Here is a 72089-nt window from a genome sequence, read left to right as displayed (position 1 = left end):
CAAATTTTCGGAAAAAAAATTATTAGGATTCATGCCAAACAGTGCAGGCTGCATCTCTGATCATAAGGACGGTGACAAATGGTGGCTTTGGCCAGACTTAGCTTAGAATACAACGGCGTTGCTCGGTGTTGTTAGTGCTTCGATGCATCATTGGTGAAAGAGGAAGAATAAAGTCATTAACCCTCCCCGCATGTATTAGAGAATAAGAAGATGAAGTGAAATACCTCAAACGCAATAACGTCGATGGAGACCCAAATAATGGCCTAGTTGAACGAGATAAAGACATGTCAAAAGGAGCTTGTAGCTATGGTGGTCCAAGCTGAGATGGAGAAAGTAGGGAAAGAAAAGATCAAGACCTAACAAAGAGAGAAAGAAAGAAATAATGTCGCTCGCGGACAGAAAGGAAAAGTGGGCAAGAAAATTACTTCTTTTTTTACCGAAAAATTACCAAAGAAAATGCTTTGCCCAGGAATTCTAGGTTGAAAGCCCTCTCTGACCAAAACCAGGAACGAAAGTCTTGATCCTAGGCTTTGGAATCAATCAAAAGAGCCAACACATTTTTCCATCAGTAATTACCTACAGATTTACCGATGCATTTTTTGTCGATAACTACAGATGTATTTATCGACGAATTTTGCATAAGGATTTTTAATTGGTAATGCATATTTCATTTATCAGCGAATATTACTGATGGATTTTTTCGTCGAGAATGAATTTGTCGGTAAAACTTGTTGGTAATTAGAGTTTCAAATTTTGTCATTAAAATACATTAGTAATTCAAATTTACTGACGAATTTATTTTCGTCGATAAAATTTTATTAGTAATTTCAATAATTTTTGTAGTGTTTCCCTAATGATTCAAGGAACATTAGGGTTGGATTTATTACAAATGGAACAAATCCATATAACGACTTGAGCAGTAAACATAGCTCCTTTGATTGATAATTTACCTTCAAGTTATGCATGAAAGGCAAATATGTGATATTATCCTTAATTATCTCAGGTGTAAGACAATAAGAAAACATTAGTTGAAGATTTGAACACGTTATGAGAGGAAGGTGTTGTTATGTTTGATGGGTACACCTGTGATTCATTCAAGTTGCATGTCATGTTATTTTGTACAATCAACGAATTTCCAGCTTATGGTAATTTAAGTGGCAATAGCACTAAGGATCATAAAGCATGCCCAATATGTGAGGAAGGAACATGTCACTGTCAATTACAACACGAAAGGAGAATAGTATATCTTCCACATCAGAGGTTTCTTAGTACAAACTATACATATTGTAAATTAAAGAGTTAGCAGGTGTCAAGAAAATGAATTAGCTCCAATGGCTTTAAGTGGATCACAAATATATTAGCGTGTAAGAAAGATCCCAAAAAAACGTCACTTCAAGAAACGTATGGAAGAAAAGGTAAATTTTTTTTATCTCCCATATTGAATGGTGTTTGATGTCATACATTATTTAGATGTTATGTATGTAGAGAAAAATAATTGTGCTAGTATCATCATAACACTGCACAATAATCAAGGGAAGACAAAAGTTAATTTCAATGCTCTCATGGACCAGGTTGAAACGAGTATAAAAGAACAATTAGCTCCAATATCACATCGTAGGTGGACATACTTGCCTCTAGCATGCCACACAATGTGTAAACAAGAGAAAAGAAGTTTTTGTGAGTTTTTACAAGGTGCGAAAGTTCCACTGGATTACTCTTGTAAGTTTAAACGAGTTTTGTCCATAAAAGATAAAAAACTACTTGGGTTAAAATCTTATGATTTTCATGTACCAATACAACAACTTCTACTAGTGATTATTCAGGACATATTGTCTAATAAAGTTAGATACATATTAACAAGATTGTGCTTCTTTTTCAATGCAATAAATAAAGTTATCAACATTCAAAAGTTGGATCAGTTGGAAAATGAGGTTGTGGTTATGAGTAGACCTTAATTAAGGATTAAAATTATCTTCTCGATAATCTACGATGTATTAGGACCGTCTATATAAAAATGTGAAAGGTAATACAACGAAAATATTCAATTTTTTTATGATAAAATAATTCATGTAATTTTTTAGTAATGTCATTTGATTAATTTAGCTCTTAATAAAATTGTCAAAGCAAGTAGGTCTTTTGTGAGTCTTAAAAGTCACTTAGACAAACTCATAATAAATTAAATGGATTGGCCCACTTAATTTTTAAAACATTTCCAAGAAAACTAGGTTTGACAGAAAACTTTCTAACAAAATTAAATGTTATTTTCCACTAACTCATAAACATTAAGTAGTCATAAAATCAAATTCTTAATAAAAATATAAGTTTAAGCATTTCTCCATCAACAATACAAAATAATAAAAACTACCACAAAAAATCATTTCAGCATATTAGACTTCACTAATACAAAATAGGCTTTTTACACTTACATATTTTATCGTTTCAAACTCATCAAGTATAAAAAGAAATGCAGTGACAATTTTATAAATAATGTGAGATCTTCTATACCAATTAGAGCTAGAATTCGTACAAAAGTTGATTTCTTAAAATTGAAAAAGCATTTCTATATTGGTTCTTCACTATACTCAATATAGAAGTATGAATCTTCACATTTCAAATTTCAGTTACTTCACAGTTTAGACTTCTTGATTCATTCTCTCTCTTCCTTCTCTTTTCTCCATGGACTCACTACATTGTCTAGTGATTTCTCAAGTGGTCATTCCTTTGTTTTCTACTCATCGTCGTTGAGTATAGGAGGTCTCATCACCACTATAAGTATCTCATTGTTCGCCATTTTTGTTTGTGTTCCTTCGCCGCCGCTATAAGATTTTGTCGTTGTTGGTGTCTCTTCCATTCTCCATGTGTTTGCATGTGCCTCATCGCCCAAATCTCGCTTTATCTTTTTCTATTTCCATTTCTAACTAAATTTTTGTCCAACCTACAGTGTTATTATCTCAATTCTGTACTTTTCTTCATTTTACATTTGATTTCTTCAAACTGCATTGTATACATTTTTCTTAACTTCTCATTATACTACATTACAATGTTTTTGTGATATTGGGGATCAAAAAGATTGGGTTTTTGTTCTTTTTTTTTGTTTTTCAAGTCCAAAGTCAAATGAGTATTGTGGTGTCTTTTTTTTTTTAGTTTATCATGTTTATGTGTGATTTATGTTTTGACAAGCCCTTTGAGAAATGAGTTTGAGCATTGGAAAAATGAAGCACCATTAGCCCAGAATCATAGGGTCTGGATTGTGAACAATGAGAACAATGAGTTTTAGCTTTGTTGTCACTCCATTTTGAAAATATCTTCAATTCTCATTGAGGTCATATTGATTAAGCAGTTAGATTTCAAAAAGAGGGGTTTGTATATGGGTCATGCATGAAACTTTTAATATTGGTTTTAGAACCGATATAGAAAATGGACTTTCTATATAGGTTTCAGAATCGATATACAATGCTCAACACTTTCTATACCTCCAACTTTTATACCGATTCGAGATAAAAAGCCTTTTTTATCGGTGTAAAATGCCTATTTTTTTTACTAGTGATTATTTGTCCATCAACATTAATCAACATTAATCAACATTAGAATCTTGATCAGATAATCTAGTAAGTATTACTTCCACAATAAGCTTGTGCTAGGTATCTTTGTCATTACATGAAGGTTTGTATTGTGACAAAATAGTTCATGTGAATTTTAGTAGTGTCATTTGATTAATTAGCTCTTTAAGAGACTTAGACCAGCACACTATAAATTAAATGGATTGGTCATTTATTTATTTTTTTAAAAATCCAAAAACTAGGTTTGGTAGAAAATTTCTAACAAAATTAAATGTTACTTTCCACTAATTCTTAAACTTTTGAATAGTCATAAAATCAAATTCTTAAACAAAATATAAGTTTAAGTCTTTCTCCATCAATATTACAAAATAATAAAAAATACCAAAGAAAAATCATTTCACCATATTAGGATTATTTATCCATCAACATTAAACAACATTAGAATCTTGATAAGATAATCTAGTAAGTACTACTTCCCAAATAAGCTTGTGTTAGGTAACATTATCATTACATGAAGATTGTCGTTAGTCAATACTCTTACATTCCAAAAAAATCTTTAACTTTCATAAAGTCCTTAGTTTGAAGGATTTAATGTTAATTTTCTTTGACATACACTTACCAGGTTTCCTTATAGTTTGAATTGGCTCATCATCCTCTTTAGTATTAGAATCTTCCCTCTCATAAAGCATATTAGTCTATTTATAAACTATTTTTAATTTATTAACAAAACGAGTTCTCTTAGATGTCAAAGAATGAAAAATTGTCTTTCAACTACTATAGTTAAATTTAATTGTTGTAAACCCTATAAACTATTAATAATGAGTGACATCCTCCAAAGAAGGCATATCAGCCAAGGAATTAGATTCTAATGGGAGTGGGATTCCTTGGTGAGGTGGAATTACCTTCTATTGATCTTAATGCTTTCAAAACATATCAAGTTTTTACAAAGGTCTAAATCTGTAAGTGGATTATCCTTGTTTGTTAACAAAATACTCATTGCAAATGACTTTTGCACTCCTCTAAACCAGCAAGATAAACTTCCTCAAAAATCTAAACAAAGTCCATATCTCTCTTTATACAAGGAGAAGGTGATTGTTGAGAGGGTCGCACCTCACACAAAAGTTGATTGCATAAAAGAATGCAGTATAGTGTTAGGAAGTGACTCCTAGGTCGTCTCTCAAGGACCAAATGTAATTCGGGAATCAGGTCAAACACGTAGTGGGGGGTTGTTTAAGAGTTTTTTTGCGATAATAAATGAACTAAATTAAAATGGAAATTAAACATAATTGAAAACACCTAATTCTAATTAAGGGCTTCTAGAAAACGAAATTACAACTTTAATTAGAATCTAAATGACTAAATGTTAAGTCTTTGAGTGTGTCACGCCATATCCCAATGCTTCAGATGATGTTTCCACAACTTCTCTGCAACCAGAAATGCACTTAATCAGCTTAGAAAACCCAAATTAGCACAATTATGAATTTTCGACCAAATTAAGCAGAATTCGGAAAACTGGGAAATAACAGACAATTAAACACAATTCCCTGGTTTATTTAAGTGCAATAAACTAAATATAATTCAAGAAATAACGACTCATCAAAATAGACCACACTTAGTCTTTTGCACTCCTGGGCAAAACCAAGACGAAAACCAGGGACTACTCAAACATCAGGGAGGTGACACAGTCTCGACAGACAGACAACAAAGACTCCAAAACAGGAACACAGTTGCACAATTCTCACAAAGTTTGGACAGTGAAAGGTATAGGCAGAATCCCACACAGAGTCAATGAAAGCAGATACTCAAAGAATCATCCAAACAGTTCAGTACAAGGAAAACAGTCAATCAGTTCAAGAGATGAATCAAAAGCAACAAAGCCTCACAGATGCACACAATCAGTGTTTCTCTCAAGTGTTTAAGGTAAATCAATGTCACTCAATGCACTCAAGAAAGCAAACACAAATAGACTTGGTAAGCCTCTAATATCAACACTCAAGCACATACGCATGTTCAAATCAAAAGGTCTTTTCATGGTTGTAATGGGGCTAAGGACAAGGGAGGATATATCTGGATAAGAAGCTACAAACCATAAGGAACAGAGGAGCAATGGGGAACAAGTGTAAACACATTCAAACACACCCACAACCTCTAATTTCATCCTCTTCTTGACTCCATTATTCACAATTTTTTTTTATTTTTTCATTTTTTACTGTTTTTCTGCTCTCTTTTTTTTTCATCCTATCTCTTTTCTTTACTCTATTCAGCATACAATTTCAAGAGACAAGATACACCACATATTTACAAAAACACGATAAGAAGAGGACTCACTAGCCAATTCCTCTGAAACTCCCAGGAGACCACACATATTCCCAAAACAATTCCAAAGCTCCAAAATTCCCTAAGGCTAAGGTAATAATGGTTTTTCACTTAGGGCTGGTGTATGAGCTTCAAAACAAAGAAATGGGGAAAAGCATAGGCTCAAAAGGGTTATCAATGGATCAAAACAGGGTAGGCTCATCTGGCACTAGAGGCTCAACAACAAAATGCCTTTATCACTTTCAAACATGCGTATCAATCAAGAATCATCAAAAAGAGTCAAGCCAAGACATATGTGCAAGCAATCAAGAGACATCTCACGCACAAGAAAGATCATCAAATGGCTCAAATCTCACACAGGTAATATGATCACCATCAATTCACTCTCAAACATCATAATCATCTTTCAAGCAGAGAAAAACAAGGATTTCCAAACAATCAGAGTATCAATGAAGTGAAAGACATATCTACAACCTAAACAAAGTCTAGAAAGCAAGAGAAACATGCAAAACTGTACATAAGACACGACAAAAATAACCTAGAAAAGAAAAAATTTAACCAAGAAAACAAAAACTAACGAAGAAAAATAAAAATCTCCCTCAATAGACCACACTTAAACTACACATTGTCCTCAATGTGTCATAAGCATAAGATCAGAAATCAGAACAATCAACAGATCATGGACAAGTGCAATAAAAGTAGGAAAAGGAGGAGAAGAGAAAAGGAAAACTCCCTTAATCATGGTGGCAATTGCCAATTTTGGACTTGTAGGGAGATGTCTTCCATCTTGGGGTTCAGCAAGGAAGTTTTGAGGAAGAACTGCTTCATCCTCCAAATTTGATCGAGTAGGGAAATGTCTTCCACAGCTGGATCTAAGAAGTGATTGTTGATGAGCGGGTTCAGCTGGTGCCGATTGATGTTGAAACTGTTGTGTATGTAAGCACCTTTGTCTTCCAGCATGGGTGCATGTTGGTCAAATTCATTTGTACCTCCTGCAATAGGGTTAGTGCAATGTGGTTCCAAAGAAATAATATGCTGGGGTATAACACCCAAATTATCATACTGAACCTCAGATACATCCTCAGAACATGAATCAATTTCAAAATCACAAGCAATATCAACTACAGACTCAGATTCATGTTCAATGCATGGAGAATAAACATTCGGATGCGATAGCAAAAATTGGTTCTCATCATGCATAGAGGGAAAATTAAAATCAGACTCAACAACAATATAATCATCAACATACCTCTCAACAACATAATCATGAACAACATAATCATGAACATAATCATCACAGACATAATCATACTGAGGTATGCTTACCTCCTCTTCCTTGAAGATTGATAGAGTGTGGGAAGATGAAGGTGGTCTACCTTGTTTAGAATTACTGCTTATTTCTGCCTGCTCTTTAAAATAATCATCAGTCTCCTCAGGTGCAAGGGTAGGGACATAGGACGATGGGAAAGTAAATGGCACAGTAGTAAGCTCATGACTCTTCTCCCCATCTTCTATGTTGATGCCACTAACATCATCAGGAATCAGAACAGCCTGAAATGGTGATTCCTCTAAATCTTGAGATTGTTCCTGATTAAGTTGAGTGGTCATCTGCCCTATCTGATTGCTCAAACATTGAAGGTGTGCTCTGTTTTCTTGCTGAAACTGAAGGTTCTGCATGGTCATTTGCTCCAACAACTCCTGTAATGTAGGCTCAGAAGTAGAAGGCTGAGGAGCTATTTGGGCAGGAGCATCATACTGCTGACTCTCGTATTGTTGGACTGGTGGAGACATAAAAGTACTCTGGAATGGTGGTTCTTGATAATGATGTTGTGGAGTACAATGCCATCCCAGGTTAGGATCATTCCATCCAGGATCGTTGCTGTAACCATACTGCACAGGGGAGAATTTGCTCAGAAACTGATGCTCAAGATATCCCCAATCGGTAACGGATCTTAGAGGAAGAGAGTCTTTCCAATCCTTAGTTGTTCCTTGTAATGAATGCGGAAATGCCCCCAAGAAAATGTGATTAAGAGGGACATGTGGAGGCTTTAGTGAAGAGCACATGATGTGGAACTCCTCCAAATGTCTATGTGGGCATTCTCCTGCAAAACCATGAAACTTAGGCAGCATATGTATCAGTCCAATGGTGAGAACGCAATGAACATCATCCTCATTAAGTGAAACCGGCTCCCAAAGAGAGCTCTCAGAAGTTTGAGGATGAGCCATATTGTTCTCAACATAAAAATCAGCAAAATAAACATGAGGACTGTACTCAGAGTTAGATGCAGAAGGAGAATCATAATCAGAGGCACTCACAAAATAAGCACTATTCACATAACCAGAATAGGTAGACATGGAAAAAGAAAAATACTAAAAATTGTGAAACAAATAAAACACAACACATTTATACATGCAACACGCACACAGAAAACAAAACATCACAACACAACACAAGACAAGACAAAACACAACACACACTGACACAACAAAAAGACCTAAGACTGAACCGTTGGTCCCCGGCAACGGCGCCATTTTGTTGAGAGGGTCGCACCTCACACAAAAGTTTATTGCATAAAAGAATGCAGTATAGTGCTTGGAAGTGACTCCTAGGTCGTCTCTCAAGGATCAAATGTGATTCGGGAATCAGGTCAAACACGTAGTGGGGGGTTGTTTAAGAGTTTTTTTGCGATAATAAATGAACTAAATTAAAATGGAAATTAAACATAATTAAAAACATTAAAGTGAATATTAAAATTTAAATAAAGAAAAAAAAAGAAAAATAAGTCACTAAAAAAACTTAGGAGCATTTAATTAAACATGCATATGCGTAAGGAAAATTGGAATGAAAACATAAGTTGGTGAATAAAAAAAAAAACTATCAGACGGTGATAAATCATAAGTGCAATTTTGCTTTAGCCATGAAGGCACCGTGCAGCATGAAACAAGACTTTAATTCCATAATGTGAATTAATTAAAGTGCATTAATCCAACGCTAATTAAAAAGATAAATCTACAACCGTGCTATACTTCTCCATGCTCCAAGAAAATAATTTAATGTCCGTGCTTTCTCTTCTTTAAGCCAAAAATGAATCCCAAATTTTCTTAGGTGGCGGCTGCTCTGAGCTGGACGCGTGCACTCTCCATTTCCTATCCACCTTGCAGGTTCTATCTTCATGATCCACGGCCTAAAACCCAAAAACCGAGAGTGTGGCGGCGAGAGCTGTAGGAATAAAATCTCTAGTGCTCTCCAAAATAAATCACCACTCTATCTTGCTCCACGTTCCGTGTGCTTCCAAAGAAAGAAAATGAATGTGCTCCTCACTGTCCGTGCTACCTTCCAACTCAATTCAAACGTAGAGAAGTGTGACATCCGGGCACTGACGAGGGCGGGGAGTGACGCCGGTGCAAGAGGCATGGTGCAGGGGGCACAGACAAGGAGCGATTCCTGGCAGCTTCGGGTGGAAGGGGTACATGGACGAATCAAACATACACCGGAATGAGAGGGATCTGGAGACTGTATAGGTATGGGACTATATAGTTGAAGCATAGCTTAAAGGGATTGATTTGGCTACTCATATCACCAAATGCATTTGCTTTTTGTTAGCCTGACTCATAAGAACTCCATGGTTAAGCGTGCTTAGCCTGGAGTAATTCTGGGATGGTGACCTTCTGGGAAGTTTTCCCGGAAAGTGTGTGAGTGAGGACAAAAAGCACACTGGAAAGCCGTTCTCTGAACGTGCTGCTACCTTTTTGCCAAAAATGAAAATTACCTTCCAAGAAAAACAAGTGCCGAGACCGAAAAATGAAAACTTTAATTAGAATCTAAATGACTAAATGTTAAGTCTTTGAGTGTGTCACGCCATATCCCAATGCTTCAGATGATGTTTCCACAACTTCTCTGCAACCAGAAATGCACTTAATCAGCTCAGAAAACCCAAATTAGCACAATTATGAATTTTCGACCAAATTAAGCAGAATTCGAAAAACGGGGAAATAACAGACAATTAAACACAATTCCCTGGTTTATTTAAGTGCAATAAACTAAATATAATTCAAGAAATAACGACTCATCAGTGATTACAACAAAGAAATATCACATGCACTATTAAAGACCTAGACAAATAAACGTATATACCCACATATTTGAAGAAAATTTAGACAAAGATGATTTTTCATAATCTTGGTCTTTAGTGCACTACGTATTTATTTTTATATAAATTTGAATTTTGTTTATTAAATTTAATAGGTGATGCGGGTTAACCCGATTCACCACTAATTTAGGTCATAAATGAGTCAAATTTAATTTTAGTATAATTAGTGTAATTTTTTTTAACTAGACTACGCACAAGCCATATGGAACCAAATCAACATGTAAGTTTTGGTACACTTTGAGAATTGTAGTTCTCATACTAAAATTTTATAAATTATTACCTACAAAATTTTTGAAAAGTGTGAAAAAATATTGAAAAGAAATGAGTTTGGAAAATTGAAAGAATCTGTTGAAGTTCACAATTCAAATTTAAAAATGCTCACATGATTAATTACTTATAGTATGGTTAATAAATGGATCTTTGGTATGTATTTTATTTCAAGGTGCGGTATTTTTTTTCTCTTTTTTGCATTAAATATGTTTTTAGTCCCTCAAGTATCAAGTAATTTTGGGTTTCATCCATCTTCCAAACTTTGCTTCACTTTGATCTTTTTTCTTAAGAAACTCTAATTTTTAGTCCTCCAAAAGCAATGGTGTTAAATTTTATCTGAGGTGGCTAACGGTGTGCCGTATGATGCAAACTTTCATGGTAATTGTGTGCCACATTTCTCATTAAGGACTTCCTCCTCACAATCTCTGCCTACGATCACCGGACTGTTGGAATTTAAGAGTATTAGAGACAATTTTCATATTTATGAAGAGTTACAACCATTCATGAAAATTTATTATCAAGAAATGTAACTAATCAGAATCTGGTATCTCTTGGATTTGAAATATGTCTTATCAACATCTATATAAAGGGATTAATTGCTCTATTGAAAGGGGAGACTTTTTCTCTACATTCTGTCATTCACTTAACACACAAATCAATTCATGAGAATTTCATTCTTGTTTGACGTTAATACAAAGAGTGAGTATTATCATTGTATTTCTTCTTTTTATCTCAAAAGAGGATTTTGTTATCCTCTTCACTCTTATAAGGGACGAAATATTGCTTTTTGGAAAGTATGTATTCACGCCTAGAAGATTATATCAAGTCTACATTGTTGTTCATCTTGTTTCCCTAAGTTCTTGGAAAATTGTTCCAACAGTCTAAAAGTGATATCTTCTCTAAGATGATAACAATTCGTGAGATGTGTGCAAACTTTCACAAATTAGACAAGTTTGAAGGTGTTGGTTTCCGATGATGGAAAAAGAAGATGCATTTCCTTCCCTCCGCTATAAACGTGACATATGTTCTAAGTTATCCCCAACCCAGAGAAAGTGAAACTGAGACATTGGAGGAACAACGAAAAAGGAACGAATGGGAGAATGATGATTATGTCTGTTGTGGTCACATTCTGAACGGTATGTATGATCCTTTATTTGACATATATCAATATGTGGATTCTGCAAAAGAATTTTGGGATCAACTTCAATGCAAATACATTTCCGAAGATGCATCAAGCAAAAATTCCTGGTTAGTAATTCTAATAATTACAAAATGATTGATGCTACACCAATAATCGAACAATTTCATGAAATCCAAAGAATCCTAGGAAGTTTCAAGCAACATAATATTGCAATGGATGAGACATTCATTGTTTCTTCTATAATTGACAAACTACCACCAAATTGGAAAGATGTTAGAAATTCAACAATTATGAATGCTCTCTTGTTTCAACCCCTATGGACCCTAGTTTAAAGATATTACCTAATGATGGTAAAGCAATTTAACAACTGGAATATGCAAGGGTAATAGGATGTTTAATGTATGCAATGACAAGTACAAGGCCATATATTGCTTTTACGGTAAGCAAATTGAGTAGATATACTAGTAACCCTAGTCTATCACATTGGCAAACAGTACGTCGAGTACTTAAGAATTTAAAGAAAACTATAAATTATGGATTAACATATAGTGGTTATCCTTCAATTTTAGAAGGATATTCTAATGCAAGTTGGATTACGAATGTAGAAGATCACTCTTCAACTAGTGGTTGGATTTTCCTCCATGGGGGAGGTACAATTTCTTGGTCGTCCAAGAAACAAACTTACATTACAAATTCCACTATGGCTTCAGAGTTTATAGCTCTAGCCTCGACAGGAAAGGAAGTTGAAGGGTTGAGGAACCTCATGTTCCCAATATCATTGTTACCAAAACCAATATCACCAATAGCAATACATTGTGACAATGCTACAACATTGGCAAAGGCTTATAGTCAAGTATACAACATATTGGTGTGAGACGTAGTTATGTCCAAGGACTCATCAAAGATGGAATTATTACACTAGATTTCGTACGAACAAAGTTTAATTTAGCTGATGGATTTACTAAGGCATTAACTAAAGATTCATTTCCAAAATGACAATTGGAATAGGAATGGAGCCCATGATTAATCACAAGTAAGGGAATCTTAACTTAATGCTTAATATGACATTGAGTCTTAAGTTCAATAAAATTAAATTTCTTATTTGATGATTGAAAGCACAAATAAGTATTTCAAGAGTGCTTTAGATATGTGATGCTTAGGAGGTTGACTAATTCTTAATTCATTTCTTGAATTTATGTTTTTTCAAAGAAACATGTTTACCTAAGAAATCAACCTATGTAAGTGTGAAGTTTGGCCGCTTCAAGAAGTCAAAGGGGCATGACTTTGTTGCATTTATGAATAGATATGGATGCATGGCCCTATTGTGTTAAGTATAACAAGAATATGTAATTTATCTTATATGTAGAGTATCTTCAAGACTTCATTATGTATTATGTTGGTTCAATCGTTTTGACACCAATACAATACGAATTTCTGAAATGTGTATGCTACTAAGTGAAAGTTCAAGTTTATGTACACTTTCATTTGTGTAAAACTGCAATTATTAAATTGATGTTTGTGTTAAGTAATTATAAAATACTCTCAAATGGTGAAGGTTTGTTGAAATTTAAGAGTATTAGAGACAATTTTAAGATTCATGAAGAGTTAAAATTATTCATGAAGAGTTACAATTGTTGATAGGGGTAGAAATATATGTGTTAAACCCAATCCCTGATGTGGTTGGTTTTTTATGATGACAACACATTGATTGTAACAACACATATACGTTTTCATGGTAACAACAGAAATCTGTATTTGTGATTGATACATATGTTGGTATGTAAATGTTTCTTTATGATTGATACATATGATGATATGTTTTTTGGTCTGCATACTTCTATGATCATAATTGGGTTTATATCTACTGTATGCATACTAAATGTTTTTGTGTGATAAAACCACAAGCACAAAGCAACTCTGTATGAAATAATCGATTACAGTGATGTTGTAATCAATTAAGTTCATCAGATAGCTCATATTTTAAACTGTGGCAAAACAACAAGTTTTAACCTATTACATTAACTGTAAAATCGATTAAAACTCGTGTCTTTGCAGATATCTTTTTGAAATGTGTTGTGATGAGTTTTATGGTGAAAATGTTTTCAAAATGCCTAAGTGTTGTACTTAATCAATTACACATTTTATGTAATCAATTACGTTTGATATACTTTGAAAATTGTTTGTTGATAAGTTTTAATTGTCTCAACGGTCATATTTTTATATGTTTTGACTTACGTGATAAAGTCAATCGATTACATTATGTGCTTAATCTGCTAAATATGTTTGAATGTTTTTCAGGTGTAACTATGTTACTAATGTAACCGATTACATTATTATAGTAATCGATTAGATTGCGTCTGTTATGAGAAAACTATAAATTAACGCATTGCACACTGCTCTATAGACTTTTGATCATTCTAAACTTTCATATATGATATTTGTGAATTGAGAAAAGAGATACAGGTGTGCTGAGACTCTCTAAGAAACAAGATACACAGAAGTTGGTAATCTTGAAGGTTTCTTGAATAATAGATTTGGGTTTCCGTTGTTGATCAACTACTGCACTAGTGAGGTGTACTCTTGACTGATCAGATTTTGTTTTTAGCAATCTTGGATCGTGTTATTCCCTATGCGTGCGGCCAGGAAGAAGAACTTGGAGTTCTTTGTACTTCGAGAGGTGTCTCAAAGGGTGATTGCAGAAGAGGATTGTTCTTGCTACAAGGTTTTGTTGTTGGCTATATTAGATTAGTGAGTTAGAGAGGTGGTTACAATTAAGAGGTGGTCTCTATAAAGCCTTGTTGTAAAACCTCGGACCTTTATAGTGCAGTTGGCTTTCAATCTCAAGTTGATTGAAAGGACACTGAATATAGGCATTGAGGCCGAACCAGTATAAACCCTGTGTTTGTATTTCTTTACTTATCTCTTTTACTTTCATTGCATGCGCTTTATTGCTTGGATTTCAAGTTAGATTAAAGATCATTCTTAGTTTGCGAAAAAATTGAAAAAGTAATTGTTTTTATTGATCACCAATTCACCCCGCTCCCCCTTCTTGGTAAGAGAAACAAGGCACTTCTTGTCTTACAACAACCATTCATGAAAAGTTACAATCAAGAAATGTAACTAATCAGAATCTGGTATCTTTTGAATTTGAAATATGTCTGATAAACATCTATATAAAGGGATGATGTGCTCTATTGAAAGGGGAGACTTTTTCTTTAAATTCTGTCATTCACTTAACACACAAATCAATTCGTGAGAATTTTATTCTTGTTTGACGTTAATACTAAGAGTGAGTATTATCGTTGTATTTCTTCTCTGTATCTCAAAAGCAGATTTTGTGATCTCTTCACTCTTATAAGGGATGAAATATTGCTTTTAGGAAAGTGTGTATTCACGCCTAGAATATTATATGAAGTCTACATTGTTGTTCATCTTGTTTCCCTAAGTTCTTGGAAAATTGTTCCAACACGGACCTCCCCCTCTCTCTTCATCTCCAACTGGTGGTAACCTGTCTCCCTCTACACCGACCAGACTAGAGTCAACAACCCCCGCTTCGTCTCCATCTACATCGACCTCTTCTACTCCCACGCCACCATCCTCACGCGCCTATCTGTGCAAGAGGTCATCGCGACCGCCATTCGCGCCAAGCCCTTCTCGCAACGGGATCTACCTCATCGCCGAAGACGTCACCATGGAGGTCTTCTACCAATTAATGCAGTCATGCTCCAGTTTCTCTCATTCTTTGTTTGAAAAATGGCAGCGCCTTTCTGTTGTTACTCTTTCCTGGCCACTAGAGTATTTGTGCGACAGATAAGTTTTGAATTAAGATTCTCATTCTAGCTTAATAGAGTAAGGACAATTATGAAATCAGATACTCACAAAACCCATTCTAATCAAATTACTCGAGAAATGAAACGAAAGTATTAGTTTCATGGATGTCCATTTGTTGGGTTTTGAATTTATTGACTATGTTAGATCAATATGAAGAACTTATTTTATCAATTTATACAACACATTATGTTAGATGATATTTGGTGTATATTTTTACTCATATTTGGAACATCTAGTCTTAGCTTTCTTGTAGTGCATTGAGACTAAAGTCATTGTTTTAACATATTTTTATCGAATTAGTTTTATCTAACCTTCAACAAAAATTAGTTTTTACGCCTTAATAGATGGTAGACAATTAATTAGATAACACTAACTAGACGAGTCTCATTAAAGGGTCTATTCAAGGATAATTGAAGTAGCAGATTGTCTAGTCTGTTTAAAGCACCCAATATGTTAAGTCTCATTAGAGAATTGCTATGTTGAATTGTGATAAACAATCTCCAAAAGTGTCAACAATGCAATTCAACCATTGATTTTAATTGAACAATTTTATTTAGGAAGTATACGTGCAGAATAACAAGGGAAAGAAGAAATTATTCTCTAACTGTGATATTGTATATTGTTTGATTTAATTTCTTAAGCAGAAAAGAAGTTACATTTTGAAGTTATTATCAAAACTTTATTTACAAAGCATCTTATGCTAAAAAGATGAAGATGGACACTTGATATTGCAAATTTTACAGAATCAAGCACTTACTCATTTAGAGTTAGATGTGTTATTCTCCAAGGGCTACATAAAGTTATCAATGTTGAAGAAGAAACTATCAATCACTTTACACTACTCTCCATGCTTTACACTACTCTCCATGTTACACTTTTCTATCTTGTTATTCTTTTTCTTGTCTTCCTCATCGAAGGGAAACCTTTTTGGGTTGACTCTAATATGATTTCATAGTGAATTCAATGTTTTTGTGTTAATCACATTCAATCTCTAATTTGTGTAATAGAGTGCGCCTTTTAAGTTTTTTTTTTATTAGTTTTGATTTATGCTATTGGATTTGTTTTTTAGTCCTTGTTAATAATTCAATTATGATTTTTTATTGGAATTATTGTTAGTTTGCTTAATTATAGCAATTTATTGTTTGCTTAATTCAAGAGGTAAAAGAATATAAATCTCAAAATAGACACTTGGATATGTAGGAGAAAATTAGCAAATTGATTCATGTTGTTGATTAAATGGATTATGTTTGAAATTTTGATTAATGATAATCACATGATAACTAAAGAAGAATTAATATGAACTAGAGAAGTAATCTCGCTTTTTAATTCTTTTATTTTCACTCTTTTAGTAACGTCTATATCAAGAAACCCCTTTTTACTTTATTGTTCTTTCTAATATTCACTAATATAAATTATCCTTAAAATCTAGTTTTTTTGAGATTGTAATTAAATTTGTTGGGAGACGGTTTTAAACTGAATAATCATGTTTATATATAACCTCTAACTTCTGCTATTTTTTTATATAATAGATTATTTATACCTTTTTCCACTAAACAACAAACATTTTGTTAAACAATATAATTTTACATAAGACGTCTACTCTTTAATTTGATTGAAAATGATAACTACCATAATTGGAATAGTTTTCAAACATATTTTTCAACTTTACTTTTTTCACTTATGATTTTGTTTTAAAATTCTTAACATTTGCTAAACTAAGTCACAATTTCTTTCTATATACTCCATTTTATTGATTCCAACTAATAAACTAAGGTAAACAATAAGAAAATGAAAAACATACAACATTTGTAACCACAATCATTATAGTATGTCTATTTAGGACAACAATTTTAAACAAAACTATTATCAACCTAAGTCATAATTAACAATATTTTTAATTATTTATATTGCATACAATGATTGTTTTGTACAAAATTATCGTTATAATAATTTTTAATAAAAATATTGTAGTATATGTATATATGATAACAATTTTATACCAAATCCTCATCATATAGTTTAAAATTATCACTAAAGAGAATTTTTTAATATTATTTCAATTTATAATGGAGATACTACACAAATCTTATCTATGATAAAAGTTTAGCACTTATTACACTAACATTATTAAATAAAATAAAAATATATCACTAATGAAACAAACAATATAATAACTATTTAGGATTTGCAAACAATTTTTACAATAATAAGAATTAAAAATGATTAAAATTAATAGCTACTACGTTTTATGTTAACATACATATTTTATTTAGGTTTATAAATAAAAAGTTCAGGATTGTTTTTTTACATAATCTTTTTTACTGCTTTGTACCGCATACAGATAAAAACTATTTTAACTGAATATAACTTATTTCAAAATATATCAATATATATAAATATTTAGGTTTTTATTTTAATTTTATAAAAAAAATTGTGTTTGATAGATGAAAAGATAACTATATATTATAAGAATTAAATTCAAAATCCACCTATTTTTGTAAAAGTTAATAACAATAGTTTTTAGTTTTAAAAAGATGAGAAAATATAGACATTATAATCCACTACGTTCATTTTATATAAAATATGTTTAAATTAGTATACATTTTTATAAAATTTTAGTTTGTCATCACTTAAATTTATGATTTTTTAAAATTTTAAAACTACCAGCTAGTCTCAAAGTCGAACCATTCTTTCAAATTTTGGTTCTGCCAAAAGAGATTAGAGATATTATACATCGTGTATACAAAAATCAGGTAAACTAAATAAAAATAAGAAATTTAAGAAAAAGTTCTAATTTACTCTAAAACTAATTTTGTTATATTTTAATTGTTTTGATTTTGATTGTTAGATTGGTGTTATTGGATTGATGTATGTAACCTGTTAAATGTGAAATCTATGATAGTTATGGAACTTGGTATTGAGATGCAAGATATTGATTAAGGATAATGATACTTTGACAACATTTTTTTGACAACATTTTAACATTATTTACGTGTCATTCTTTGATTGGTCCAAAATTACTCCACAATCAATAATAATAATCATAAATTTCAACATGGACCAATAACAGAATGACACATAAACGATGTTAAAATGTTGTTAAAAAAATATTGTCAAAAGGTATCATTATCCATTTGTGAATTGAGTATATTTGTTTGATATGAATGAAGTATATTGATGTGTTAAATGATGTGAGGGATCAATGAATGGTTGACATTTTTTGAAATGTGGACTTATGTGTTTGCATTATGTAGACATCTTAGTTTAGTGTTATACATTTGTTTTGAAATATCTGTGATGAAAAATTATCATTTCTTTACTACACTATAAACTCAAATAGTATATCGTAGGTGAAGAGTTGAAGGTTCCATGGTGAGAAGTGGAATCAAATTTCTTTCTAACAAAATCATTGGTTAACATAATTATGAGAGACTGTGATCATCTATTTGATATGGTGAATCTTATACTTTTTTCATTATTACATGATAGATTAAATCATTTTATATCTAAGCTAATATATATATATATATATATATATATATATATATATATATTTGAATTTTGAGTGTATACCTTGTGTGTGAAATTTGTTTGTCCTAAAAATATATAATGCATGATTTTAGAGTGATTAGTAATTTAGTATGTAATAGTTTGAAATTTATAATATTTGTATGTTTATTTATAATTAGTATGTCCTTTTCTCTATTGGTATGTTGTTATGTCTATCTTTTGAAATTATTATTATAATGATATGAGCAGGGAATTTACAAGTGATGGTGACACTTAACAGTAAACATGAAGATGATAATTAAATATTTTGGTTTAGTTTATATATATATATATATATATATATATATATATATATATATATATTATGACTATGATTTTAATTTTGTATGTCTTTAACACTTATGATTAATTTTGTCCAATACTATCACTTATAATAATTCTATAAATAGGTGAAGTTTTAATATTGTTACTGTAAGACCCTAGAAAAACGAGCTCCATTAATTCCCTGTCTCATCCTCATTAATTGCCCTAAAAACCCTTCTGTGTGCATTAAAAACACACTTCTAGACTCACTGCCTTCCTGCCAGGTGTCGTGATGAAATGTTCCTAAATCAGTAGTGGAAGACAAGTGGCAGCAAGAGAACGGACGTTGGTTTTTAAACAAAAATGACTTTTCTGAAGTCCGCATCACTCTTTGCATGCACTCTTCTTCTTCCTCAGATTCTAACTTTTCATATTCTTCACCTTCTCTCTAGAAACCTCTACCTTCTCTCTACTGAAACTTCTTCTTTCTCTTCTCCGTTCACGTTTCAGAAACCGTAGAACCATTTCTGGTGTCGTGAGCTTCGTTTTGAACCGATCACCTCAACGTTCTGATACTGGTAAGTCTCTCTTCTTTGTCGAACGTTTTCTGTCTCATGCAAAGCCAAATACTGGTTGCATGAAGGGTTAAGTTCTTAGTATTTCTTGGTTTTTATGGTTAGATCGGGTTGGAAGAATTAAGTTATCCTGTAAGAGTAGAGAACTGTTAGCGGACGAACCAAACACCCTGAGTTAGGACGTTCACTTCTGATCCAGGTAAGGGAAGCTTATTAAATTTAATTCGTATGCTTTTGTTGGTGTTGTATGGATGTTCTGAGAGTTTCGTGAAGCATGATCTGTGATATTTGATTTTGATGTATGATTATAAGTATGAGTTGATATATGGTGAATATGAAATGTACTATGATATGAGTATTTGAAAATGTGAAATATGTATATGCTGAGAAATGAAAGAATGTAAGTGAAACACTGAATATAAACTTCCATATGATAACGTACGTTCGACATTAAACGGTTCTTGACCGTTTGGTGTTCTAGTAAACTTCTTTGAATTGGAATACTTTCATTTGGAAAGAATTCTGGTTGAGGATGAGCTGTGTCGGTCTTCTGCTTAGAGCTCATAAGGAATAGTATCGAGCACCTTTGTTAATACAGATCATCCGTCTGTGTCGACCGACAGTTTCGAGTACCATTATACAGGTCGACCATCTGTGTCGACCGACAGTGTCGAGTACCATTGTTAATACAGATCATCCATCTGTGTCGACCGACAGTGTCGAGTACCATTGTTAATACAGATCATCCATCTGTGTCGACCCACCCTGTTGATCACCCATGATAACACATATCATCCATTTGTGTCGACTGACCATGTCGAGCAACCTTCGTAATACAGGTTGTCCATCTGTGTCGAGCACCCTTCTTAGTGTAGGTCGTCCATCTGGGTCGACCGACCGTGTCGAGCCACCTTGTAATATAGGTCGTCCTTTTATCTTGAAGCCGGTATTACTTTATTTTGGAACGGGGCAAGTTCTTCGGTCTCGTTCCTCACATTCGTTCTCGTTATAAAGAGGTCGTGATGTTTATGTACTTGGACAGAAAGACAAAAATGAAAATAAAAGTGAAAGATTATAAATGATGAACATTATATGAGGTGAACTATGGTTGGGAATTTTGGACGAGCGTTCCAGGGAGGAACGACTCATGGTTGAATATGGAATTTTGTAAAGTATGACTGTGGGCATGCTAATGCTGGCTTGGTCCATCCTGATATTCCGTGATACTCATCTTCACGTAGAGGAGAGTAGTTCATGTGTGGGAATGGCAGGAGGTCCTTAGTCCATAAGTTAACATGGGCGACGTAAGAAACGGACTAACCTCAAGTGGCAGCTGTCGAGTGTAATACAGTTACTACATCACTCGGGTGCAAGGACGCTTGTAGCTACACAGATTCATACAGTCCGGACGGTCAGTCTAGTATCAGGAATTGCTTTGAGTTAAGGGATTGATTTAATTATATGTTGTGAAATATTTGAGATGTTTGATATATTATGAATTGAATGATTTTACTTGAATTAAATTCAATAAGCTTACCCTGTGTTCTTTTCCTTGCGTTGTCGATCGTCATTGTACGTCCGTCCTGTCTATGCAATGATCATCCGTGTGGATGTGAGCAGATGGTGAGGCGTTACTCGAGGAAACACTGGAAGAGGAGAATTTGGAGGAAGCAACCCTTGTAGATGTTGAAGTGAAGGCCGAACGGTAGACGTTCGGTTAGCTGTTTAGATTAGATGTTTCATTGTACTGATTTTTGGATCGACCTTTATATTATTTGGTCGATCGGTATGCATCTGTACTTTGTAACCGTTGGTTGGGTACGTTTATGTCGAGCGTGTTTTCTTATTTAACTTGTAAGGCCGATCAGCCTAAACCCTTGTTTTCGTTAATTTAAGACTGATTTGTTTATCATTAAATGTAATTAATTCTACTATATGGTGTTACTGTATTTTGGGATGTTACAGTTACAACTAAGTTTAAAAATATGTTGTAAAGAAATGACATTTTTTTAAAAATATTTAACAAAAATAGAGGGAAAACCTTTTCAAAAAGAAAAAATACGATAAAATTAATCTACTTATAAACTAAAACCAACCCAAAAATAAGTTGAAATAGATATTAGAAAAGTTAATAGAAATTAACTTGTACATCTAAACTCATATGTAATATGTATAATGGTGATTTTATTGATAAGTTAACTTGGAAATTTTAAAATTTTCTGATTTATCATATTAGCAGAATAACTTTAAAATGTCATTACATTCTCAAAAAAAAATAAAGTAATTAGAGAATGTGATAGTAAATTTGTAACCATTAAAAGAATTAAAGAGAATCGTGAATTTGTGATTGCAGCATTTGAATTTGACCAGGAAGCACGGGGAAACTAGAAGAGCATCGAAGTTAACACAGAAGACAATAAATAAGAAAACACAATGCTTTGGCAATGGTGAAAAAGTAACATAAAAAGGTGGAATAGTCTAGTCAAATATCTGCATATGTTGTCAGAGATCAGAGAGATAGATGAACGGTTCAGATTGGTTCTGTTTCCCAAAAAATTGGTGAGTTTCAGACAGACTGAGAGAGAAACAGCATATGAGACGAGACATGTTGAAGCGGAAGAGCTTAGCTTCTACCCATCATTAATATTCTTCAACCTACGCCTCATGCCACGTGTCTTCCTCCATTTATCTTCAAATTTTTTATTTTAAAAATATGCTACCATATTTATTTTTATGAAAAGGCACTGCACAATAATATATTTGCACCAAAATTTGTTTTACTACATTCTCGATTATAGTTATTATTAAAACTATGATGAATCAGAAATGACTGACGAGATATTTGATAAATTTTATTATGATAAATTATAAATGAAATTTTAAAAATAAATTTATGTTTAATTTAATTTTATAAAACTAGTTTAGTAAGATGATGACTCTATTTATTGATATATTAAATTTGATTATATTTTAGATTTTTTTTATAAATAATAAATAAATTTGTCATAAGTATTTGAAATCTGTCTTACTTTAATGAGATGAAAAATTCTTTCAATTAATTTTAAATTATTAAAACATTTTTAATTTATTAAATAATATAGTAAATTATGTTATTTTGTAACTTACTTTCCAAACATATTTAATTATATTTTTATTTTTTTATAACCATTTGACTATTAAGAAAAAGTGTATATTTTTGACATTGGACATTAGCTAATATTTTTTATTTCTTATAAAAATAGGGAATAAAAGGAGAAGAAAATTTGAAATTGTCTGGTCCGTTCGTTATAGAAGTTTGGTATGGAAAGGAGTGTAGAGTTGTGGGTACCCACAATAAGATTTCAAAAAGAAAATGATATTGAAATCCAAAGATGAAGACGATTGAAGAAAGGAAGAAAAGGCTAACCAACTGCACATGCAGCTGCTACCTTAGCAGCGTGAAAGGACTCACAAATCGCTATCACTCTGACAAATGCCACATACCTTGATTCGCGTATGTATTCTTTCTTTCGTACAACTGCTATATTATTTTTACCTCTAAAACATTATCATTGCTTTGAATTTCTGTCTCAAAACCTATATTTTTCTTCCCATACCTACTCATTTATTATCAGTGGGCTATGTTTATGCTCTCATACATTTTGTTTCTTCCTCTATTTTTTTAAAAATTTAAAAAGTACTTAGCATTCAAACATATCTCATGAATTTGACTAACTTTTTAACTTTTTTCTTTATCAAGAACAAAAAAATATAAGTATGATAGAGAAATAATATAGATAGAATGAGACTATAAATAAAACAAAATTAAGAATTTAGAATATGCGTAAATTAAAACTGTACAAAACTGGTCATTTAACGAAACAAACAAAATTTAGCTACATTTCTATTTATTAACAAGTTAAATTAATAAGCTTATGTATCAAAATTACTAAAATAAATGATATTATAGCTCTAATTTTAACAATTTAACTGTAATTGATTAATCAACTTTATTGAATTGAAAAGATTTAATATTTCTTTTGGTTTCAAAATTTGAAATAATTATTAATTATTGTGAGTCAATTTTTTTATTAATGTGATCTCAATATTTATTAAAAAAAGTCAATGAAATATCTTTCTAAGAACTAGTGCTCAAAGAAGTTATTCGTACTATTTTAAAATAGGATTAAATATGTTTTTAGTTTCTAAATTATTGGCCGTTTTTTGTTTTCGTCCCTCTTTCAAAATAAGGTACAATTTGGTCTTTATTCTTTTCGAAACGTTCGTTTTAGTCCTCGAAACTTTGGTTTTAGTCCTCATTTTGTTGACTAAATGAGGACCAAATTTTTAACGGTGTTAGTTTTCAAGGACTAAAACGAACGTTTCGAAAAGAATGAGGACCAAATTGTACCTTATTTTGAAAGAGGGACGAAAACCAGAAACGGCCAATAATTTAGGGACTAAAAACATATTTAACCCTTTAAAATATATATATATATATATATATATATATATATATATATATATATATATATATATATATATATACTCTAAAATCAACTTTATTTTTTTGGAATTTTTTTAATATAATATGATATTTTTTCTTATCTCTCGTACTTTTTTATGGTCTTTTATCGGTGATAATGATATATATAGTTTTTAGAGGTGGATAAAATGAATTATACTACACTCCATTATTAAAAATTGCACCAAACCAAAATTTAGTTTGCCCTAAATTGAACTGAATTGAAAATTAGTTCAGACGAATTGAATTGAACTATATTTTGTCAATTAAACTACACTAGACTAAACTATACTAAATTGTAATATGAACTCAATCGAACTACTATGTAGCTTAACTTGTTTTCGAAGTGCAATAATTTTGAACTGAACTACAATATTTTTGTATCGAACTACACTAATTTTAAACTGCACTACAATATTTTTGAATTAAAAAACTAAAATTTTGGTTGAATTCAGTCGGGACGAGCACATTTAAAACTCAATTGAGTCAGTCCCAGCCAAAAATTGACCGAATTAAGCCACGAAGGCCACAAATGTAACTCAGCCAAGTCGATCTCGCATGAAATTCGACTGAGTTAGCCCTGATCAAAAATTGGAAAAATTCGATAGAAAGGTCGAAAGTCGCTTGATTTGGCTTTACAATTAATCTAAACACACACATATCCTATTAAGAACTACCCACTCTAAACCATTCATTGCATACGAACATCATAAAAAACAACAACTAGATCTTCTTTAACATAGTAATTGTTGGGTACAAACTAAGTCTCACATCGGATAAAATAAGAGATGAACATGGGTTTATGTAAACCCATAAGATACCTCCATTGGTAAGAGGCATTTTGGAGTGGTACCAAAAGCAAATTTGTGAGGGCTTGACCCAAAGCAGACAATATCTTACTAGTGTGGATATCTATGTGTATGTGTGTGTGTGTTGAACCTCCCTAAAAATGGTATTAGAGCTAAGTTCAGGTCTGGTGACCGGGCTAAGACGAGTACGTCCCTCCATGATCAGGTAAAGCCTTGGCAGGTGGCCGACAGATAGCCAGATGAGTCATGAGAGGTGAAGAGCAAGAGATGCTCAATGTTGTGACCATGGATCGTGAAAGAGAGTGTTGACCATTGTGTACTTGAGGATAAGAAAAGACTTCTGTTGTAGGGGAGGTAGAAGAACTATAGTCCTTTGTTTGAGGGGAGGATGTTGGGTACAAACAAAGTCCCACATCGGATAAAATATGAGATGAACATGGATTTATATACACATAAGATACCTCCATTGGTAAGAGGCCTTTTGGAGTGGTACCAAAAGCAAATCCATGAGGGCTTGACCCAAAGCGGACAATATCTTACCAATGTGGAGATCTATGTGTATGTGTGTATGTTGAACCTCCCTACAAATGGTTATTGTTGGCAATCCAAGTGTGAGTCCAAGTCCCACATTGGATAGAAATGAGAAAGTAGAGCAGTATATAAAGGTGAAAGACCCATTAACCCATTGCCTTAAGGTTTTGGGTAGAGAGTGGTATTGATCCCTTATATAGTTGGCTCAAATGTTATTTGTTTTTGTGTAACCCACAAGGAACCCCCCTCCTTGATAGACCCAATAGTGGTATCAAAACCGATGGTTTGTCTTGGTAACCGGCTCAGACGAGTATAATGATCCTTATACCGAAAGTTTTCCTGGCAAAGGGTATTCAGGTAAGCAAGTTCCGTTAAGATGAACGACGGTTGGAAAGGGTTACTCGTGGTTGTGGTTGGTTGGGAATGCTTCCGCTAAAGGGGGAGTGTAACTATGTGGAAGGGACTCACCCTTGAGGGGGGATTTTTGGGAATCAAAGTGTGAGTCCAAGTTCCACATTGGATAGAAATAAGAAAGTAGAGCAGTATATAAAGGTGAAAGACCCATTAACTCATTGCCTTAAGGTTTTGGGTAGAGAGTGGTATCGATTCCTTATATAGTTGGCTAAGATGTTATTGGTTTTTGTGTAACCCACAGGGAACCCCCCTCCTTGATAGACCCAACAATAACAACATTGTGGATTTTCAAAATGTTGGTTATTCATGTCTATAAGATGGTTATATTCATGAGTAACATGGCTAGTTTAACTACATAATCCACACAAATTCATTGTAGTTGATCGGTTATGTGCTTTAGCTACATATGTTGTTGGCTAGGTTGAGCAATTTGCTTCATAAAGAAAAGGCAAGGTTATATATTTTATTTTCTAACTGTTGGTGCTTCGAAATAGTTACTTGAACTTCAAAAAATGTTCATCATAGTTGTACTTACCCTTATATTGAGCCTTTGAGAGTTGGTGGTTATAGATTCAATCAAATTCTTTTGTTAGGGTTCGGGTTTTGTTTAAAGGTGTCCTTCCACTTGTTGAATCAATCTACTCCTATTCATAATGGTAAGACATTAATAAAAAATGAACAAGAAGTTGCTCACTAATTTGATGATGAGGGAGACTTGTGCATAATTTATTGAATATTTCCTAATACTCACACAAACACTTTCTATCTAGTTTCTTAATGCCACAAATTTCTTACCTTATGAAGATAACTCTTGAAATTGGAAAATTTTCTCCATAAAGAATCTTTTTAAGCTCTCTTAACTAATAATTAAACTTGGTGACAAAGAGTACAACCAATCTTGGGCTTCCATATGCTATGAAAATGGAAAGGTTTTGAGAGCTTAATATGGTCCTCCAGTACTCCTTGAGGTCTCATAGTTGAATAAATTAATGGAAGCACCATTAAGGAACTAAAAGACTTGAAACAAAAACTTAACTTTTCCTAAGTCTTTTAAGAGAACTTGGAAGTTTTAGGTTTCTCTTCCAAGGTTCCTAGGAAAAGATTCGAAGAGTAGAATACTTCCACTTTTAAGACTTTGAAACAATAAATAAAAGTAAAATAACATATTAATCTCATTCAATTTCAAAGTTCTTTTGCAAAAGGCAAGTGCTATATAAATAGATGCATAACCCTCTTGCACTCTTTGCTACAAAAGATGTGAGACTAAGAATAAATAGAGGGTCACAAAAGGTGAGGAATTTCATGCCTAAAGAAGAGAAAGAGATAGTGCCCCAATTTGGTCTAAATTAGCCTTGATGTGAGACTCCTAGTTTATTTTCTTGTGTGTAGTCATTATTTGACTTAATTTAACTAAAGTCAACTAATTTAAATACTAATTCATTTGGTAGCCAAAACATTGGTAGCTAATGTTAGAGACTAATTACCGACTAATTCACAACCCAATTATATTTTTTTATTCATAATAAAAATTATTTTATATACCAATAGTTTTTATTTTATAATTTAATATTTAAATTGTTCATGATAGTGACTAATTATTTTGTTTCTAAAAGTGGATACTACCCAAACATTTTTTTTAGTGATAACTCTCTCGAAAATGAAACCATAAGAGATTTTTTAGTCACAAAAACATATCACACAAAATTTTACATATATGTAGTACTAAAATTGTATGATTTGAGGATTTTAACATATTTTTGTTATTCTAATATCTAAGATTAAAATATTTTAAAAATAACTAATTATTTAAGTTTCTATTTCATTCATGATGTATCATTGAAGTCTATAACTATTTGTATACACAAAACAATGATGATCACTATAAAAAAAATCATTAAATACCAACTAGACAAAAAATCATTATTCATTAACTTAGAGATCATTAGATACCCATTATAATTTTTTTTATTAATAATAAACACTATTTTATGGATACCAAAATTTTTTGTTTATAAAACAATGTCTTTTTAATTTATTTAATGATTTTCTTATTATGAATATTTAGTTTCTTACACTACAAGAAAATGATTAATTACCGAAGGTATATTTCCGACGGCCTTTTGGCCTTCGATAAAGTTGATTTTACCGAAGGACTTTAACCTTCGGTATTGGTATAGTGATTTTACCGAAAGAATGTGGCCGTCGGTGTAAGGTTCGACTTATGAAATTAGAATTTGAGATTTTTCTCTCTCATTCTCCCAAATTTTGTCTTCCTTAAAACTCTCCCGCACTCCCTCGCCTACCTCCCGCGCCACCCAGAGCCGCCTCCGTTCCTACCACCTCATCGTCCGGCTCCGCCGACCGCACCGTGGACTCTGCCGACCGCGCCGTCAACTCCGCCCTTGCCGCTGACCTCGGCCTTCGCCTCGTCCACGTCGACACCTCGCGCACCGAGGAGATCGCAGACACCGTCATGGGGCTCTTCCTCGGCCTCCTCCGCCGCCATCGAAGTCATGAAAATGCTCTCCATTCGATCCGTCGGCCTCTCGCTCTCCCTGCAGAAGGGCCTGCCTTTGGGAAGCGGTCTGGGATCGAGCGCCGCCAGCGCCGCCGCTGCGGCCGTGGCGGTGAACGAGATGTTTGGGAAGAGATTGAGCGTGGAGGATCTTGTTGTGGCGTCGTTGAAATCGGAAGAGAAGGTTTCGGGGTATCACGCGGACAACGTGGCCCCATCGATCATGGGGGGTTTCGTGCTGATTCAGAGCTACGAGCCGCTGCAGTTGATAGAGCTAAAGTTTCCGGCGGAGAAGGAACTGTATTTCGTGCTGGTGAGTCCTGAATTTGAAGCCCCGACGAAGAAGATGCGGGCAGCGCTCCCCAGCGAGATTGGGATGGCGCACCACGTTTGGAATTGCAGCCAGGCTGGCGCTCTGGTGGCGGCGGTGTTGAAGGGTGACGTGGTTGGTTTGGGGAAGGCTTTGTCCTCTGACAAGATCGTTGAGCCCCGGCGTGCCCCCTTAATTCCCGGCATTGAGGCTGTTAAGAAGGCTGCCCTTCAGGCTGGGGCCTTTGGCTGTACCATCAGTGGCGCTGGCCCCACCGCCGTTGCCGTCATCGATGATGAGTCTACCGGACATGCCATTGCCCAACACATGATTCAAGCCTTTCTCAGCCACGGCAATTTGAAGGCTTCTGCAAAAGTCTTGCAGCTCGATCGCCTTGGTGTTAGACGCATTCTAGATTGACTTCTATCTCAGTGCCTTCCTTCTAATGGTACCTTCTCTTCTCTTCCCTCCTCCACTGTTTGATCACCCTAATAACATTTCATATCTCACATACATTTTTCATCATTGCTTCTGTTACTCTCTGACGCCACCATTTTACCGTAATGCTTCTTACATCCTTTTGCGTTTTTGGACTACTTCCTTGCACAAATTGTTCTGTTCTGATGAATCACTCTACTGACTCTCTTTGTCAAAGAAAAAACGGTTGCCATGTTCTTGCCATGTCTCAACTCTCCACTTTTCTCCTTCGCATCAGAAACTTGAATGGATTTGTTGTTCAGTCCGTGCAAACAAGCATTTTTGTTACTGGAATAGTGTTAGCTGGAATAGTGTAGCGACCATTGATGTTGATATGGTGTGTATTGCTTATTCACTGTAAACTACTGACTTGCTATTTATTTAATTTTATATTATGTAGTTAATTTGCTTTATAAGTGAACTATTGTCATATACTGTCATGTGTTGGTAAGTCATATGTATGATTTGTGTAGACCTGCACTGCAAAAGAAAGGACACCTTGTTGAAATTGTGCTTCCCAAATATGATTGTAAGCAATATGATCGTGTCTGCAACTTACGGGTATGCCATTTCATTAAGAAAATAATTGAACGTGTTGATAGTCTTGGTAGTTGGTATCCTGCACTACTTGAAATAATGTGATTATTCATTCAGGCTTTGAGCGTGGAGATAGAATCATACTTTGATCACCAATTATACAAAAGTAAAATCTGGGTTGGCAGTGTTGTAGGTATTTTATTAGATATTTTCGTTTTAATTGATTGTCTTTTACTGGTTCAGTAACTTCACTTTGACTGTGCAGGTCTTCCTGTTTATTTTATTGAGCCCCAGCATCCTTCTAAGTTCTTTTGGAGAGGAAAATTTTATGGCGAGCATGATGATTTCAGACGATTTTCATTTTTTAGCCGTGCTGCTCTTGAGTTTCTTCTACAAGCTGGCAAGAAGCCAAATATCATTCATTGCCATGATTGGCAGACAACATTTATTGTATGAGCTGTATAGTTCTTTCTAGCATATTTTTGCTCTTTCAGTTACTAATAGTATGGCATATCTGTTTCTTTGTTAGGCTCCTCTGTACTGGGAGATATTTGTACATAAAGGATTAAATTCAGCTAGGATATGCTTTACAGGCCACAACTTTGAGTATCAGGGGACTGCAGCAGCTTCAGAGTTAGACTCATGTGGTCTTGTTAGCCAGAATCTAAACCAATCAGATAAAATGCAGGACAACTCAGCACGGGATAGAGTTAATTCTGTCAAGGTAAGGTCATAAAATATTACTGATCATATTATATATCTTCAATAAATATAGGTAATAGAGATTTTCCTTTCATGATCAGGGTGGGATTGTTTTCTCAAACATTGTGACAACAGTTTCACCTACTTATGGCCAAGAAGTGAGAACTGCAGAGGTATGGTTTATTTCTTGTTCTAGTGCAGTATGTATTTTCTAGTTGTACCAAAATATCTTGTCTTTAATTAATTAATATAAATAATAAGGCAACAACACATGTTGGCACAAACATATAGATGTCTCCACGTAATGTTTTTCAAGGGAGTTGGTTCTTGACCATGACATATTGAGTCTTTAGAATTTGATTTTGCAACTTCTGCGTCTCAAATCAACTTTAGAATTTGATTTGGGGAGATTTTATTTTGTTCATTTTTCAAGCCCAAGTAGCTTTCAAGTGCAGGTGTGCTCCACCTAACAACTTAAGCTTTCTGTAAATTTTGTTCTCAACAAGAATAAAAAGGGCTATGCTACTAATAATAATGTAGGATTCTAGCCTATGTCTTTGTATCATCATTTGGAATTTGTTATTATTACCTGTCTAACAGAAGGGAACTTAGTTAGCTGATCCAATTTGCAAATTGGCATGGTTTGGAAATTATTTGCATTTAATTTTACGAGGATTTTTCTGTTTTTCTATATATTAAGAAAACGATAGAGAGACATACAATTCATTCTCAACGTTATTTAACTTTAAACTAGTGCTCTTCCTAATTTTTCAGTCTTAAAAAAGTTGTTCCAATAAAAATGCAGGGAGGACATGGTCTCCATTCAACACTCTCTTCCCACTCCAGAAAGTTCATTGGCATTCTTAATGGTATTGATACTGATGCATGGAATCCTGCCACTGATGAATTTCTTCCAGTCCAGTACAATGCAACTGATCTGCACGGGAAAGTAGAGAATAAGCAAGCCTTGAGAAGGAAACTAGGTCTTTCATCTGCAGATATTAGGAGGCCATTGGTAATTGGTAGAATATTAAATGGTAGTTGGTAGAATATTAAATGTTTTACTGGAAGGTACTAGAAGTTGTTATAGGTTTTTAGAAGATTATAGAGATCTCTTTGTAATTATTACTGTAGGGTTAAGTTCTCTATTTATAGAGACCGCTGTACTGTTTAAAATTAATCAATTTGAATAACAATCTTCTTTCAAGTTGGTACTAGAGCTCCGAACTTGTAATTGAAATTTGATATACAGGTCTGGGTTGCACAGGAAATGCCATTTCTCTGAAACCTGCTCTACAATTTACCGAAGGCTTTTGCCCTTCGGTAAATGCCCACTGTTGGTCATTATCGAAGGCTTCTGCCCTTCGGTAAATACCCTCGTTTGGTCATTACCGAAGGCTTTTGACCCTCGGTAATTACCGAAGGCTTTTGGCCCTCGGTAATTACCGAAGGGCGAAAGCGCTCGGTAATTGTTAGCGACAAGGGATTTACCGAAGGATTTTTGGCCGTCGATAAGCCTTCGGTAAACACCCATTATCGACGGCCTGTGGCTTTTACCGAGGGCTTCTGGCCTTCGGTAATGCCCTACTTTTTTGTAGTGTTATGATTTTAAATATTTACATTTCAATTGTAATTGATTTTATTTGGGGAAACTCTCTCAATTTTATACTGAATTGAAGATTATGCAATTACTCTTTTTTTAATTGATTTCGTAAATTTAATTTAAATTGAATAGAATGGGCCCACACGCACAAATTAAGAATCAAACCAGAAAGTTAATCAGAAATTAAGAAAGTCATAAATAAATAAAATCAAGAAAGTTAAATTGTACCATTGAAAAAAGTTTAAAAAAATAATTGATTATAAAGTAAAATAGAAGTATTAAATTAAATTGTAGAATGTGTCCAACATAAAATGTTATAGATCATCATGGTTTTAATTTATTTTTGTATATTGAATTTGAATACATGTATTTGAAACCAATTCATTTCATTTTATTTTAAATGGTATGTTTTTTAGTCGTTTATAGTTTCAAATTTATTTAACTTTTATTAAAATTGAAAAACTAACTGTAACTAAAAGTCATTAATTTAGTATAGTAAACTATAATTATTTGAAAAAACTTTATGTTAAAATAGCAAAAAAATATAAAATGATAAAAGTATATATGTTAATATAATATATGATATAAGTTTTCATTTTTATTTGTTGTGTAAGGACCACATCATATTAGTTTTAGAGTAAATTTTAAAGGTCAAATAAAAAATGATATTTATGTTTTAATTTAGTTTTAAAGTTGAAATTAAATAAGTTTTTTATTTTTGTTTTATTTAACGGCACTCTAATTTTTTTTTCTCAAGTTCAAGGTTTTCTTTTCTTCATGCTTTGAAGTTAGTCTAAACAATGCTTACATTATTTGTTGATCGACAGAAGTTTTTTCCTCATTATATTTCAAGTTCTCTTCTCTTTCACTTATATGAATGTGGGGGTGAGTTTACATATACATGCCAGAATTGATGGAAAAAGATGACTTTGTCCTTAAGCATCTTGACTTACCATATTCAAGGCCAATTACCCTCAAGAGCAAGATAACTTCAGGTAAGAAAAACTAACTTTTATCCTAATTAAATTATTTATGCAAGTAGGAGTTTTAAAAGGTAAACATGTCTCTGCTTGTGTTCTTAATTGGTGCTCTTTGAGATTAAGAATTTGTCTTGCATGTAAAATTTATGATTAAGATGGAAAATGTGAAATTTCATGTTTTAGTTGTGATCTGTTGAGTATATAGGGGTTAATTAAATTACTAAAATTTGAATTTTATTTGACTATGAAATCATATTGTAAATACCTATGGAGTGAACATATTGAATTTTGCATAATAGCAAAATGAGATTCATCCAGTAGTTTAAGCTATGAATATTTAATTATATGAATTTCGCTAGTCACAATGAATTTCATTCATTGCAATTATTTTGGCTTGGCAAATTAAGGTAGAAAGTCTTAGCAAACTATTAAAAACAATTTATAAAATGACTTAATTTAATTATTTGGTCTTATGATTTAAAGAGTTCTGTTGTACAAACTTGTAAATCATTGTAACATTCATGTTAATATTTTTAAAAATATTATATTATATGATATTAATTATTTTGTTTACAGAAAGTTAATCATGTTAGGGATGGATATGATATTTAATTAATTCGTTATATTTAAATTAACATAATTTTTTGTACTAGATATTTGTGTAAATATTGAGTTATGAAATATGCTAAAAAGATAGTTATTCGTGACCTAGATAATGCAGATTAACATTTTAGTGCATTCTTTCACTATCAGCGATGAAATCCTAATCGAAAGAGCATTTTAGTGTATTCTTTCACGGTGATTAGATATGAATATAAAAAATATGAAAAATATTTTTTTAACAATCGTTTTTAGCAACATTTTGACAATGTAGACATTCTGAATTGTAAAAATTACTAAAACAAATATTATTATTCATGTAACTTTTTGACAAAAAAAAAATGTATACCTTAGCACAATTTAACTTTTGTAACAAAATCTTTATTACTGTGGAACCAACTATTTATTTTTATAATATATTTTTTACTTCCATCTTATATTACTCGAAACTTTATATGAAATCAATAACTAAGAAAGTAGCAAGTTGTAGAAAACTAATATATGTTTCTACCACTTGTCTTGTGTTTAAGGTTCACCGAAAATTAAATTAATATACAAGTAACTACCTTATCATATCATAAGTGAGTTAACATATGTAATAGAAATTGGAAAACAATTGAATTACTATATATTGAGATGTATCAAATATTGGTCTCATATTTAAATTGAGCGTATTTTTCTAGAAGCTATATAGTCTTTTTAAGTATTTGACTTTGATAAAAAATGAAAAGCTAAACTATCATTTTTGAATAATTTATAGTTTATATGATTTCTTTATATTTTAATTAACAATGTGTTTCATAATTGTGATAGGTGAACCCATAAAAATACATATAAAGAAGAGTCTCAATGATAACAAGAGTAGTAGTGTCCCAATTGTATGGTTTAAAAAATTTAAATTCTATTTTTTAGTATACTCTCTCTATATTTATTATGAAACATCACTAATAAAAGACTATGACAACAAGTAAGCAGCTGTGTGGGTAAATATGCGCTAATATAAAGACCTATAAAATATTTTTAAAGTTTTATTACAATTATATTATTTAAAATATTACCCTAGTCGTGTGAATCGTCGTAATTTCGTAGACACGATAATTTTTATTTTTTAGGTTGTAAAAAGGATTGATTTAAATAACAATAGTGCCCGAGAATCGCGGTTTATATATATGCTTTTTCAGAAAATTCGTAATTAACATATCGTTTTCCATGCAGATCTTATCTACGAAGATTCATGATATACTTCCAAGATAGTCAAATTCCAGCTGGCCAAAGATACATCAAGATTGAAAAACACATCCATAAACAAAGACACACTTGGACATAAAATTTAATGTATATGAAGATCTTTTATTCTACTCATTTTGGTTATCTTATTTCAATTTTCAACGGGGAAAATAATAAATTAATGAAGAACAAATAATAAGAATAATTAAAAAGAAAGAAATTTGATCCAATTGATGAGCTTTCTCCAACTGAAGCAATTTGTCATAAACCATGTGCTGCTGGTAGCTTCGTCGCATTAATTTCTCTCATGTGTAATGAATGTACTTTCTGTAAGAGTCGCCAACAGTAACAAAACATGTTCAGATTCATAACAAAATAACACCTATCACAACTATTTATTATGCGTGGTTAAATTGGGTACTGCTGCTACCCTATTATTACTTTTCACAGTAGTAATAACTAATTTTGGACACATGGTTTAACCTAAAAACTAATTCAGTTCTTTTTTAACTCTTCATAGCTTCAAATGAACATTTTCCACGTATGTGTTGGATTATTATTCTTTAATGCTTCCTTTGAGAGTGCACGTGGAAAGTGCATTATTGTTTAATAAGGAGAGAGAAAATAACAAATGAGGTAATTTTATTTAGTAAAACAATAGTAAGTTTATTAGTAAATATGATTCATGACATGATTAATTAGATTATATTTTCCCCTATAAATAATTTCAAATCACCCATTATAACAAAGATAGATCATCATTAGCAAATTAAATTTTCAATATAGTAAATTATCTTAACGAATCAATATGCATGCATGCATGCTTCTTTCTCCATAAAAAATGTTTTTGAAAGAAAAAAAAATAAACTTTTTTAAATGATTACTCATGGGCATGTTTAATTATAGAAAAAAAACTCTACAATTTTAAGATTCTAAAAAAAGTAAAAGAATTAAAGTGATTTTATTTTGAGACTGCACAAGAATTTGGGCAGTGAAAATGAATATAAAAAGTACTATTGGTTCTAAACAAATAATTCTTACATTAAATTGACCAACCTTGAGAGTTCTGACAAATTTACTTACGAACTGAATTGTGCTTCTGTCTTTGTCTGTTGTAAAAAGCTAGAGAGAGAAAACCACAAGAGCAGTAAACACTGAAATGATTTTTTTTTTCGTTAAGAATGAAGGGTTTTTGTTAAAGGGTAAAGAAATAACTTTAGACACAGTTTTTCAATTTAAATTTGAAATGACTGTTATTTGAAAGTTCTATATAAAGGTTAGAATCATTCCATATTTATATATTTATATTTATATATACAAAGCATATATTTGTTTAGTTATATTTTTTAATTAAAATTTCAAAGCCGTGAAATTTATTGCTGTTTTGAAGCACAGAGAAGTGAAGTGGAAAAGAAGAAAGGGTATTTGGGGGAAAGGGTTGATGCTTGTTAACCATCAAAGCCAAAACAGCTATGTCCCACAAGGATTCTGGAGATTTTCCCTCTCTGAACAACACGGTTTCAATCCACAAATCACCCTTTGCAACATCAAAAGTGGACATCTGGTAACTCGTACGGTTAGTTTTTTTGTTTCTAACAAATTTATACAAAACCAATTCTACCCTTTAATAAGCAATTGTAAAACCGCTTATACCCTTAGCGGTTTTTTTGGTCTAAACAATTCAAAACAGTTAGTTGAACTTGTGACTGTGGCCTAGTTTCCCCAACCACTCTCTGGCAGGGTCTATAAATTAGGTCGCACCCCACTCATTTTCTTCACAACACTCCTTCTCTCCACACTTCCTGCTGCTCCTTTCTTTGTCCCCTCACTATCGAAGTAATTGCCCTTTTCGTTTGTACCTAAATTTGTTGTTCCATCTTTGGAGGCTGAAGAAACACTTCTTCGGCTAGACAGGTGATGTTTGCATGAGTTGTCTGATTGTTTTGTTTTGTTGCCTGTCCAGGAAAATGGCTCTTGTTATCTTGATGGGTTTTCTCACAATGCTCTCCTCTGCTCATGCTTATGATGGAGGGTGGACTAGTGCTCATGCCACTTTCTATGGAGGGAGTGATGCATCAGGGACAATGGGTATGGTCTATGCAGCAGTTTAAAGCACTGTTTCGTTTTTTGTTCGTAAAGATTCCTTTTTTTACCTTGAATATGCTGATCTTGAAGAGTTTTGAAGCGACCCATTGGACTAATTTGTGGGTTTGTGCAGGTGGAGCATGTGGGTATGGAAACCTCTACAGCCAAGGCTATGGAACAAACACTGCTGCTTTGAGCACTGCGCTGTTCAACAATGGGTTAAGCTGTGGCTCTTGCTTTGAGATTAGGTGTGCAAATGACCACAAGTGGTGCCTTCCTGGATCGATTTTGGTCACTGCCACCAATTTCTGTCCACCAAACAATGCCTTACCAAACAATGCTGGTGGCTGGTGTAACCCTCCTCTTCAACACTTTGATCTCGCTCAGCCCGTCTTCCTACGCATTGCTCAATACCGCGCTGGAATTGTGCCTGTGTCCTACAGAAGGTAGATTGCTTGCCAAAGTTCAATCCTTTTCTAGTTCCAAGTAATTTATAGGATAATAGCAAGCTTGGTTCATCATCAATATTCTCGGAGATTACTATTGGAGTTTAAAATATTGAGTTTTCAAGTAGTATTTCACTTTTCTTTGCTTTTGGCTCAAAATAAAGGTGATATTCCAATTCGTAACAACTAAGCTTTGTGATATTTGTGCTTTTTGTAGGGTGCCCTGCAGGAGAAAGGGAGGGATCAGATTCACCATTAATGGACATTCTTACTTCAACCTAGTCCTCATCACAAACGTGGGCGGTGCTGGAGATGTGCATGGTGTGGCCGTCAAAGGTTCAAGAACTGGTTGGATGCCAATGTCAAGGAACTGGGGTCAGAACTGGCAGAGCAACAACTATCTGAATGGTCAAAGCCTCTCCTTCAAGGTTACCACAAGCGATGGCCGAACTGTGGTGTCGAACAACGTTGCACCAGCTGGTTGGTCCTTTGGACAAACATACACCGGTGCTCAATTCCGCTAGATCTACCTTGTCGAAGATCAGTCACATGAATACAATTACTATATAGTATATATATAGTATGGTCTAAGAGTATGGCTCTTTAGTATACTAGGGTATTAGATAGTATGCTACCAATTAAGGGGTCATATTTTGGAATTTTAAGTCTAGGCAGGGGAAGAAGGGCATGTTTTAAATTGCTCCTTCATTTTAATTTCTGTGTCTGCTGGTGGGGACCTGTTTTTTTGGCTCCTCTTTATTACAGGGGTGGTTTTCTTTTTCACTTTTTTTAAAGGTTTTTAAAGCCTCTGTGGCTGAATAGAAGCTAGGGGAGGTGGACTTTTAATTTTGTAATGTATGGGTGAACAACTTAATTGGAAGAGGTGGACTCTGACCACCCGCCAATTAGTATTGAAACAGAGTCTTTTTCATCTTGTTGGGAGTGTTTACTACTCATCCTTTTGTAACCGGACTTGGTTGTGTTTCAGACTCAAAAAACCAAGTTTCAGTAATGTTTTAGTAATTTCTATTGCTATGTTTCTATTTCTTTACTTTCATTTCATAGTTGCTTTATTGGAAAACCAAAGATTTGTTGAAAACATCAAATAGCATTAAACTCTTGAAGGGTCAACTTGGGCCACGTGAAGTTGAAAACAATTTTGGGTTCATATTTTGGATCTGTTTAAAGGATCGAGACAGCATCTTGAAATTTGAAAACAGTAGAAGCCTCTCCCTGAACTAACGCCGAATTGGTTAACTCGAGAAATTTATTACACTTGTAGTTGGAGGAATCTGCTTGGCATCTAAAATTTATTCATCATCTAACTCCGTATTACTTTATATCTTCCAAGTAATTTTTGATTTTTTACAATAGTGAGTCAAACAGTTTCTCTCAAAAGGGAAAACAACGCTAATTGATTGTCAACAAAAAATTCAGATGCTCATCTATGAGCTTGTATTAATAGTTAGAAGAAAAACAATAACGTGATAATGCTCAAGTTTATTTAGAGAATTTTTTTCTTAATATTTTGAAAGTATTTATTGGCTGTATTTTTTTTCTTAATTTTTTTATAATATTTAAAATCCGTGAAATTATGTTCTGAATGTAAAATTTTACGAGCCTGGTGGCCTCAAACGTCAAACGCAAATAAATTTAAATAAAAATAAAGGAGGTCCCAAAACTTTGTTTCGCATAACCAAAGAGTAAATGGTTGGTCCCTCAAAGCCGATGCCACAGGTATAACGGTTAAAATGTAATTGGTTATAGAGTGGTCCAAAATTTTTTGAAAAATGGGTGAAATTTGACCAAAATTCAAATTTTTGTTTCACTTTCAATGTTTTGGCTTTAATTTAATATAAAAACAATTTAATATAGTATAATTTTGTATGGTATAGTTGTTTAAAAATAATCAAAGATATCTGATTAAAAATAGATATTTAATTAATAAAATAGATAAGTTGTTTATTAGTAACTAACCGAACATAAAGGTAAGTTTGTTTTTATTCTACTGGATCTGTATTAGTTTAAAAGATCCATGAGATGACTTATAAATAGAAGGTCAAGGTCAAAAGCCAGGTAAGAACAATACACACTGTACGAGACTTAAATATTCAACTGTTATAAACAATTCATTAAACCGCTCATAACTTGAGCGTTGGAGTGCCTTTTGCAGATACCTCCCCCCGGTCAAGAATACAACCGAGAGGAGTAGGCGATAACCGAATGGTCTAGACTGACAGCGAGCAGTTCAGACGATCCAAGCGTTCAGAAGCAAGGAAGACACATAGGAAAAGTTAGTCTCTCGGTCCTGAACTAATCCCTACCGAAACATTTTGGCGCCCACCGTGAGGCCGAGAGCAAGCAGAAGAAACCCAATGGTGACCACAAGAAACATGGAGGAGCAGTAGAGCACAAGAGAACCGATAAGAGATTTGCAAGCACAAATACAGGCACAGACGCAGACCATTTAGGCACAAACGCAAGCACAACAAGAGATGAGCGAAAACACGCAAAGGAGATTGCGGCGCTAAAGGCTGAACGAGTCCCTCTCGAGCGGTCTGCCTTAAACCGAGAGAACGACAACGAACCAAGTCGTAATCAAACCAACCCGAGCGGTCGAGGTAGAAGGGAGCCAACACCCCTACAAACCGTTCGGCCTACCAGTTTACTCCCTTTTACAACAACCATCATGCAAACTCCAATGCCAGAAAAAACTCCTCCCGCATTGGATAAATATGATGGTTCAACTGATCCGGACGATCACCTAAGGACGTTCAGTAACGCAATGACATTCTATACAAACAACGACCAAGTCATGTGTAGAACCTTCTCATTATCACTCAAGGAAGAGGTATTAGAATGGTACAACACTCTTCCTCCTAACACAGTTGATTGCTTCAACATTGTAGAAACCCTCTTTAGGAGACAATACACAACCAATCGGAGACAGAAGATAATACTGACGGAATTGGTAAACACCAAACAGTGGAAGGGCGAAACTTTGAAAGCCTTTATGAAAAGGTACACTGAAACCGCACAACGAGTTAAAGATGTTATAATCACACTTTTATCATCAACAATTTGCCTTCATGCCTACGACCAGGATATTTTGCTGAAAAATTGTATGCCCGACCACCAAAAACTATGGATGAACTTCAGGAAAGCATTGCTAAATTCATTCATATTGAAGATATGAGGAACTCAAGGGAAAAACAATAGCAGGAAGCTTCTGCAAGCGGAATTAGAAAGGACGGCAGACGACCGTTCAGCGACAACGACAAGGGAGGAGATCCTCGACCAAAGGACTTCCCTCGAACGCCTAAATTTGATCATTATATAGCTGTCAATGCACCTAGGGCAAAAATCCTTGAGGAAGCCCTTAGGACTGAACTTCTTTCGGTCACAAAGCTTTGTTCACCTAAAAATGCTGATGAAGGAAAGCACTACCAATACCATCAAAACCTGGGACATACTACCGAAGAGTGTGTAACACTTAAAGATAAGATTGAAACAGTTATTCGTGTAGGTCATCTCCGCAAATACGTGAAGGAGGAACAGTCACAGATGAGGAGCCCATCAAGAAGATCTCCACGGAGAAGTATCAAACGACAATATAGAAAAGAGGAGCGGAGACATAGGCGAAGCCGCAACCGCAGTCGTAGCCCTAATCGCTCGGTTAGGGGGCATATCTTCTAGAATATATAATAAAAAGTCCTTCCTAACACTTGGAATGTGACTCATCTCACGTTTACTTTAGTTGAATTTTGATGTGATGTTTTGTTTTGAATAAATTCTTTTGACAGGTAGGTTCAATACACACTCTACGAGACTCAAATGTTCAACTGTGATAAACAGTTCATTAAACCGCTCCTAACTTGAGCATGAGAATGCCTTTTGCAGGTACCCCGGTCAAGAATACAACCGAGCGGAGCAGGCGACAATCGAACGATCCAGACTGACAGCGAGCGGTTCAGATGATCCAAGCGTTCAGAAGTAAGGAAGACACGTCAGAAAGGTTAGTCTCTCGATCCTGAACTAATCCCTTCCAAAACAAGTTTATTCAAAATATAAACCAGAACAATTAACATAAAATTTATTAGGTGATATATGATATTGAAGTTCCACCTATTGCGCTACTTTTAATCACGTGTTATCAACAGCTTATAAGTAACTCAAAACTAATAAAAAATGAAATAAATTTAAATATAATTATATAGTATTAATTGTATCATATAAATGTTTTGAAAATGATAAAAAATAAATTTTATCTCTGGAAAATTCATACTTATTCTGGTATTTTTACAAGATAAATTTATACTCTGATATATATGTTGTGAAAATCTTTTTATAAGACTATTTTGTTTAACATATGTATTTGATAAACATAAAACAAAGAGAAGATGGTTAAAACAAAATCGTCTAAAAAAAAGACTATTTAAGCAATTCAGATTTTGAAATTTAACAAAAAAACATAAAACGAAATATTATTGTGTATGAAAAGTTGTTTTAAAAGAAATAACGTCTGAGAAAGAAATATTTTGTAACATCTGTTTTAAATGAAATCAAACTTATAAACAATGATTTCTAGATTAAACTGTTTAAGGAACAAAAGTTATGAACAATGTCTAAGAAAAGAAAATGTCTCCAGATGAAAAGATCTAATAAACTATATGAGTAATGTTTCGATTGAATTGGTCCGAGGGTCGGTCGTTCTTTCTTGCTCTGCTCTCTTTTGATCTTCAATCCTCTCCGAGAATGCAATCCACTTTGATGAGTTGTTGACCTGCAGAAGACACTCTGATGCTCAAGTCAGATATGTTTCATAAAGAGGTCTATATTTTATTAGGATAGAAAAGTGATGTCTTTACCTGGGCCTTAACCCTATATTTATAAGGCTTATGACAATCAAGCTCATTAATTCATATTTGATATGACAATAAATCCAATAATACTTGCTAATATACTGCTAACTGTCCTTTAATACCATATTCTTGTGCAATATGACCTCTCAATCACTCATAAATAACGTATCTTCGCATTTAATATGGCCATTAAACGTATTAATTGACCATTAATGATATTTACCTTTCCTGATTAGTTTGTCTGACAGTCGGTCGGTTGCCAGGTATAGTACATTAAGCCCCCTGATGACCCAAAACTTGTTAGCCGTTGCTAGGACTCGGGTTCAATCCCCAAATCCCCGGCAACGGCGCCAAAAACTTGTTAGTCCAAAAACTTGTTGGGCTCGATTTCGGCAAGTGCACCGAATCGTTCAAGTAATAAACCGGTAAGACCGGGTATCGTTTTCCCAAGAGACTCGTAATACTAGAGAATTGTGCGATTAACAACTCATATAGACTCAATAACATAACATCAATATATAGAACAAGTGCAGAAATGTAAATTCATACATAATTACAAGGTTGGACTTTGGTATTGAAGGCACTTGGAAATGGAAAAGACTAGAAATGGTATGAAATGACATTGTTAAGGCTAGTTTTTACCAATGCACTCTTGTGTATGACCAATTTCATCTCCTCTCTATCAATTTACTAAAGTCAATCCACTAAAACACTCTAGCCCTAATTCCTTAGGTGAAAGAGCCTAGGTTTTCCTTATCAAACCCCAATTCCTTGGCAATCTAACAAGCAAAACCCGCATTAAAGAGCTGGGATCTAAGACAACATGTGAATCATCTTCCATTCCTAGAATGATTGACCCACAAGGACTCCTATTTCAGTTCAAGATTTCATCTTACGTTCCCATAATCCATAAAACCCCAAAATCAAGTCATGAACGTTCCCATTACATGCAAGCTTTAAGATCGGAAACAAGAATACTAGCAATTGATAGAAAAGGCATATATATATTCAAATCCTTCAACAATTACACAACAATTCAAAGGATACAACTAATCCCTAACAAGATGGGTTTGGTTCTCCATTTCCATGGAGAACCCTAAAGCTTACAAACATGGAAGATGGAAGAAGAAGGAGACCCAAAGGAAGAGGAGGAGATGTTCCCACAAGGTCTTCACGCCCTCCATGAGCTCCAGCCGTGAAATCGCGCCTCCAAATGACCAAAGACACATACCCCTTCGCGTTTCTGGGTTAAATAAGCTGGATCTGACACATCAGCAAAAGTCGCGCCCGGGCGCCCTCTCAGTCGCGCCCGGGCGCGAGCCTCTCGGAAAAAGTCGCGCCTGGGCGCCCCATTTCTCACGCCCGGGCGCAAGCTTCTCGCAAAAAGTCGCGCCCGGGCGCCCCTTTTTCACGCCCGGGCGCGACCAGCACACAAAACTGGCACCTGGTCACTTTTCTGTGCAGAAACTGGCCCTGGTGCAGTCGCGCTTGGGCGCCCCTCAGCCAGGGGGGGCCCGGGCCTGACTTTTCAGCACTGCATCATTTTCACTTTTTCTGCAGATCTGCTTGCTTCTAGTGGTTGGTTCAGCCTTAGACATTGTTGGAGAGTCTTCCAAGCTCATTTTTAGCTACAAAATAAGGGATTATTGATGAAAGTACATCAAAGTAGCCAAAAACACAATTATTTAGAAAACAAGACAAAACAAGAGGATTAAGCAAGTTATAAGTTAGAAAGGAGTTGATTTTGCTACTAAAATGATGCTTAAAATATGGTAAAATTTAGCATTATCAAATACCCCCAAACTTACAACTTTGCTTGTCCTCAAGCAAAAGTACTTCACCTAGTAAACAATTCAACCACAATGGTCTAACAATCCAAGAGTCAATTTAAATCAAATAAACAAAATCAATCATGCTTGCTCAACTTATAAATCACATTCAAGAGAGAATATAGTCTTAGCAAGCTAAACTTCAATCATGGTGCTCACAAATTAAAAATCACAAGATAGATGCAAATGATAGATCAACAAACATGGCAAGTTGTTTTCAATGAGTGCATGGAACCAATTCTCACCAAGGAAAGTGTTTCACTCAAGCACAATGGTGTATAAGGATGTGTGTCTAACTCTCAACTATCACAATGTTACACAAATCAACTTTGCCTTTCGTTTCAACAATTTCAAACACATTTACAAGCAAGTTACATCACAAGGACTTTGATTGGCTTGTATTGTGGCTGGGCTAAGAAGAAAAATTGGTTTTTCTGGACAACAAAACACCTTGAGATAAGAGACCAAACAATTTAATTCATGATATAGCATAATATCTCTTTTTCTCCAAAATTGAATAAACCACTCTCAACTTATTTCCCAACTCTTTTTCATTGAATTCATGTTTTTGTTTTTCTTCTTCTTCTTTCTTCTTTTTTTTTCTTTTTAACTCAACTTATTGTTTTTCTCAATGCTCCCCTTTTGACAAGAAGAACTCCCCCAAACTTAGACCATTCTCCTCACTCTAACATACATGATCATCTCAACTCAAGGTAAGGAGGTTAAGGATTTTTCAATAAGCTTAAGGTTTCGGGAATGAGAAAGTTTTCTTTAAGGTTCAAAGGTTATACATTGGCTCTTAGGCTCAAAATGTAGAAGAGGTGGAAGAACAAGATGGCCTTGATCATTTGTAACATGCAAGCAAAAAGTTCAAATAGAGAAACTTAGGCAAAATCAATTGTGATTCCAAAGTAATAACATTCAACAATAAACTCTGAGGCACAACATCTCACAGGTTTACTCAAGGTTCCAAAATTTGATAAACATCATGCCAAGAATATTGAACACAATTAAAACCAAGCATCTATCTAAACAGATACAAGCAACCACAATCTCTGCTCAACAAGATCAACCACATAATCTCAATCAGATTTTTAAAACAATTCTCATAGATAAAGAGCAAGCATAACAGATTTGTATTCAATTCAAGCATAACTAATGATTCACTCAAATCACCAAACCAATTGCACAAGAACTATCCACTAGGCAAGTAAAAAAAAAAAAAATCCAAAACACAAATACTGAAAGCAAATAAGAACTGGAAATTAAAACTGAAAAACCGATCAAAATGGACTCTTTGCAGCTCCAGCAGTGTAGGAGACTAGCTTCACTTTCATCTGCAACATCTTCCTCCAACAGTAGCTTATACTCCGCAACTGCTCCACCTCCCCCATCAGTAGGGGCCTGGCCCCCAGGCCATGCTACACGAGCAGCAAAATCTTCATTTCATATGGTGCTCAGCTCACACTTGGCTCAAAGGTTGGCCGATGGTGGGTAAACTCCTAAGGAAAATGTTATCCTGGACAAGAAAGCTCAAAGCAAAATTAGCATCCCTTAGTCAACAACTGAAGAGAAGAATCCATAAACACACTAAAAGAAAAATGCACAAGAAAGCAAAGAAACAAGACAATGAAATCCAAAACAAACAAAGACAAAAGTACAAGAACAAAGAGGGAAGTCTTAAAATTAAGCTTCCCAAAGGTACAACAACACAAAAAGGAATAACAACACATCAAAAGGAGTGTGTGAAAGAGTGCAAAAGAATGGGAAACTCATCATAAATCAAGAAAAAACAAAAAGTGCAGAACCATAATTTTTGGTGCTGGACGCCCCTGGTGCAGGTCGCGCTCGGGCGCCCCTCAGCAGGGGGCGCTTGGGCGCCACTCGGTCAAGTTGGTGCAGGATGGCCCTCGTGCAGCTCGCGCCCGGGCGCCCCTCAGCAGGGGGCGCTTGGGCGCCATATCAGTTTTCTGCATAATGCAGATTTCTGCGAAATTGGCCACTCACCATGTGATTTTTGGTTCTAGACCTTCATTCAATGCACTCACACACCAAACAAGCTAAAACTAACCTAATACACTTATACAAACCACAAAAACAACATCAAAACTCAAAAATCACAACAATGCAAAACTACACAAACATGCGAAACATAAGCCAAAAATGCAAATAACACAAAAATCACACAAACACAAGTAAAATAGGTAATAAAACTGGGTTGCCTCCCAAAAGCGCTTGTTTAACGTCATTAGCTTGACGGATTACTCAATGAAGTGCAAATGTTGATGTTGGTGTGCTCCTTCCACCAACTCTTCTTGAACCACTTTCTAGCCACCAAATCAACTTTCATAGCATAATTCTCTTCATCTTAGCCCTTCCACTACCTTGACATCTTTAAATACTCAATCCTCTTGATCAACTTTGGCTTGCTAGGCTTGAGTTCTTTGTCTCTCATCAAAGGGTGGTGGTGACTAGTCTTTCTCTTTTCCTTCTCCCTTTCTTCATCTTACTTAGCACTTGGAGCATCTTCAAGGGAGGAAGAATTTGGGGCAGCTTGTGATGCTCAACATAGTTGTCTCCTTGTGTCCTATAATTCCTTCAATCTCAGGGTCTTCATGATGCTTTTGAGGCTGCAGTCCTCCTTGTATGAACATCCCCTGCATACACTTAGACACAACTAGACTAAAGCCACAAATTAGCCCAAGTAAAACTGAAAATCTATTTACAACAAAAGAGTTAGTTCTATATACAAAATCAAGTCTACATAAGTTAGAAACCTCACAAAAGTCTAGTATTGACATGAGTCCCCGGCAACGGCGCCAAAAACTTGATGACCCAAAACTTGTTAGCCGTTGCTAGGACTCGGGTTCAATCCCCAAATCCCCGGCAACGGCGCCAAAAACTTGTTAGTCCAAAAACTTGTTGGGCTCGATTTCGGCAAGTGCACCGAATCGTTCAAGTAATAAACCAGTAAGACCGGGTATCGTTTTCCCAAGAGACTCGTAATACTAGAGAATTGTGCGATTAACAACTCATATAGACTCAATAACATAACATCAATATACAGAACAAGTGCAGAAATGTAAATTCATACATAATTACAAGGTTGGACTTTGGTATTGAAGGCACTTGGAAATGGAAAAGACTAGAAATGGTATGAAATGACATTGTTAAGGCTAGTTTTTACCAATGCACTCTTGTGTATGACCAATTTCATCTCCTCTCTATCAATTTACTAAAGTCAATCCACTAAAACACTCTAGCCCTAATTCCTTAGGTGAAAGAGCCTAGGTTTTCCTTATCAAACCCCAATTCCTTGGCAATCTAACAAGCAAAACCCGCATTAAAGAGCTGGGATCTAAGACAACATGTGAATCATCTTCCATTCCTAGAATGATTGACCCACAAGGACTCCTATTTCAGTTCAAGATTTCATCTTACGTTCCCATAATCCATAAAACCCCAAAATCAAGTCATGAACGTTCCCATTACATGCAAGCTTTAAGATCGGAAACAAGAATACTAGCAATTGATAGAAAAGGCATATATATATTCAAATCCTTCAACAATTACACAACAATTCAAAGGATACAACTAATCCCTAACAAGATGGGTTTGGTTCTCCATTTCCATGGAGAACCCTAAAGCTTACAAACATGGAAGATGGAAGAAGAAGGAGACCCAAAGGAAGAGGAGGAGATGTTCCCACAAGGTCTTCACGCCCTCCATGAGCTCCAGCCGTGAAATCGCGCCTCCAAATGACCAAAGACACATACCCCTTCGCGTTTCTGGGTTAAATAAGCTGGATCTGACACATCAGCAAAAGTCGCGTCCGGGCGCCCTCTCAGTCGCGCCCGGGCGCGAGCCTCTCGGAAAAAGTCGCGCCTGGGCGCCCCATTTCTCACGCCCGGGCGCAAGCTTCTCGCAAAAAGTCGCGCCCGGGCGCCCCTTTTTCACGCCCGGGCGCGACCAGCACACAAAACTGGCACCTGGTCACTTTTCTGTGCAGAAACTGGCCCTGGTGCAGTCGCGCTTGGGCGCCCCTCAGCCAGGGGGGGCCCGGGCCTGACTTTTCAGCACTGCATCATTTTCACTTTTTCTGCAGATCTGCTTGCTTCTAGTGGTTGGTTCAGCCTTAGACATTGTTGGAGAGTCTTCCAAGCTCATTTTTAGCTACAAAATAAGGGATTATTGATGAAAGTACATCAAAGTAGCCAAAAACACAATTATTTAGAAAACAAGACAAAACAAGAGGATTAAGCAAGTTATAAGTTAGAAAGGAGTTGATTTTGCTACTAAAATGATGCTTAAAATATGGTAAAATTTAGCATTACCACCCCCAAGCCCCGAGCAATTGTTTGCAGGTGCGAAGGGGTTTAAATACGCTGGACAAATTTAAAGTGGAGGGAAAAGGTGATTACCCTTTTGAATCATCGGGCGGTGTGACGTGGTTTGAGACCGAATGGCCGAATACTTGTGATCGCTCAGTTTAGGACCAGGAGCTCTCGGAGAGCGTTCCCTTAGTTTTGTGGACAAGAGTGAGAGTTCACGAACACTCTTCACCGCTCGGTTTAGGACCAGGAGCTCTCGGAGAGCGTTCCCTGGGTTTTGTGCCATCGCCCTGCAACTTGTGATTGGATGGAAATTGTCTGGCTTTATTCATACCAAAAATGTAGACACTTAAGTCTTGTCAAGGTTGAACGTAGGACTGAACCTTCTTGTGCATGATATTTTTAATCACAAAAATATGAGTTAAACAAATATATTATAATTTATAAATTATAATCAAAAGTGGAACCTGTCAAGGTTGAACGTAGGACTGAACCTTCCAGTGCAGGATATTTTTACTCACAAAAATATGAGTTAAACAAATATATTATACTTTATAAATTATAATGAAAAGCGGAACCTGCCAAGGTTGAAAGTACGTAGGACTGAACCTTCCTGAAAGTTCTCAAAAGAAAAGACATGCCTTTAGAAATCATTACGAAATATTTTACTCTTGTTGTAAAACCTGGTATTGATTCGATGTAGTGATGTCGAGACCGAGCGCACGTCTGGTTCCTCGTGGAATCATGGGGATGCCGCTCGACCCCACGGTGGGCGCCAAAATGTTTCGGTTGAATTGGTCCGAGGGTCGGTCGTTCTTCCTTGCTCTCCTCTCTTTTGATATTCAATCCTCTCCGAGAATGCAATCCACTTTGATGAGTTGTTGATCTGCAGAAGACACTCCGACGCTCAAGTTAGATATGTTTCATAAAGAGGTCTATATTTTATTAGGATAGAAAATGGATGTTTTTACCTGAGCCTTAACCCTATATTTATAGGGCTTATGGCAATAAAGCTCATTAATTCATATTTGATATGACAATAAATTCAATAATACTTGCTAATATACTTGCTAATTGTCCATTAATACCATATTCTTGTGCAATATGACCTATCAATCACTCATAAATAGCGTATATTCGCATTTAATATGGCCATTAAACGTATTAATTAGTCATTAATGATATTTACCTTTTCTGATTAGTTTGTCTGATAGTCGGTCGGTTGCTAGGTATAGTACAAGTAACAAACTAGCGTCTTATGAACAAGAAATTTTATATCTTTTATAACACCGAGGCTAAAAGAATTTTTTATTCAATACAAGTGTTATCTCAAACAATGTGTCTTAAAAATACATCGTCTAATGTATGACCGCTAAACATTATAACCTTTGAAGAAGCATCTAATGTTTATACCATTTGATGATTATACATGCTGTATATTTTAGCAAATAATGCATTTATGAATGACATCACAAATGATTAAATATCTTGAACATGCAATACAGTCTAACGCTTATCAATAATCAAAACATTTAATGCATGTATGATAAAGTGTTATGATGCTTGTACACTTTATTCTTGATATTAGTTCAAATCACTAAAGCGAAAGATATGATAAAAAATCACTACACCTAAGAAAAAGACGTGTGAGAGATGATGAACATTATGAGAATGTTTTCCTTGAAGCCTTATGCTTTATCATATTGTATGAGCTCAGTTTTGCTAAAGGCCAACGTTAATTAATGTAATTTAACGTCGTGTAGTGCATAGTTTGACGTCTACATAGTTTTTTTTTTTATAAAAAATTTATGTTTTTTAATTTTACCAAATCTGAAAATCAGAAAACCAGATTTTGTATTTCATATATCCAGAATTCATCTATTCACATTTCAAACTATAACAAAACTAAAAACTAAAGCTATTAATATCAAAACAATAAGAATTGAAAGTAAACTATTGTAGCCTAACTCCATCTTTCCAAAAGATATCCTACCCATTATGACGTTGAACTGAGATATGGTTCAATGTCTAATTGTCTAGGAGAAGGGGGCAGTTAGGAGCATTAATTATAATGTTGTTACCAAAGAAGGGTTTGGCGTTCATTAGTGTATATTCGGAAGTCTAAAATTCGCCTACAAATACCATTACCATTCCATTGTTTGATCTAATAAAGTTTTCCTCTTGATCATATTAGGATTCATTTTTTGAATTTTCTTGAAGATTTTTTTATGATCAGAGTTCAGAGTAAAATGTAATGAAATCTTACTATGGGAAACATCTTCAGGAAATTTAAAAAATAAATCCCAATATGTTATTAACGTCGGACGTTAGTATTGACCGACATCAATATGCTTCGTCCATATAAAAAAAACTTCAATGTTACAAAACCTATGCATAAATATGAAAACCATTCAAGCAAGACAAGAGACATCTTTAGAAAACTTAAACCATGGGTGAATATTTGTGTAGTGGAACCCTTGTTCAAATTCACATACAAATTGATGTCGGATTTTATGATTATCCAACGTCAATTACCTTTGAGGATTTAAAAAACAACTATGTTATTACAAAACTTATGCACAAATATGAAAACCAAAACCATAAAAAGAAGCATATGTCATGTAAAATGGAGAAACTGTTTGAAATGTAGATCTGTTGACTCCTAACCTCTGAATTTCTATCACACCTTCAAGGTTCACAAAAACTTTTCATAAAGATGATGAATACACGATAAAGAAAAGTTTTGCATTTGTGAACTTGAAGGAGTTAATAAAAATTCAGAGGCAAAAAAATTAACAATATGGAAGTTGGTTCTGAAAGCTCTTTAGGGAAGCGAAATTTTGGTGAATGTATGTGTAGGTTTTACAAGGATTCAAAAATTCTTTTGGAAAGTGAAACTTTCGGGAATATAAGGAGTGTTTCAGATAAATTTATTTTGGTATAGACGTCTGCGATTGGCTAAGTGAATGTTATATTTTTACTCAGGGTACAATATAACGTTGAAGATGTGGTTAATCAACCTTAAAGGACATCAGTTGTGATGTTTTCGGACGCCATTAAGTTAATAACGTCGAAATTTAGGCTTTTCAGATGTCTAGGTTATTACATTTATTTACAATAATGTCACCGTTCATTTTTAACGTTGACTTTTTCATTTTTTGACGTTGAACACTAGACATTGTAGCCTTATTTTGCACTAGTGTTTCATCTAGGGGATGCTTAAGTCATTAGGAGTTTAAGGAGTCTAGACCTTATGAAGTGGTTTATTAATGTCTCGTTTATGGAATTCAGACATGGTATTATATTATTTTTATAAATGCGCTAATACATTCATTACTCTAATACATGTATGCTTTGACACTTCAACTTATGTTTGCTTTGATATGCTTAATCGTCTGTTCTGATAATATGATGCATTGCAAATGTGATTATGACTTATGGAAGTCATATATCATTCATAGCATACTTGTTTAATATTCCTCTAATAAGCCTTTTTGCTATGATACTTATGTTATGCCAACAACAACTTGTTTTGATAATTGATTAAAAAAAGAGTGATTATTATTGCTATGATATCATTAACGTTCTTCTCATACCCCTTTTTGATCTTTATCAAATGAGGGGGAGAAAGTAGTATACTAAATTCTAAACACTAAAAAATGATTAAGGGGAAGAAGGATTAAGGGAGAGAAAGAAAACAAAATTAAGGGGGAAAAAAATGATGTTAAACACCACATAAAAATCGTATGCTAAACACTATTTACTCAATACTATTTTACATACAATAAAGCTTGTAGCAAACTGTTCAATTGCTTAAATTGCAATTATTTCATTCACACACCAAAAACAACTTTAAAGAATCACTATTTACTCAAGTCATTCATTCAATTCATTCATTCCACATAAAAAACACTTCAAATTGGATTTATCATAATAACAAATTTCTTTCTCAAAATTACAAAATGACAACAACATGCAAATCTTCCAAAAAAAAATAAAAATAAAAACTCACACAACACATATCAATAGTAATTTTCTTTATCTGACCAAGTAACTCATAAGACCCCCAAACCGTTGAAATTCTTCCTAACGCATAGGGTACTAATAACTAAAAAAATACCAATAACTAGAAGTTACTAAAAATTACTTACCTAATTTATTACACTATACATGTTGGGTAAAATGATTTATTAAAATAACCTATACATATAAAAACACTTAAATAGACACATTAAAGGTTATATTTTTAAATCAAATTTGATTAAACTTTCTTGGTAAAAATACATTTTGGCTATTTGTAATTTAGTTTCGTTAAATAAATTAAAAATCTTGTAATTTAGTTAATTATTTTAATTTGTATATTTTTCGTATTGTTTATTTTACTATTACTTTATATGATATCTTAAATATTTCCAGTCAAGTATAAAATAAAAATGACACATTTAAATAAATGCTGTTTATATTATGTTAATTCTGTAACGGTCAAAGTATAATACAGCGTAAAACACAAATTTAACAAATATCATCGTAAGAATAAAAGCGAAATAAAATGTTTTTAAATCAATAAAAAAATACTAGAAACTAGAATTGTAGGTGGAGATATAAGTGGTAGCGTCTTATGTTCCTTCTTAACCTAAAAAATCACTGAACCTGTCCTAATGACTATATTTTTACTGTGCTGATATTTTTTTAATTTGTAAATCTATACCTTGACACTCTGAATATAAATTGAACTGTAATTTCCTGAGCAAGTTCCATTATTTATATAGTTTTATTTTACAAAGTATTTCCCTCATACAAAATTTCTGAGCATGTGCAGTAAAATTTAGATAGGGAAGGTGGAAGAAATGAGTAGCGAAAGCAGAGCCCAGCCGAGAAACCTTGTAATAAATTTGAAAGTAATAATATATTAAAGCGATTTGATCGAGAGAAATTGACAATGAAAGTAAAATTGTTGGTTTTATGGTTTGTAAAAAAGTGAGTAAGGTCCATTGGTGGTGACATTATGCAAACTAAAGAGAGAGTTATTTAGAAGAAGCAGAGAGAAAATAGAGTTTTGGAGAAAAATGCAATGAATAGTGTTTTTGGTGTATGTTATCTTATATACATCTATTAGCCATGTAAGAAAAAGAAAGGTGGGTTGCTTTAGTGCATTGGCAACCTTGATAAGGTGGAAGCAGAAACAACCAAACAGAGCCTATTATTGGTAATTATTTAGATCTAATATAGCATTCCAGTGCCATCTCCTTCATTCATCTCAATCAGTGAATGATTGGCATATAAAAAGTTGGCTGGTTACTTCCTATATTTGCATAAAACTCATAATCTGAGATCAATTTCTCTGAGGATGTCAAGTTTCTCAAATGTGATTGAAGTTCTCACAAGCAACCTCAATGATAGATGGATGGCCAAAACCATAGTGAATCAGTTTGGCTGCTGCACTCACAAAATTCAAGTTTATCATAAGTAAAGTTTCAACTCCAAGTCAGCGTCACCTGATTCAGACATCACAATATGGGGCACATAACTTATTTGAAGGCTTTAGAACAAATTTTCTGCTAATGTTTCTACTTGGCCATCGAAGGTTGTATTGTATTACACTTTTTCCATCAGAAAGCCTCTTTTTATTGTAGAGAATTACACTTTTTGTCTCGTGTAAGTTGCTAATGTTTCTAGCTGACTATCACAAGAAATTCATGCAATAGGAAAATGGCAGAAAAATATTTGAAGACATATCAGTACAAATCTCTCCATCTATACTTTTAAAAGAGTTATATAAAATAATTTGTACAAATTAATTTATAGATAAATTAGTTTATCGTTTTAGTTTTAAAAGTATTGATGGAGAGATATCATAAATAAAAGAAAGAAGGTAGTGTGCTATGTGAAGCCAAAGTGCATTTTAGTGGAGCTTGCCTGGGCATACAACTGGTCATCAAACATTGTAACACCACAGGGCCCTGATGTGGAAGCCCAAGCATGGTGATTAGAATCAAAACCAGATCTCGGTGCTTCTAAACTTCCATTCACATGATAATCTACAGGATTTTCATGTGGATTCATCTCTGCATTTGGTTGAAACTTCAAATTATTCAGTAAATTAAAATTGTATGGAAGATATGGAAACTGTCCATTCAATTGTAGTCTCATATTTGCAGTGCTGCTCAGCTCACTAAGAACCCCATTTTCTTGTGCCGAGTTAGACATCTCATTCTTCATACTTGAACCAAGATAACTCGCATAACTCCCAAAAGATGAACTTGCAGATCCCTCTACATCTCTGAGGATTTTCCCAATAAACGGTGTTACAAACTTAACACAAATCATCATCGTTCAAATTTATCAATCAGTTTTGTACCATAAGATATTCTTCAGTCATGCTTACGACTACATGAAGAAAAATAACTCACTTGTGGAGAAACATGGTTGAGTCCTCAGGTAAAACTATATTCTGGCTGTCACCATTCGCAATCCATGAAAGAGGTTGGAGATGCTGCTCTGCACTCATTCTAAAGGGAATATTCATTTCATTGAACTGGAAGATAAAAAATACTTTAGTCTTATCTCCTTTATCTGTGATACTGAAATCAATTCTGCAAAAGAAAATTAATTATCAAAACAATTTTTTACCTGATTATTGCATTGCAGCGAGGCAAGTTGATGCTTTTTTATGTTTTCCTGCCATCATGATATCAGAAGGAAAATTAACGATAATCTTAATTAGAACCGTGATGATAAACTTTACTTGAAGATTATGGTCTGAAAGCAAGAACAATTATACCTTTCGGGTTCGAATTTGATTTAGGGACTCCCTGAGTGAATTTTCCATCTGTCCTAGTTGTTCCACATTGGTTATTTTATCAAACTCAGTCCAACAACTGCATAATCAAATAATAAATAGTTTAATATTAGTGTAAAGTTTTTACATTATTAACTGATCAAAAGTGCATTTTAGTGTGATTTTTAAAAACATCATCAACTATACACGAATGGGAACAACCACAGGTTGAGATGACCTAACAAGGAATACCTCCCATAAAGACTAGGGAGGACATCTGATTATGAAGATGGGGGAAATATACCCTGCTATTTATTATCTGATCAATTATCTATTAAACTTTGTATTCAATTACACTCTTAATACATATATTAATTATTTAAAAAGAATTTAATAAAATTGCATTTTGATCTAAATATTTTAATATTATCAATCAATTTGAAATCACCTTCTCAATACTACTAAGAAAAATATTACATTTAAATAAAAGAAGTTGGAACTAAAGCAATAGCTTGTGAAAATCTAGCTGAAAAGAAGAAAAGACCCACCTTAATCTCTTGTGAGTCTCAGAAATTTGGGACTGCAATAACCTGGCTTGATTACTCAAATCCTGCCCAATGTCAGTCAGTGATTTATAACAACAACCCAAAATTCAACAGAGTAACAAATAATTTAATTGTGTGGGTACCTCAATATTTTGACTACTGTGACAAGGAAACAACAAGAAGAAACGAATGTTTCAGTGCCAGAACTTATATAAATTATCAAATCTTTTAAAAGAATAGTTATTAAGTTAGTCTCAGAGTGACATACCTTGTGCCCAGAAATTCTTGTATATTTACATCATGGTCTAACTTCTTAAACGTTTTCTTCAGTGCCTAAATTTTCAAATGTACAGACATGTCATTAATATGAATCCCTTCAAAAAGAGAAAAAAATGAACCATGTTATCTGGGTATGGATTTTGAACTGAGTTGTTCGAAACGCTTACCTCAAGAGTCTCCAACTTCCTGTTGCAATAAATTGAAAAAGCCTTTTGTTAATTTATTGTATTACTTTCTATTACTTGGAACAAATACATTATATCATGTTTGTGTGAACTACCTTTTTGCCCTTTCCTGAGGAGTTAGTTGAGCAAACTTCGCAATAACTTCCTCTAAGTTACTAAATCCACCAAGAGGGGAGTAAAAATAATCAGGAAAATGGTAATACAACTTATAACTTTTCCAATAATTGCTCGTAAAATAACAAGTAACAGAAAGTTAATACCCATCAAATACATATATATATATATATATATATATATATACATACATACACATAATATGCAGTGTACCATGGCATACTTAATATACAACATGGCTGGTTCAAAGCATTATAACTTTGATTTCTGGTCTTGGTTAAAGACAACCTCTGTTCTTTGGCTTATGTATACTCTAGATGTTTCTTGTACTCCCTTAATTAACATCCCACACAACAATACTTATTCCACTACTGACATGCAGAAGTTAGAATGGAAAATTTAAATTAAATTTGTTTTTTCTTGTCATAAAAATGAAATAGAAATTGCAGGGCGTTGCAGTTGCAGAAACTTAGAAGAACAATATTGCAGTTGAACAGAAATTATGAAGCATGATCCAAACTATTACTAAAGATGGGTTTTTTATGTCAGTATGTCTTCATCCATCTAAACTATTACTATTCGGTAAAACTAACATCAATACACAGCTAGCTATGAATGTAATTTAACTATATATATATATATATATATATATATATATATATATATATATATATATATATATATATATATATATATATATATATATATGTTATGATATGATGAGAGAATTTGAGTGTTATTAGGGTTTACCTGCGTCTCCCCCTACATACCGAAGGCTTTCCATTTGGCGCAAACATGAGAAGTATGATATCTATGTCACACAATATAGATAATTCAGCAGCTTTTTTCATAATTCCATTTTTCCTTTTAGCATATGTTGCTTGGCGGCCATTGGTGTTCTCCAACCTCTTTATCTTTAGTTTTACCCTGCCCATCCTGCACATTATTATGTACATATAAACGTAGTTAACAACCACAATAACCTTAATTGTACGCATTGTGCTGTATATATACCTTACTATTCACAGAAAAAGATTCCAAATATATATAGATCCTAGCTCCAAAAAGCACTTGCATTGCATTTTCTAGATACAAATTTCAACACACCCCATCTTACATGCTTTTGCCCCTAATGATTCACATACCAAAACCAATGAAGAACTTCAATTAAAAAGAAACAACATGACCAACAGTAACAACATGTGGCTCCGTGATTTGTATGTATACCCTTTATCAACGTTTTCGAATGTTGACAAGGAGAAAGACAGAATGTGAACAATATAGAAAGAGCTTTGCAAGAAAAAATAGAGAGAAAGAAGAATATAGAAACTCACGCAAACGAGGAAGTTGAATATAATAATAATAGTAATAATAATAATAATAATAATAATAATGTGAGTAAAAATTAAGGTTCAGAAGCTAAGGGTGTAGAATGTGAGAGGGAGAGGTTGTGAATGACAATGGCAATGGCAATGGCAATGGAAGATTCAAAGAGAGAGAGAAAGAGGGAGAAGAGAGAGAAAGAAGGAGAAGAGAGAGAGAGAGCTTACGTTAACATGTCTGGGGGACCGGTAAAATCGGTCATTGAAGCATGCAAGAGAATCGGAAGCTGAATAGCGTTACAGATTTCGTTCCATTTTTTCTCACCAACAATAACGAAACAGAATCACAACACAACCATGTCATCTTCGTTTACAACTTTACATCGTACCATTCGAAAACATGCACGTTAATATAAATCAATCAAATAAATAAAGGTTCAGTTTGTGTTTTTCATCCTTAAATTTTTCAAAAATTCACAATTTTTCCTAACCTTTTTTCTACAGTTTTAGTTTTTTAATTTTTAATTAGTTACAAAATTTATCTTAATTTTTTTTAATTATACATAAATATGTTTAATTTTAAATTTAAAAATATATTAAATTACTATTAAATTATTTCTAGTAACAAATTTCAGCTACTTCTATTACTATTACGTAAACAACGTCAAAAAAACATGTGTTTTCGTAGTTTTATTATGTCACGTTAAAAGTAACAGTAATTAAAAATAAATAAACTAAAAATTAAATTAAGTTCTAGAAAAGAAAAAAAAATTAAGGATTAAATTATGTAAAAGGAAAATTTGTGGACAAAATAACGTGCAATTAATTTTTTAAGTTCACATTAAAATTTTAAAAAAAGTATAGTTGTTGAGATATTGTAGCTTAGAAAATATTTACAAAGTAATTACAAAAATATTTCACTAATATTTAAGTTGAAGCATGAAGATAATATATATCTTAATAATAAAGAAAATTGTAATTTACTAAGAGATTTAGTCAAATATATGTGAGCTATTCGTCAATACGAATATAAAACTAGAATTAATTCATCTTATAAGGCATTACAAATAAAATAATAATCTATTTTAATAAGTTTTGTACATTTATGAAAAACTAGATTAACTTTTATATGAAAAGCAACTTACTTAGACTATTACAAAATAATTGAATAAATTGCATGAGACGCACCTATTGTATCCTTCAACAAGCCAAAAGGGATTTTAGATATTTATGTAGTAATTGATGAACCTCCAACCCATAATAAAGATGGAAGAGGGAGTTCATGGAAAATAAACATATTTTAGAAGAAAGTTTCTTTTCGTTCTTTCTTTTGCTTGGTTTAGTTTTGTTTTAAAATTTATGACTTGTGTTTTGTGTTTTGTAGGTTTGCTAATGATATTTTTCTCTTTGAGGTTGCACATGCATACGAGAGAGAAAAACATATTTTTTGAAAATATCTTTTGAAGATTAGATGAGTCCCACAAAGATTTGGAGAATATCTTATCTTTTGGTTGTCTTAGTTTCTAAAATGTTATTTTTCTTTGTAATTATTAGGAAATCCACTTATTTACCTATTTAGGAGAGTCTCTCCATCACTTTTAAGGGGTTGAATATTTTTTAAAGTAAAGTTATGATGCTCAACTCCTTTTAGAGAATTAAGAGAGTATTTTGTTGAGAGTTTTTGAACTTTCAAGTCTTATCTTGAACTAAGGTTTAAGTAGTAACATCACCACTTATCTATGGTGGCTTAGTACTCCAAGTGGGGTGACCACCTTTCTCCCATTTTCCTTTATTGTCTTTCCATTTACCTTTATCTTCTTTTGTCCATTTTATGCTTCTACAATTTATATTTTCTTTGTTATTTTGTGTTCTTTCTTTTGATTATATTGAATCTATCTTCTCATTTTTCTCTTTGAATCTTTTTAAGTAAACCTTCACATTTATATAACTTAGTTATCTTAATATCTTCGTTAGATTTTCTTAATCAAACATTAATACAAATACCTTATTCTCTTAAAATTCACAAAATGAACTCTTACCATTTGTTAATCAAAGGTTTGGTTTAATGAGATGTTTATCTTATTCTATTGTTGCCTAACTTTGTTATTGTTTAGCTATCATCTTTTTTTGTCATCGTTGTTCATTGAGTTAACTGTAATTTGGGGGCAGGTTGATCCCACAATAAGTTATAAAGAATATATTGTATGACATTATAAAAAAATTCAATTATTTAAGGCAATGTTATACAACTTAAAAATCAACAGAAAGATATAATAATGCCAAGGAGGTTTGAAGGCATTCTTGCAACTTAATAAAACAATTGATTGAGGAAAGAATATTTCCATGAGTGCTTTAAACAAAATATGATATTTGAAACATATATAACCATGATTATAAAGAAAACCGTTGACTTACTCGCATTTTACAGTGCTACTATACATTTGTTTTGATTGAATCATCTACTGTGTTTGGAATTATCACTGTTGCCAGATTCTAACAGAGAGGCTCCATGAAGAAATTTAAGGGCAGCCTGGAAGTAAAGACTAGTGCTCTCAGAAGTGGATACAAACATGCTTGAATGTTAGTGAATATTGTTTAAGCAATTCTTTCTGAAGACTTTCCTATTTTTCCTTCTGCAGTTTATAAATAGTAAAAGAGAACACTACTGAGAAGGGAGTAAGGATCAAAAGAAAACCTGGGTCTCAAGAGCACCTTGTGCAAAATTCTCAGAAGTTAATTGGCGTCTTTTAACCTCATGCTGTAGCTCTGCATTACTTGCTTCAAGTATAATGATATTTTAAGAATCTGAAAAATTAAGAGAAATATATTACCATGACATAAGAAACATTCAAACAAATCTAGGACAATCTAGAAATGATGTACGTGAACCTCGATTGGTCCACTTGTATCACTATAAAATAGAAGCTCGATTGGTCCACTTGTACAACATTCTTGACAGTTTAGATGATGCATGTGAATATATGAAACACAATTTTAAAAGTTCCATCGTGCATCAAGTCTGTACCTATCATCACAGTTTTGTTGTTTCCTCCCAGAGAATCCTACATATTCATCATTCAATTGCATTTCATGATAAATAATTTTAATCCATTCCATATATATGTTCAAGTAATCACTACAAACAAAGCTTTTTATCGTGTACTTTCTGTAAAGGGTTTTTCTAAACCCAGTTCGGAGATAGGATTGGCAATACATTCTATCCACCTGGTCTTTTAGTTCAATAGTTTTAATACATAAAAAATTGACAAGGTGCAGTATCAACAAGGAAATAACGCATGCCTTAAATATTAATATAAAAGTTGTACTTTTGTTATTGGGATAAACTTAAATTTTAGAGATTCATTAAAATCTTATTTTATTACTTTTGGGATAAACTTAAATTTTAGAGATTCATTAAAATTTTATTTTATTACTTTTGGGTTTAGTAATATTTGGTTTGATTTTGATAAAGATAAATTAGATATAGGTAGTTATGATTTTCCTTTTATTTAGGAGAATATTATTTTATTTTATTGATATAAGATAGAGATAGATTAAGTAGATTTTATTTTAAGTTAGTTGATATTCTATTGTTAGTTTTTATTATTTGTACTTGGTCCAAAGCCCTATTTGCACCTATTTAAAGGTTGTCAATGTTCAATGAAAAGTAACCCTAGTGAATTAAAGAGTATTATTATTTGTGTGGGTCACGTTTTTCCCAACAGTGGTATCAGAGCTTTATGCTCTGAGTACCGAGAGAGAGAAAGAGAGAGATGAGAGAGTCAAACATCGTGAGAGAAAAAGTGAGTGCTTGATTTTTTTTCTGAGAGGGATGACAAAGGTAGTCAATGGGATGAGTGTGCCACAATTGCCGAAAAATACCAATTACGAGAATTGGTCTTTGTAGATGAAGGTTCTTCTTGGATCCCAAGATGTGTGGGACATAGTGGAGGACAGGTACAATGAACTCGCGGATGATGAGCATCAGACAGTGAACCAGATTGCTGCATTAAAAAAGACACGAGTGAAAGACAGATCGACTTTGTACTTTCTGTATAATGCAGTGGATGAATCTAGATTCGAGAAAATAGCTAATGCAAAGTCAGCAAAAGAAGCATGGAAAATTCTGAAGGTGGCATACAAAGTAGATACCCGTGTGATGTAGGTCTGAGTACAAGCTCTCAAAAGAGAGTTTGAACATATGGAGATGGATGAAAATGAGGGAGTTGCCGAGTTTATAACTCGAGTGCAGAAGATGACCAACCAACTTGAAATGAACGGAGAAGAGGTTCCTCCTAATCGGGTTGCGGAAAAGATCTTGAGAAATCTGACAGATGATTTTGAAAGTATCGTGGTCGCTATTGAACAGACAAAGGATTTGTCAACTCTCACTATGGAGGAGTTAGCTGGGTCATTAAAAGCCCACGAATTGAGGAAGAAAAAGAAAAAGAGGGAACCCAACGATCAATTACTACAGGTACAGTTTGACTCGAATAAATCTCGGATTACTCAGAGCCGAGGTCCTGGCGGCAGAGGGGGAGAATGAGGTTGACGTGGCCGAGGTAATTTTGAGAATGATGATGAAGAGCAAACCGGTCAGCAGAATTGGCATGACCGAGGACAAGGGAAAGGTCGAGGAGATCGGTCAGGAGTTGAATGTTTTAAGTGTGGCAAGTATGGCCACTATGCAAATGAGTGTAGATCAAGCAAGTGCTACAATTGTGGTAAGGTAGGCCATATTGCAAAGTATTGCAAGACCGAGACAAAGGGGGAGACAAATCTCCTTATTGAAGATGTTGAAGAAGAGTGTGGAATCCTGTTGATGGCAAAGAGCTCGAATGCAATGAACATGGAGAGCCCGATCCCAACAATGGATGAAGTGATCTCGGTAAAGGATGCAACAATTGTGGAGAAGGAAAATCTAGAGAAAGAACTCAAACAAAAAGATGAAGAGATTCAGTGGATAGGGAGGCTTCTAGATGAACAGAGGGTTGAGCTTGAGGAGCTGAAGAAGGCGACTCTTGAAAAGGAAGAGAAAGCATATAACATTCATGAACCAGATAAAAATAAGGAAGAAGAAGATGAAGAAGAGATGAAGGCTGATGAGATTTCTACCAACTCGGTATGGTATCTAGATACTGGGGCAAACAATCATATGTGTGGAAACAAGAACTTTTTTTATAAACTCACTAAGGTGGAGGCCAAATTTATGTCTTTCGAAGATGACTCCAAGGTGACTGTGAAAGGGCATGGAACAATTCGACATATGTAGAAGAATGGACGAGTTGGAAAGATTAGGGATGTTTATTATGTTCCGGAGCTGAAGAGAAATATTTTAAGCATGGGTCAGATAATTGAAGTAATTCGGTTTTTATGAAGGACCAGGTATTGTATTTAGAGGATAAGCATGGTCGTCTAACAACCCAGGTAAAAGCAAAGAAGAACCGGTTGTATGAACTAGAGCTGAAAATCTTGGAGAGAAGATGCAAACCTGGAGTGGGATGATACACATGGAAAGCCGAATGAAGGAAGGAAGAATTTAAGTTTATGGGGGAGTTTGTTGGGATAAACTTAAATTTTAGGGATTCCTTAAAATCTTATTTTATTACTTTTGGGTTTAGTAATATTTGGTTTGATTTTGATAAAGATAAAATAGATATTGGTAGTTTTGATTTTCCTTTTATTTAGGAGAGTATTATTTTATTTTATTGATATAAGATAAAGATAGATTAAGTAGATTTTATTTTAAGTTAGTTGATATTCTATTGTTACTTTTTATTATTTGTACTTGGCCCAAGGCCCTATTTGCACCTATTTAAAGGTTACCAAGGTTCAATGAAAAGTAACCCAGTGAATTGAAGAGTATTATTATTTGTGTGGGTCACATTTTTCCCAATAATTTGATGTTGGGAATCCAAGTGAGTCCAAGTCCCACATTGGATAAAAATGAGAAAGTAGAGCAGTATATAAAGATGAAAGACCCATTAACCCATTGCCTTAAGGTTTTGGGTAAAGAGTGATATCGATCCCTTATATAGTTGGCTCAGATGTTATTGGTGTTTGTGTAACCCACATGGAACCTCCTCCTCGATAGACCCAACAGTGGTATCAGAGCCGATGATTTGTCTTGGTGATCGGCTCGGACGAGTAAAATGATCCTTATACCGAAAGTCATCCTGGCAAAAGGGTATTCAGGTAAGCAAGTTCCATTAAGATATGGTGGTTGCAAAGGGCTACTCGTGGTTGTGATTGGTAGGGAATGCTTCCGCTGGAGGGGGAATGTACCTATGTGAAAAGGACTCACCCTTGAGGGGGAGATGTTGGGAATCCAAGTGTGAGTCCAAGTCCCACATTGGATAAAAATGAGAAAGTAGAGCAGTATATAAAGATGAAAGACCCATTAACCCATTGTCTTAAGGTTTTGGGTAAAGAGTGGTGTCGATCCCTTATATAGTTGGCTCAGATGTTATTGGTGTTTGTGTAACCCACAGGGAACCTCCTCCTCAATAGACCCAACATATTTCACATCATTATGTAAATCATACAATAGACAAGAAAGATGCACCGAATATAAGAATTACTACTTGTATTTATTAACCTAAAATAGGTGCATTAACTTGCGATCACGATATAGCACATGTGTTCCTTCTTTTCTTTTTTTTCATGTCCAAATGCGCTTATTAAATTTCCAAGAGCTAATAAACCCTTGTTGATATGAATTCCTAATGCATGAAAACAACAATTGAATATTACAAAGAACTCAGCTAGGAGAATGGGTTTCAATTAACTCTATTTTCAAAGTGTTATATTTTAAAAATTGTGAATCAATATTGTTTTTTTTGTACAAAACCTATTATTCCTATAGTTAATTTTTGTTGCGTCGTATTATTAATAATACAAATACTGTTAAGATAAGATCGTCTAAACGCTACATGTTAAGATTAGATCGTCTAAACAAACATAGTTTTGAAGTTTAACAAAGTGACTAAACAAAATAACATATGATATTTGAACCGTCTAGGATATTAAATGCAAGCACTAAACTCTATATTAAAAATATTCTCAATGCTAACTTGGCTTAGACAAAACAACCCAACTACAATGGTCAAGCAACTCAAGAAAGCAATTTCAATTAAAACAAGTTAATCAATCATGTTTGCTCATCGTGGAAAGATCAATCAAGAGATAATGAGGCTTTAGCAACTCAAGCTTCAACTATGGTGCTCACAGAGCAAAGATTTACAAGAAAAATGCAAAGGCTTTATGAGGGATCAATAAACATGGCAAAATGTTTTCTTTAAATGCATGAAACCTTTCCTCACCAACGAAAGTGTTTCACTCAAGCTTACTGGTGTATAAGGATGTGTGTCTTTCATTCTATTATCACAATGACACACAAATCAACTTTGTCATTTGTTTCAACCAACATAAACACATTCACATGCAAGTTAACATCACAAGGACTTTCATGGTTTGTATTGTTTCAAGGTGAAGAAGGAAATTTGGTTTTTCTAGATACAATGCACCTTGAGCTAAGAGCAGACAAATCAAAACATGATAACATAAATCTCTATTTTGCTTCAATTCAATTGTAACCAATTCCCAACTCATTTTCCAACTTTCATTCATTGAATTCTTTTTCTTTATCTTGTTCTTCTTCCTTCTTTTTCTTTCTTTATCTTGCTTCTTTTTGTTTTTCTCAATGCTCCTTTATAACACGATCTCCTCAACTACCCCAAACTTAAATCATTCTCCTATACCAGAAATGAATGCTCTACTCAACTCAAGGTAAGGAGGTCAAGGATTTTTCATTGCTTAAGGTTCTAGGAATGAGAAAGTTTTCTTTAAGGTTCAAAGGTTTTGCATTGGCTTTTGGGCTAAAAAATGTAGAAGAGGTAGAATAACAAGTAGTTAGTATAATGATTTTAATCTATTGTATGACATAATAGTCACACTCATACCCTCCCATTTACAATAAAAAACAAGTAAGTAATGTATATGTTCTAAATTAATAATCTTGAGATGCAGTCATGTAAGCTTTTGAAATGTTACACTTGGTCGCTCCTTCAAAATGTTATATCTATAGTAAACACAAATAAAAAAAGGTATGCCCAAAAATTATAAGTATAAATTAATGTTACTTACCAATCCATTATTTGTTTTAAATAGAGGAATATTCTTGTGCAATGAGTCAAATCATGAAATATTGTGATCAATCAAGGATACCATAAGTAAATATCAGTGACATTGTATAATTCATCTTGTCATGTTCATATTGTATAATTTCGGAGAAAGTGATAACAAAGAAGACGCTCCCCAATTTTGATAAGATCCAGTCTTCTATTTTTCAAACAATTAACACAAGGATACCGAATATTTACTCCATTATCTCTACTATCGATATTATGTTTTGCAAATTGTATAAATTCTTCTACTTTTCTCTTGTACACCTATGAATGTTTGTTAAAGAAAGGATATAAAGATCAACACAAAGATCTCTTTGAGTTTTCTTGAAATCAATATCACAAGTATATGAATCAACAATAAAACAGAAAGGATATAAAGATCAACACAAAGATTTATACTGGTTCGGCCAAGCCTACATTCAGTCTTCCTTCAACAACCTTAGTTGAAGGGAACAACTATAATGATAGAGTTTACAAGCAAGAATGCAGAGATATCCCCTCTCAATGCACTTTCCTTTCCCACTCAATATCACTTACAGTACAAGATGTGAACACCTCACAATCTCACAAACCCAGAAAGCAATCCCAACTTTCTGTACACCTGGAGAGCAATCCCAACTCTCAATGCAGAACACTACGGTTCTCCTCCTAGCTAACAACAATAGGAACACAATCTTCTTGATTGCAATGTAGACACTGATCCTCAAATAATACACCAGAAGTGCAGATATGATCAGTAATGTTTCAACACAACTTTCTTGCAAGAATCTTTTTGAATAGCTCAAATGTGATCTTTGATTCTTCAAGACTTGTTCTAAAACGCTCTTGCAATAAATACTCAATAAATAAGTTAGTTATGAAAGTGCATGTTCTTTTAATTATATTGAAACAACGCGCAAGACGTCTATTTATAACATTTTCAAATCCTGACGCAATTTAATGATTATGCAATTAATGTAATCTGTTAAGCTTTTCCTTTTGCCTTAACACTTTTACATATGTTTCAAATTTAATAGATTAAACAGTGCATGCAATCGATTATGCAAATCATACAAATGTGAAATCCTCTTTAATTTATGACAGATTGAGATGGTTAGTCAATGGTCCAAATTTTCAAGTCTTCTCTTACACTGGTTTTTTTCTAAGTATTTTTTTTGGACAGCTAACTTTCAATGTAGATACATGTCGCAAGACATTTGTATTAAGGAAGGCAGGGTTGTTGCTTTGGAGTTTTAGGACTTCCTTGGCCCATAAATATCTACAGGATGACAATGGAGATTATTTAGAGAATCCTCCTAATCAACCTCCTGCGAAGTATGCATCAATTATTAGTAAGGACATTTGGAGACAGTTTATTGCAAAACGTATGGATAAAACTTTCAAGATAATGTATACTATCTATATATAATATATTTATCCCTTAATTCTTGAGCATATGATTTGTTTACTATCTTTCATTTTAGGAAAAAAACATACAAAATAAGGAAAGAGCATCAAGCTCCAAGTACCCTTATAGGGACTCTCGTAAGGGGTATGGCCGAATAGAACAAGATATGGTAAGTCAGTTTATCATTTCAGATTATGTGATTGAATTGTGAACGTACTCTCTTAGTTTTTATCAACAATTAGGTTGAATCAATTGGATACCACATCGGTGGGTAATTGACTTGCTTGTTCGAGGTGTATGGTCACATCAACATACCTTAATTTTTATTAAGGTGGCATGTATGAATACTGAAATGTATATACTTTTGTTGTAAAATAAGTATGTGATTGAATCTTTTGGGTTGTTCAAATAAGTCATGTTCTGTGATTATTTTGAATCATCAAGTTTATACTACATTGTTATAATGATAGGAACAACATAACTATATGGCATTTTAGAATCACTTAGTGCTTGCTGATTATATTAAGAACTTAAAAGCAAGGCGGCCCCTCCATCTTGAATCTTGAAATTGACTTTCACGATTTATAAAGAGTGAGTAGAAGCTAGTATGTTCATTGTGATTATATATGTCATTTTTTTTAATTGTTAAATGTTATGTTTATAAAGAGTGAGCATAAGCTAGTAGATCCATTGTTTATAGTCTGATTAACTCGTGCTTATGAATAATGACTTAAGAAACTAATTTAGTAGACTAATATATATATATATATAAAGAAAAAAAATTGAATGGTAATTGAGAGTAATACCTGTGAAAGTTGTGATTACATGTTATGAGTAATGTGTCAATCGATTTAAGTTGTACTCTAACCTAAGACTTTAAAGAAAAGAGACTGGATGAGTGGTAGAATATATAAGTACTTAGGGAGTATGCAATGAGTTTAAATGTCTGATTGATGAGTGTTGGTGTTTGGCATGATAAATATTTTTTATAGAATGCATAGGATATGTTGAATGCATTCCAGTTTACATATATTTGGTATGAAACTATTTTTGGATTGTTCAAATTTGTTTGGTATTAGTTTTGACAATTAAATTATTGGTTGATAATAGTTAGGTAAAATTGAAATCGGTTAATGAGTGTAATGTTGCAACTAATGTGATTTGACATTGAAAGATAACTAATGTGCAACTCTGATGCTCTTTTATGGTGTTTCAAAACTGTTGGACTGATTGTATTGATATACTCTAAGAAGAATGAGCTAACTTTTATATGGATTGCTTAGCTATTTTATAAACAAGAAATCTTAGAAAGACAAGCAAGCCTTGATTTTGAATCAAAGTTTTATTTTGCTTGTAAAATAAATGGTAGAAGATTAGCGTTTTATTTTGCTTGTTTTTTCCTTTCGAAATTTACATATAAGTGATAAATAATTTACCTCGATAACAGTTGTGATCCTCCCTAGTCCACCCTATAGTTACTCTAGTTTAGAAAATCACTTAAAAAATCTGAATCAATTGCAGCACCAGTAGAAATGTATCACCTGAAATTGTTTTTTTGTCCATGATATTTCCTTTCAAGTTTTAGAATGGGCTGATTTCCATTTTGTTGGAACCTGAATATTATCCACATGTTGCAAAAGCCCCAAGTTATTTGCAATGAGAATTAGTTCCAAGTGAATGGTAGAATATGATAGGCCAACATTTGATTTAAACAGTTATAAATCTCTATTAGGAAGTCAATAGGCATTTATTTATACCTTAATCTTCTAGTTTATGTGGCAGATTTAGTAATACATAACTACATAAGTTGTGTTATGGACTCGTAAGAATAAATTAAGGTGTCAGATTGTTATTTTGTGTATGTTGAAGGAATATTGTGTTTTTGACCAAACAAGGCCTAACTAATTTGATCTTTTTTCAGTTATTGAAATTTTCTAACTAATTTGATCTATTTTCACAATAATTAGATAAAGGAATTGGGATCAAATGTTAATAACATTCTCCGTCAAGAATTGTGGAAGCATGGTCGTGTGAACAAAAGCGGGGCAATTAAAAACGAAGAAACTCAGCAAGTTTGGGACAAATGTGTAAGTAATATGTTTTCATATTATATTTGTGTGTGTGAAATGATGAGAATAAATGTGATATGTTTGGTTCTTGTTTAGGTTCAATTGTCACAAAATAGTTTAGAAGAGATGAGTAATCATCACTCCGACATTCTGAGTCAAGCTTTATGTCTCCCAGAGTATCCAGGTCGTGTTAGGGGAATGGGATTTGGAGTCGAACATAGAGATTATTTCTCGTCCAGAAAGCGTCATTCGCACCATGAGCATGATAAATTAACTGCTCAATTGAAAGACATGTCGGAAAGAATTGCACGAATGGAAAATGAGATACTTCGAAAAAATGGCACACCAAATACTACTGAAGAAGCTAATATTAATAGTGGCCAAGGGAGTTGCACATTGTCATCAAATAGTTTTCCTGAGGTAACTAACTTATCTACATTACTTTCATTATTACTTTAATTTACTTACTTTAAACTTTCATATGAGTCACATTGAAGATTGTATTATAATTATATTTTATAATGTAGGGGGTCTCAAGTTGTAAATTGTTTACCTTATTACCATCACTTTTCTTGGTTGTCCATGGAAAATTGCATAATTTTAAAAGTGATACACTACATGATAGACCTCTACCTAAGGGACATGTCAAAGTTAGTATAGATATTGCTGTGGAGCCAAATGTATCCTTGCCTATACCAATTGATGATGATGACATGATGACAATAGGACAAGCAATAGGTACATTTATGGCATGACCAATGAATTTCATACAGATTAGTGACGAGGTATGGTTATACAATTGTATTCATTCATATTTATGAACATATTTCATCTATTGCCTAACTTGTTTAATTAATGATGTTTTAGGATTCTACTCAACGTAAAAAGAAAAAGATGAATAATACAAATGAATGTGTCACACCTAAAAAGAAATGTCAAGGGAAAATGATCATTCAACATACTCTTCGTAAACTGTTTCATCCCAATCTTTTTGAATGGTGCAACTGTCTCTCTTTATACATGAAACTAAAGCCATCAGAGTCACTTCCTCCAATACAAATGGACAAAAACATATTTGGACTAGATAATCATAAAGAAATCGTTAATGTAGAAATTATTGAAGAAGTTACTAACTATGCATGGCTAGTTGCAACTACAATTTCTATATATATAGGGTAAAACATATCGTACAGTTTATCATTAACTTCATTATTAGATTGACACCTTATCATATTGCTAATACATTCTTATATTTTTCTTTTATAAGATACCTATATCAAAATTTCGTTAAGCCAAATGGTAAAGCATTCTTTTTCTTTATCACCCCAAATCACAACACATGAGCTACTAATGAAAGACAAAATGCAAAAAATAGTTATTCTTTTTTTTTATAATGGGGTGATTGATAAGTTTGTTCTTGCACTATGTCAAAAAAGGTTTTTTATACCTGTTAAAAAAGGTTTTTTATACCGAATTTTGAGTAGGTATAAAAGCATAGGGTATAGAAAGTTTTCGATATTTTACACCGGTTCTAGAACCGGTGTAAAAAGTTTATTTTTTTACACCGATTCTGCTTGTAACAGGTATAAAAGTCTGATAATTATACTTGGTATTACGTGCTTAGGTATAAATATGGCAATTATAAGAAACATTGAAATCAAAATGACGATGGCAACAAAGTCAAACGATGGTTATAAACACCCTAGTGGATTAATAATATTTGATTCAATGTAAAAGTGAGTTATAAGGTGAGCTTTGTTACCTGAGTTTCGATGAAAGACCCTTCCAAAACACATTTCATCCTCTTAATCCCTCACAATCACCAACATAGTATCATCTTGATTACGCACCTTCTTCATTCTTGTGGTTTCGCATAACCCTAATCGCCCAAACATAGCAAAAGAAAGGATCTAACCCTTCTAGAGGAGTCGCGGTCCAAGAGCACGAGGGTTTTGACAAGCAGTGATTTGGCGATCCAGAAAGGGTCGCGGCATTGAGAGTTTTGAACTCTGCCCTCAATGTAAAGGAACTTGTCAAGGAGAAGAGAACGCGCCAGAGAGAACCAAGAGAAGACATGAAGCAAAGGGGAATAGGTGCCGGAGAGAACTAAGAGAAAAGAGAAGACGTGCACTGAGAAAGTGAGAAAGGAAAATGAGAAACGAAGGCGTTAGGTAGAATCCATACGAGTTTTTAGTATAATCGGTGTAAAAAATTATTTTTTACACCTCTTCTTAGTATAACCGGTGTAGAATTATTTATCATTTATTACAATTTTTCCACCGTGTTATTTTTATACCTTTTTTTAGTATAACTGGTATAAAAAAGTTTCTCTTATTTACTATTTTGCCACCGCAACAAATTATATACCTGATGAATTTCAAAAAGTATAAACCGTCGCTATAAAAAGTCTATTTTGCACTAGTGTTGCACCTATTAATATCGGGTAATACTTTACTTTACAACTTTATCAACAATGTATTATTTTCAAAGTTAGATGTACGAATTCTAATTTTGTTGATTCATTTCAAATTGTAGCCAACATTGGGTCTTGCTGGGAATCAATCTTAAACTGGAGATAATTCATTATCTTAACCCAGTAGCGGTAGACATTAATAAGAGACAATATTTGAAGAAATTGTTTGACATGTAAGAATATACATGTTTATACTTTTACTTGACATATTCGTATACTTTTAGTTGTATTGTTTTTACTTATACATGCTTTAATTTTATTTATTCACTAGGGTTATACAAACCTATCGAGCTCAAACAAGAAACATGGTTTCAAAGTCTAAGTCAAACAAT

General features: G+C 33.6%; 3 protein-coding genes and 1 non-coding gene across 4 annotated transcripts; 3 read left to right on the top strand and 1 right to left on the bottom strand.

Annotated features, from left to right (window-relative positions):
- The first annotated feature begins 28418 nt into the window (after positions 1–28418).
- LOC128194235 (homoserine kinase-like) lies at positions 28419–29203 on the top strand. The gene has a single exon (XM_052869314.1). The coding sequence runs from the start codon at positions 28429–28431 to the stop codon at positions 29158–29160; it is 732 nt and encodes a 243-aa protein (XP_052725274.1). The 5' UTR covers positions 28419–28428; the 3' UTR covers positions 29161–29203.
- Positions 29204–29694: 491 nt separating this feature from the next.
- LOC108327404 (uncharacterized) lies at positions 29695–30150 on the top strand. The gene is made up of 3 exons (XR_008246374.1): positions 29695–29778; positions 29872–29947; positions 30020–30150. It is a non-coding gene; the product is annotated as an uncharacterized LOC108327404 (transcript).
- A 6467-nt stretch (positions 30151–36617) lies between these two features.
- On the top strand, positions 36618–38438 carry LOC108330920 (expansin-A15). The gene is made up of 4 exons (XM_017565525.2): positions 36618–36702; positions 36830–36954; positions 37085–37397; positions 37615–38438. Exons 2-4 carry the CDS (start codon positions 36834–36836, stop codon positions 37919–37921), a joined length of 741 nt encoding a protein of 246 aa, XP_017421014.1. The 5' UTR covers positions 36618–36702; positions 36830–36833; the 3' UTR covers positions 37922–38438.
- A 15861-nt stretch (positions 38439–54299) lies between these two features.
- On the bottom strand, positions 54300–57255 carry LOC108341631 (agamous-like MADS-box protein AGL30). Its single transcript, XM_017579294.1, has 10 exons — positions 57071–57255; positions 56302–56361; positions 56189–56207; positions 56011–56075; positions 55886–55901; positions 55746–55807; positions 55201–55297; positions 55050–55097; positions 54830–54954; positions 54300–54699 (listed from the first exon to the last, which is right to left on the bottom strand). Exons 1-10 carry the CDS (start codon positions 57253–57255, stop codon positions 54300–54302), a joined length of 1077 nt encoding a protein of 358 aa, XP_017434783.1.
- Positions 57256–72089: the final 14834 nt, after the last annotated feature.

Source organism: Vigna angularis, chromosome 1 (assembly GCF_016808095.1).
Source record: "Vigna angularis cultivar LongXiaoDou No.4 chromosome 1, ASM1680809v1, whole genome shotgun sequence".
Taxonomy (NCBI): domain Eukaryota; kingdom Viridiplantae; phylum Streptophyta; class Magnoliopsida; order Fabales; family Fabaceae; genus Vigna; species Vigna angularis.
The sequence above is the reverse complement of the archived record's forward strand: the minus strand, read 5'-3'. Positions and strand labels throughout refer to the sequence as shown.

Bases quoted from the DNA above. Each gene is read 5' to 3' on its own strand.
- LOC108330920 (XM_017565525.2), top strand. From the start codon at position 36,834: ATGGCTCTTGTTATCTTGATGGGTTTTCTCACAATGCTCTCCTCTGCT. The intron at 36,955-37,084 runs GTATGGTCTATG...GGGTTTGTGCAG, and splicing joins TGATGCATCAGGGACAATGG to GTGGAGCATGTGGGTATGGA. The intron at 37,398-37,614 runs GTAGATTGCTTG...TGCTTTTTGTAG, and splicing joins GTGCCTGTGTCCTACAGAAG to GGTGCCCTGCAGGAGAAAGG.
- LOC128194235 (XM_052869314.1), top strand. From the start codon at position 28,429: ATGAAAATGCTCTCCATTCGATCCGTCGGCCTCTCGCTCTCCCTGCAG.
- LOC108341631 (XM_017579294.1), bottom strand. From the start codon at position 57,255: ATGGGCAGGGTAAAACTAAAGATAAAGAGGTTGGAGAACACCAATGGC. The intron at 56,362-57,070 runs GTAAACCCTAAT...TGGTGGATTTAG, and splicing joins GTATGTAGGGGGAGACGCAG to TAACTTAGAGGAAGTTATTG. The intron at 54,700-54,829 runs GTGAGTTATTTT...GAAAATCCTCAG, and splicing joins TCAACCATGTTTCTCCACAA to AGATGTAGAGGGATCTGCAA.